General features: G+C 42.0%; 5 protein-coding genes and 4 long non-coding RNA genes across 9 annotated transcripts in view; 4 read left to right on the top strand and 5 right to left on the bottom strand.

Annotated features, from left to right (window-relative positions):
• Positions 1–2586, top strand: part of LOC311009100 (uncharacterized protein) — a gene marked incomplete at both ends in the record, with an annotated part of 5057 nt that extends 2471 nt beyond the window's left edge. The window contains 6 exons of the mRNA XM_084003074.1: positions 1–120; positions 372–635; positions 738–989; positions 1185–1319; positions 1781–1831; positions 2483–2586. The exon at positions 1–120 is cut by the window's left edge and continues 186 nt beyond it. Of these exons, the coding sequence (XP_083859200.1) occupies positions 1–120; positions 372–635; positions 738–989; positions 1185–1319; positions 1781–1831; positions 2483–2586 (926 nt within the window). The remainder of the gene's footprint in view (positions 121–371; positions 636–737; positions 990–1184; positions 1320–1780; positions 1832–2482) is intronic.
• A 9206-nt stretch (positions 2587–11792) lies between these two features.
• Positions 11793–12785, bottom strand: LOC311009217. The gene is made up of 4 exons (XR_014596622.1): positions 12669–12785; positions 12364–12426; positions 12031–12096; positions 11793–11926 (listed from the first exon to the last, which is right to left on the bottom strand). It is a non-coding gene; the product is annotated as an uncharacterized lncRNA (long non-coding RNA).
• Positions 12786–13374: 589 nt separating this feature from the next.
• LOC311009200 lies at positions 13375–14442 on the bottom strand. Its single transcript, XR_014596617.1, has 3 exons — positions 14355–14442; positions 14167–14217; positions 13375–14076 (listed from the first exon to the last, which is right to left on the bottom strand). It is a non-coding gene; the product is annotated as an uncharacterized lncRNA (long non-coding RNA).
• Positions 14443–14891: 449 nt separating this feature from the next.
• LOC311009101 (uncharacterized protein) lies at positions 14892–16346 on the bottom strand (the record flags this gene model as incomplete). The annotated part of the gene is made up of 4 exons (XM_084003075.1): positions 16314–16346; positions 16110–16198; positions 15723–16025; positions 14892–15169 (listed from the first exon to the last, which is right to left on the bottom strand). Exons 3-4 carry the CDS (start codon positions 16015–16017, stop codon positions 14892–14894), a joined length of 573 nt encoding a protein of 190 aa, XP_083859201.1. The 5' UTR covers positions 16018–16025; positions 16110–16198; positions 16314–16346.
• Positions 16347–19930: 3584 nt separating this feature from the next.
• On the top strand, positions 19931–24748 carry LOC311009102 (Fc receptor-like protein 5; the record flags this gene model as incomplete). Its single annotated transcript, XM_084003076.1, has 11 exons — positions 19931–19967; positions 20082–20111; positions 20237–20503; positions 20914–21159; positions 21443–21724; positions 21821–22087; positions 22284–22589; positions 22841–23104; positions 23207–23458; positions 23652–23718; positions 24670–24748. 11 exons carry the CDS (start codon positions 19931–19933, stop codon positions 24746–24748), a joined length of 2097 nt encoding a protein of 698 aa, XP_083859202.1.
• A 22673-nt stretch (positions 24749–47421) lies between these two features.
• LOC311009216 lies at positions 47422–48237 on the bottom strand. Its single transcript, XR_014596621.1, has 3 exons — positions 48160–48237; positions 47856–47918; positions 47422–47588 (listed from the first exon to the last, which is right to left on the bottom strand). It is a non-coding gene; the product is annotated as an uncharacterized lncRNA (long non-coding RNA).
• A 2189-nt stretch (positions 48238–50426) lies between these two features.
• Positions 50427–55512, bottom strand: LOC311009103 (uncharacterized protein; the record flags this gene model as incomplete). The annotated part of the gene is made up of 5 exons (XM_084003077.1): positions 55467–55512; positions 55222–55257; positions 51723–51811; positions 51335–51637; positions 50427–50518 (listed from the first exon to the last, which is right to left on the bottom strand). The coding sequence occupies exons 4-5, from the start codon at positions 51627–51629 to the stop codon at positions 50427–50429; spliced, it is 387 nt and encodes a 128-aa protein (XP_083859203.1). The 5' UTR covers positions 51630–51637; positions 51723–51811; positions 55222–55257; positions 55467–55512.
• A 2414-nt stretch (positions 55513–57926) lies between these two features.
• LOC311009008 lies at positions 57927–59353 on the top strand. The gene is made up of 3 exons (XR_014596600.1): positions 57927–58151; positions 58564–58809; positions 59093–59353. It is a non-coding gene; the product is annotated as an uncharacterized lncRNA (long non-coding RNA).
• Positions 59354–59484: 131 nt separating this feature from the next.
• LOC311009104 (high affinity immunoglobulin gamma Fc receptor I-like) lies at positions 59485–61361 on the top strand (the record flags this gene model as incomplete). Its single annotated transcript, XM_084003078.1, has 5 exons — positions 59485–59734; positions 59932–60237; positions 60489–60752; positions 60855–61099; positions 61302–61361. Exons 1-5 carry the CDS (start codon positions 59629–59631, stop codon positions 61359–61361), a joined length of 981 nt encoding a protein of 326 aa, XP_083859204.1. The 5' UTR covers positions 59485–59628.
• Positions 61362–72089: the final 10728 nt, after the last annotated feature.

The raw sequence follows: 72089 nt of genomic DNA on the forward strand, positions 1-72089 counted from the left end.
GGACCGAACCCTACATTGTTCATGGACAGACGCACATGGCAGGATATATGTGCAGGGCTGAAAGAGGAGATCCAGTCTACTCCACTCATTATAGTGACACCAAGTTTGTCTTGTCTGGAGGTTGGTTTCTCTTGACTTTTCCATTCTTGCACAAAAGAAGACATTTAGATATTATGGAGATATTTTAGTCACTTTCACGTTTTTACGTTACCGGAAGGCCACCTTAGTTTGCCGACAGGTTTGACGTTAATGCAATAATGTCTCTATTGATGTGATCCTTTGTTTCTTCTCACCAACAATTAAAAAGATTAAGAACACAATAAACCTGCAGGATTATGTCCATCGTCCCCTCATTACGTCTTGTTTTTCAGATTTCAATCCAGCGGCATCTCTCTCAGTGAGTCCTGACAGAGTGCAACACTTCAGCGAAGAGTCGCCGTCACTGAGCTGTGAGGGAAACTCCACTGAGTGGAGAGTGAGCAGGTTTTCTTTATATGGCGCCCCATCATACTGTACTACCTGGGGGACAATGACTGGATCCACATGCATCATGATCCAAACCCGGATCAGTGGAGTGTACTGGTGTGAGTCTGGAACAGGACAGTTCAGCAATGCAGTCAACATCACTGTGAATTGTGAGTTTTAAATGATTTTAATTTGAAGTATTTCTACAGTATTTCAACCTGCACCAGCTGGTCTTTCTGACCAAAACTTCATCTTCTTGGATCTTGTTCCAGACGACGATGTGATGCTGGTGAGCCCTGCCCTTCCTGTGTCCGAGGGACGTCCTGTCACTCTCGGCTGCAAGTCGAAGAAAGACGAGGCTCTTTCTAATGTTGATTTTTATAAAAATGGAGAACTCCTCTCAAATCAGAGCAGAGGGGAGCTGGCTATCTCTGCAGTCTCAAAGTCAGATGAAGGCTTGTATAGATGTGAGGCTTTGACTAGCCGGCGTCAGAAGTCACCAGAGAGTTGGATGTCAGTAAAATGTGAGTATGATTTAAAAAGTTAGAACTGAATTAGAAGTCTGCTTTGTTTCATTTAAACTGTGTTTTATACATTCAGGTATTCAGTAATTACATAGAGATAACAATGTAACATGAGTAGCATCGAAAGGTATGTGATCAAGGATTTAAGCGAGTGTGTAGTAATACTTGTGTATCTTTCTCATGATTTGTGTGTAGTTCACAGTGATGTCTCAGTGCCCGGGTCTGAACAAAGCTCTCCACTTCCTGTCGGGTTGATCACCGGGTTGGTTTGTGGAGTTTTAATGATTATGATCCTGCTGCTGGGTCTGTATCTCTGCAGAAAGTCAAAATGTGAGAAGTTTTCCTTCTTATATCACATTGATTACAGTCCGATGATGAAAAGTCAAAGGTGTAATTCCAAGTCATGGAAACAATACGATGACTTACAAAATAAAATCACCTTTTTTTGTTTTTAACAGATTCAAGCTTCATGAGGTTGGTACAAGTCTCCCTCCTCTCATTCTGAACATAACAGCGGTGCATTACATGTTCCTTATTAAATCCACCTAATTTACTTCGTGTTTTGGACGCAGCAGGTCTCAGAGCACTAATCAGAGCCCAGCTGTAGACCTGGTTGATCCTCAACAACAAGTCTACAGTTCTCTTCTCCACGGTCAGCCTGAGTTATGATTCCCTTTAGGCATCATCCTTAACTGTAAAGCTAACATTTCCCCCTTCGTTTAAGAGGATATACAAATGATTTTAACGGGATCACAATGATTGATATGACCTTGATTTTCACTGCTCTGTAGGTGATGCTTGTGTCTATGAAGAAATCAGAGGCTCCGAACAACCAGAACATGGTACAGTATATTCTTTGAGTTAAACAGAGAGAGAAGTAAACAAAATACTATTTTTAAATACTACAATGAAATGATTCAGTTATTGACTGATCGTCGTACTGAAAGGGGTTGGGTTTTGGTTCTCCCCCCTTTCACCTCTTTGGCGGAGAGTGCTTGGGTTAACGGCTGACATTTTTTCAGAAGATCAAAACAGGAAATAAACTCGTGGAGAATCTACAGCTCTTTGCATTTTGTTAGTTACATATTCTGTAGTTGGGCTTAAAGGCGATGATTGCTAAGAAGGAAATTAGTACTTTTATTGAGCTCTACACTTCCTGTCGGGTTGATCACCGGGTTGGTTTGTGGAGTTTTAATGATTATGATCCTGCTGCTGGGTCTGTATCACTGCAGAAAGTCAAAATGTGAGATGTTTTCCTTCTTATATTACATTTATTACAGTCCGATGATGAAAAGTCAAAGGTGTAATTCCAAGTCATGGAAACAATATGATGACTTACAAAATAAAATCACCTTTTTTTTTTTTTTGTTTAACAGATTCAAGCTTCATGAGGTTGGTACAAGTCTCCCTCCTCTCATTCTGAACATAACAGCGGTGCATTACATGTTCCTTATTAAATCCACCTAATTTACTACGTGTTTTGGACCCAGCAGGTCTCAGAGGACCAATCAGAGCCCAGCTGCAGACCTGGTTGATCCTCAACAACAAGTCTACAGTTCTCTTCTCCACGGTCAGCCTGAGTTATGATTCCCTTTAGGCATCATCCTTAACTGTAAAGCTAACATGTCCCCCTTTGTTTAAGAGGATATACAAATGGTTTTAACGGGATCACAATGATTGATATGACCTTGATTTTCACTGCTCTGTAGGTGATGCTTGTGTCTATGAAGAAATCAGAGGCTCCGAACAACCAGAACATGGTACAGTATATTCTTTGAGTTTAACAGAGAGAGAAGTAAACAAAGTACTATTTTTAAATACTACAATGAAATGATTCAGTTGACTGACGACCCCGTTAGTTACATATTCTGTGATTGGGTTTAAAGGCAATGATTGCTAAGAAGGAAGTGAGTACTTTTATTCTATGTGGTGAGAATTAAATGCCTGAACAAACAAAGGGAAATCCTCTTTTCATGCATTCGTCTGATGCTTTTTACATAGAATATGAATGAACCAGAAGAAGAGAACGTTTATGTGAGGACATGATCAGCTGCAGGTAAAGTCAAGTTCAACAGACTTTGTACTACAGTAAACCAATTATTAATACATTGTCCCTTCACACCTCATATAGATCTTCTAGGATTAATAAAGGCCTCTGTAAGGAGCGAGCCAATGGAATGGATGACAACATGAAAGACCACATCCTTTAGCAAGCAGCAATTATTGTGTGCACCTCTGCTTTCCTAATACCAGACAGCATTTTCTACAGTTGATCTATTAGCAGATCATTTACATTTAATATTCAGTTGTTCATATATTAGTAAAAAAATACATTCAATTATAATAATCCATATAATGTGTGTTTATTGTCCACTTCCTTCTTTGGTGGAGTATTTTGTCACTTTCTTGTTTTTAAACCTCCAGTAGACGACTATAAGAGCAGGTCGCTGGTTCCACAAGCAGCAATAATAAGTTGTTTGAAACATCAGCGTCGGTACACTGGTGATAGTGCAGCTATGGAGTCAGAAAATCATCAAGTTTCCCCTCTGTATGTCCTTTACTTTGACCCAATGTTTTATGCATCGACTGTCAGCGCCATCAGACATCTTTTAAGAATAAAAATGTTTTTTTTAAAAAGCTTGGCTTTCATTATTAGCAAATGTGTTTGTCTGTTCTATAAAAATCTGTATCATAGTTGATCATCCAGCTACAATTTAGTGTCACATTAAATAGAAATCTGTGACATTTGCCACGATCCTGCCTGCAGAATAAACCCTGAACCTTGCAACCAATCACTCATAGGCTAAATACATGAACTCAATATAAATGTAAATGCTTCTCTTCAACACACGCCTTATTCTGTATCATAAAGAGAGACAAATCTCAGTGTACTCACAGAATAACCCGGCATCCTCACCGACACTCCCACTCTTCCTCTGAGAAATCTTTCCAGCTCGGCACCAACGTGAAACTTCAGCATGAGGGAAAAGTTCCTTTTAATGCCATTTTCCACACCATTTATTGTTTGACAGCGCACATAAAAAGTAAATACTGAACATAAACTACACGTGTACAGTTTGTCTAATGCAGCGGTCCTCAAACATTCTGAGTCACAATGATAATAATAATAATGTTTATTAGATCACCGAAGACAAACCGGAAACGACATAAACAAGATAATAAAATTAACTTCATGTTCAGTTATACAGTCATCTCTTTACCTACTTACTACGGTTCAGTGGCACCTATCCCAGCATGCATTGGGTTAGGAGCATGATAAGGGGTAGGCAATTTCCATATTACAGTAAATAGAGTACACTGATCCCAGTTGTTAACGCGTTTTGCACTCACTGCATAAAATAAATTAATTTACTTACCATTTTCACCAACATGAAATTGTGTCGGAGCCAATCACAGCTGAGGGGAAGGAAAGAAAGTAGTCTACCTCAGTGAGGACGGTGGTGGAACAGCTCAGGCCGTCCGATTCAGTTTCACTCAAACACCAGTGACCCAGAACCGCACATTTGCAGCAAAGAGTTTTGCAATCTCTGCAAAATGTATTCCGAAACTTCCCACAAAATAACATTTTAAAAAATGTTACAGGGAAAAACAACACCATCTGAAAACATTCAAATAATCCTAAATCACAACATTTCTGCTTTAATGCAGGGCTCCAGAGTGCGACCATTTTGGTCGCATATGCGACCAAAATTTTTATGAGTGCGACTGAAAAAAATTGTAGGTCGCACTGGTGCACCCAACGCTGCTCGGGTGAAAAAAAAAATCATAAGCGCAGCATCTCTTTATGTTCTCCTGACGGTATCGTGGTCTAAACCAATAAGAGACAGAGCTCGGGCGGGTCCTTGCCTCTGATTGGCTGTGGTCCTTTTCACACTGCTGTAAATTGTGTCAGTTCGAAAATGCGAGCGAGCAGAGCAGGTACTCTGAGCGCTTCGACAATGAGCGCTTCGATTTTCTTTGAAAGTGAAGAGAGTCAGAAAGCCTCGCCCCGAGACTAATTAAAAAGCCCAAAAATATGCCTTCAGACAGGACTGGTTGAAGCAATTTCCCTGGCTGATGTACGATGAAGAAAGGGACTCAATGCACTGCATTTATTGTCGGGAGTGCGGTCAGCATTTGGCCGGTAATAGTGCGTTTGTGGAGGAGTCAACAACATTTCGCATCGAGACATTGAAAAAGCGCAATATGTCCAAAAAGCATACTACATGCCGTGATAAGTGTGTTAATAAAGTGGCCCCTCATCCAGCTGCATTTCAGCGTCAGGCTGTATCAATCACGTCCGCTGAGGAATCTGAAATGATTATAAAATTCAACGTCGCATACAATATTGCAAAGGAGGAGTTGCCGTTCACTAAATTTAAGTCCGAAATTATTCTGATGAAAAAAATGCCGACACACTAAAGAACAAGACAGCTGCGGAGGTTGGAAACGCCACGTACACGTCATTCATGACTGACGGCGACACAGACGTCTCTACGAAGGAGTGCGTTATTGTCTACCGCCGCATTTTGCATAAAGGGAGGCCGGTCAACATGTTAATTGGACATGTCGGGTGGAGCATGGACACGCACAGTGTTTGAAGGTCCACATTACAGCATGAGAGATCATGAATAGGAAATTGTATAGTAGCCTATTCCTAATATTATTATTAAAAATGAATAGCCTAAGTAAAAATATAATTAGGCTAGGCTAAGATCACATAAACAGTTTTCCATTTGCAATCTATAGGCTAGTGACCTGTATGATCTTTTTATTGTGCCACAAAGCAAGCATTTACTGCGCTTGGGCATCAGTGTACAGATTGGCTGGAGAAAACGGTTCCTCTGGGTGCTGATGGTGCTGCAGTTAACCTAGGCCATAAGGGGGTGTCATTATGTAAAAGGAGAGCGATAAAAAGGTGAACTTTTGGCGTTAAAGGCGACGCGATGAAAAATGTGGGTGCACCTTAATTTTGTGCTGGTGCACCTAAGAAAAAAAGTTAGGCGCACCAGTGCAACCAATGCAAAAAGTTAGTCTGGAGCCCTGTTAATGTTCAATTTCTTTCAGGCCGTGTAGCATTTTTGGCAACTGAGGCACAAAACTGTAAATATAATTAAAACTGCAAGCAGTGCTGTGACGGGCCCTCGGTCATATGCGCTCGTGGACTGCCTGCGGTCACAGGGCAGTGTCGTGGACGCTACCCTTGGCGCGGCCGCCTCTCGTGGCTCAAGTTGAGACACAAGCGATTGACACCGAAAGGCATCCATCTCTCACGTGCGGTCGTGGAGTGCCTGCATTCACATGGCAGCGTGGCAGCCGCCTACCTGTGCAGCGGCAACCTCCTTGTAGCGCAAGTTTAGACACAAGCGATTGACATTCAAAGCCATCTGTCTGTCACGTGCAGTCGTGTAGTGGCTGCATTCACAAGTGAAACTACATTTCAGTCACAGAGCTCACATGTCCATGCCTTCCTGACATCTCTCCTCCTCCCCCTAGTGTGACATCTCTCCTCCTCCCCCTGTGTCCTCCTTGCAAGCTGAAATGAGAGGAATTAGTTAAAAAAAAATCAGGTGTGGCTTTTACTTGGAAAAAGTCACAAAATCAATGACATTTCCTGTCGCCAGTAGGTGGCGCTCTGACTGTGAGGCAATATAACAGTGCAGACTTGTTCAGGAAGGAACTCTAATCAAGTGTGGAAAGTTTGGAGCAGATCAGAGAAGAAACACTGAAGTTATAATAGTTTGGATGTTTATGGCAGAGTTCAACTGACAGCTGTGTGAGGTGCATGTGAAGTGTGCCATCTCTCCTCCTCCCTTTGTGTCCAGGCTGAAATGAGAGGAATTAAAAAAAGGGAATTAAAAGTGGCATGACTGTTGATCTGGTGTAAAGCAGACTGGAACTGCATGTGAGATTCACAGATTCTCCATGTGTCACTGATAGATCTCTGTCTCCCCCTGGTGGTCGCTGTGCCCCTGTGTCTCTCCCCCCTGTGTCCTGAGTGAAGATTGAGTGATTACACACTTGGCTAAAAACATTTTTTTTACCCACTTTATCATGACTTTAGGCGGTGGGTCTCAGAGGCTTTTTTGTACATCTCTACTTGGGCTATCTAGGAAAAAATATTTCATAGGTGTACGCTTAACCTAGAGAGGGGGCTGTTGCTCAGAAAAAGGGCCTAAAATCAGACACATTTCATGTTGCCATTAGGTGGCGCTCTACCTGTGAGTTAAAATTGCAGTGCAGTTGTGTTCAGGACCTGACTCTTATCAAGCATGAATATTTTGGAGCAGATCGGAGAAGAAACGGTGAAGTTTAAATGCCTGTGGCGAAGGTTGAAAATAGTAGCGCAGTCATGGCGTCGCCGTGGCCACGCCCCTAGACTTTTGGAGCATCTTTGAGTAACTTTTTGTCCTAAAGGCCTTTCCAACCACATATCCAATTTTGGTATCAATCGGATCAACGGTATAGCACAAGTTCGATTTAGTACGACCCCTGTGAATGGTCAAAAACGGCCAAAAATGGCACTTTTTGGAAATTTGTGGCAGCGCCAAACATTACTCAATTTGATTAAACTTGACATGTATGTTCTTTGAAGTTATGGCAACATAGGTTTCAAGTTTCGTAATTTTTGGCCCAAAGGTTATAGAGTTATGCTAATTGCGATTTGGTGGCCCAACCCTCTTATGTTCATTGGCCGATATCTTCTTCATTTTTGGCAACTGAGGCTCAAGACTGTAAATATAAATAGCATGAAAAAGACATAAAAACATGATTGGCAACAAGCAAATGAAAACTTTATTGCATGTTTTGAAAAGGATTAAAAGTGTAAAACAATGGTGGGTGGGTGGAGAGGGGGAGAGTGTGAGGTCAAATGTGGAGAAGTCAAGGAATTCAGATGAATGCAGCTTTCCTGGGTGGATGTTGAAGTCACCGAGGACAACGAGTGGTGTGTCATCATCAGGGGAGCAGCTTAGGAGGGCATCCATCTCATCTAAAAAGTCACTGATACCCCTTTTCCACCAACGCGAACCTAGTTCAAGAGCTGGGCCGGTGCCGTGCTGGTTCGCAGTTGGTTCAACTTGCGAACCTCCGAGAACCTGTTTGCGTTTCCACCGGCTAGAGAACCACGTCATTACGTCACTGTATACGTCTGAGGTTTCCCCGCAGCGCTAATTTCAAGCATAGCAGACATGTCTCTTCAGAAAAAGTGTTTATTTTGGTAAATAATACAATAACAATAAAATACACAAAATACTAAAATCACAACATTTTTTAAAGTGTAGAACAGTGTGTGATCAATAGATCGGAGTGTTTGATGTGTAGTCATCTGCAGGTTGGACCTCCGTTCAATATCGCCGATGTCCGTCAGCTCTACAAACACAAACCAGAGAACAGCGGTTTAATCACAAACGTGTCCACGGCGCTGCGAACATAGATGTTAAGTCACGTTGGTAGTTGGTAACGTTTAGTGAGCCAACGGCAGTCAGAAAGTGGCATGCTAACGTTGTTGTAAGCAATATCACGCTAGCTGGCTAGCTAGCCGGTCAGCTTACATTACGCGAGGACACATAGCCACTAGTTGCTGCTGTTACGAACGTAATCACTAGCTTGGTAAACTAAACAGAAATGTGTCGTTAGTTTGCAACGAGGTGAAACATTTTAAAAGTGAAACTTACCGGGAACGTTAGTAAAACTCCGCACTCCGCAGCGGCGTATTTTCCCCCGTTGCCTCGATCGTTAACCCCGCCCCCAGCCCCTAACGTAAGCCGGGCCCTGTTCCAGCCCAGCAAAGAGTTGGGGCCGCTCGGGAACCAGTTTTCCAGGCCGAGAGCCGGCTCTTTGTCTGTGGAAACAGGAAGAACTGGTTCGCGATTGGGCACCGGCTCCGAACCGACCCTCAAAATGCCTCGGTGGAAAAGGGGTATGAGAGGACCGGGTGGGCGATAGATCACTATGATGTTGAGCTTGAAAGGAAGGGTGACAGAGACGGCATGGAATTCAAGTGCAGATCGGGTTAGGTGGTCCAGGGGAAGGACCTGGTAGAACCACCTGGGTGAGATAAGAAGTCCAGTTCCTCCATCCTCGACCTGTTGGACTTGGGGAGTGTAAAAACGAGTAGGCAGTTGAGAGGGCAGCTGGAGTGGCAGTGTTTTCTGGGGTGATCCAGGTCTCCGTAAGGGCCAGGAAGTGGAGAGTTTGCAGGGCGGCATACGCTGAAATGGTGTCCGCTTTCTTGACTGCAGACTGGCAGTTCCACAGCCCCCCTAGTAAATTAAGTTCCGTACCGGTGGAGAATGGTGGGTAGCAGAGATTGGATGGGTTACAGCCTCGAGCGAGGGGTCTCTGGTAAAATTTTCTCCAGTGTGATGTCCTGACTGGGATAGGACACATGGCTGTGATGGGTGGTGGTTGAGATGTTATGCCCACCTCAATGGACTCCCACAGATCGACTCCCTTGTCTTTGTTCAACTGTCTTCGTTCGGCTGTCCTGATGCTGCAGCTGTAGTGACAAGCTCTTAAGGCAGGAACACACCGGCCCAACCGTTGGACATCTGAAGCGTTTGGAGAGGCTCGGACGAGGTCGGGAACACATATGTTTGGTGTGTACAGCTGCGTCGGAAGCTTTCGGAGCCGCGCGGACGTTGTCTCATCAGACTGAGCATACGAAGTCTGAGGAGGTGGGCTGTTGGACGTCTGAGCCATTGGATACTCTGATTGGCGGTGTGCTAGCGAATCAGAGTATCCAATGGCGGTGTGTGGGCGGGGCGGAAGTGAGGATGGTATTACTCGTTCCCTACTGAGACGACGTCTTCGTAAAATAATGAGCCCGAGAGCACACAACGCGAGTGTCACCCTAGCCAGAGTCATCTTTCCAGAAATGCCAAGTATTTAGTCCACAAAGGTCTTCTTGAATCGAACGAATACTGAACCAAGACTGTGTGTGCATTGTTTTTATCTGCACTCCGTTCCGTCATTTCCTGTTTTCCTGTTTTGGAGTATTGGCACAAGACTAGCGCCACCCGCTGTTAAGGAGGCTTATTGCATCTTGCGCAAGCGCAGAACGTACACGCTGCTGTGTTGTCGGAAGCACGTCGAAGCGGTGTGTACAACACAACTTTTCTGCCGAACGGGTCAGACGAGAGGCAACAGAGTGGGCGGAGAGTGGTCGGATAAGGCAGTTGGACGTCTGGGCGGTGTGTGGGGGCCTTTAAGTGCTGGGTTTACCACATGCAGGTTTAGGGTTACTATAAACCAGTATCTACGAGAACATTTAATTATATAAACTATTAATATTACAAATACATATTCAACCTTTTGGTAAAAAATCCTTATTCAGTCCACTAGATGGTGCAGAGGAGGTTGTTTTTTTGTTTGTTGGTGCAGTCACTATGCAGACTGCAATAAACAGTTCAGCTTGTCTGGAGCATGATGCAACATTTATGACATTTATCACAGTGAAAATGTATCACAATATAAGTTATTGCAATACTTGAATATCGCAAAAAAAAATGTAAATCATATTGTGACACAAGAATTGTGATAATATTGTATCATGGGGTCCTCTGGTAATCCCCATCCACACTTTAACCTATTTTGTCATTTTAAAAGGATAAATTATTGGATGTTATTTTAAAGAATGAAGCATGTTTTACAAAATTAGATTTAAAGCAGATGCAAACTCACTGAACACAAAGACCCCCCCCCCCCCACCCCACACACACACACACACAGGCAATACTGCTAACCTGACCTATACTGCATCAGGTAAACAGATACTGTAAATGCCAATACATTAACTGAACAGGGGTTTACATACCATGGAGGCAGACCCTCAGTCAGCAGACCCCCAGTCGATAGACCCCCAGTCAGCAGACCCCCAGTCAGCAGAACCCCAGTCAGCAGGCCCCCAGTCAGCAGGCCCCCAGTCAGCAGCGCAGCACTACATGCAAGGAAGCAGCTCCAGCATCGGAGGCGGCCAACCTCCCAGTGGGGACAGAAAGTTTCCTCTGAGAAATCTTTCCAGCTCGGCACCAACGTGAAACTTCAGCATGAGGGAAAAGTTCCTTTTAATGCCATTTTCCACACCATTTATTGTTTGACAGCGCACATAAAAAGTAAATATTGAACATAAACTACACGTGTACAGTCTGTCTAATGCAGCGGTCCTCAAACATTCTGAGTCACAACGATAATAATAATGATGTTTATAAGATCACCAAAGAGAAACTGGAAACGACTTAACAAGATAATAAAATTAACTTCATGTTCAGTTATACAGTCATCTCTTTACCTACTTACTACCGTTCAGTGGCGCCTATCCCAGCATGCATTGGGTTAGGAGCATGATAAGCGGTAGGCATTTTTCCATATTACAGTAAATAGAGTACACTGATCCAAGTTGTTAACACGTTTTGCACTCACTGCATTAAATAAATTAATTTACTTACCTTTTTCACCAACATGAAATTGTGCCAGAGCCAATCACAGCTAAGGGGAAGGAAAGAAAGTAGTCCACCTCAGTGAGGACGGTGGTGGAACAGCTCAGGCCGTCCGATTCAGTTTCACTCAAACACCAGTGACCCAGAACCGCACATTTGCAGCAAAGAGTTTTGCAATCTCTGCAAAATGTATTCCGTCCCACAAAATAACATTTTAAAGAATGTTATAGGAAAAAACAACACCATCTGAAAACATTCAAATAATTCTAAATCACAACATTTCTGCTTTAATGTCGCAGCTTTTTTGGCAACTGAGGCTCAAAACTGTAAATATAAATAGCATGAAAAGGACATAAAAACACGATTGGCAGCAAGCACATAAAAACTTTATTGCATGTTTTGAAAAGGATTAAAAGTGTAAAACAAAGTACACTATTGATCCACGTTTAAAAGGAAAGTTCATTTTACATGAAAAATGCATTTGCTTCTCTCATGGACCTGGAGAAGAAGAGGAAACAGATTAAAAGTTATTTAAGACATATTTGCTTTACAATTTAAAGGCATAAATCTCAAACATGCGTACTACATATCAGCATTATTACCATGAGCCGTTCCCACTTTGACTTGAGCATAAACCGTTTCTTCTGTTACTGCAAGAGATGGTTTTCCTATGAAGAGAGAGGTGACGAGTTTGAATTATTGTTTTACATTCAATAGATGATCAACAGATGTTATCAGAAAGTCCTCAAAAATATGACAGCCTCTCATTCACATAGAATGTGCATGAATACAAATGAGACAGGAGGGAACGAGTCACAGCTTTCAAGGACCAATAAATAAAAAATGAGGAAGCCACCTAGGATTTCCGCTGTGATCTGACCTGATTTAATACTTTCAACGCAAAATATTGGATGGAGATGTGCGAGTGACCGTACCTGCAGCCGATCCTATCCTCACATCAGAGTAAACGCAGCTCTCCTCCGGTTCATCACGCCGTCCTGATGAGACAAATAAACTACCTGTACTTTCTTGTATTTCCGGGATTGCTGGCAGTCTCTTAACTACAGCATTGCTCGCTTGCATCTTGAGCCCCCACCCTTCTTCCGGATGCTTTTAAGCCGTATGGAAGAGAGTGGGAGATTGCTGGATTGGTCTTCGTTTTCATTGTGTTGTATTGGAAACCGAGGCGCTACTCTTTCACATCAGATCCATCAAAAATACCCGAAGCACGAGGTCTCACCCTTTGACTTCCGGTAGCAACGCCACGCCAGCAGGAGAATAATCAGCAGGAATCCACAAAGCAACTGTAGAAGAAAATGTGTTACCTTACATTTCTTATTTGTTCTTATAACTCTTCTCACTTTGTTTTATGATGTGAAGCACTTTGAGTCTGCCTTGTGTATGAAATGTGCTATACAAATAAAGTTGCCTTGCCTTGCCTTCATATAATGTTCCTTTCTCTCGGGAATATCAAATGTCCTGCTGAAGTGTTTCTATTGAATTTAACCCTTGCCGTCTTGATGAAAAGACTCTTTGATCTTTCCTCTCTTCCTGAACTGTCTCCGTAACATTTGTTTTTCATACATTGATCAAGGCCCGATGAGTGACCCCTGTAGTGACATCGTCTAGCTCTCCTGAGAACGGTCACACCTTGTAGACATCAACAGATGTCTCTTCCTCTGCAGAGAGACATGTGTTGATTCAATGCAAATCCACTCATGACGCCTTCCCTTTTGTTCTCCCGAATGTTCTGTATAAATCCACCTCGGCCAGGCCATTCGGCAGACTGGATCTTCATGGATACACTGTGATTTTCTTTTCTCACTGTCAGTGATTAAACCTCATTTGAACCAGCCACAGAATTGGACCTGAAGAGTTTTCTTCTACATATCGTAATATAATAATAATAATAATAATAATAATAATAATAATAATAATAGAATAAAATAAATGTATTATTTATAATAAGTTATGCAACATTCAGACTACCAGGAAAAACATAGGGAACTAATTGCTAGTAAACCATTAGGTATTGGTGATATTGATGAAACAACCGTTAAATATTATGAAAGTTAACAAATATCTAAATTGTTCATGGGACTAATTATCCTTAGGAGGAGGAGACAAAAACACATTTTTTTTGGTAAATATGGGAGTGAGCACTCTCACCGTCACTCCCTCCTTTTTGCTGAGCTTTAAATTATTTCATTTACTCGCTACAAAGTACTAAAACACATCTGAAGAGCAGTTGTACTACTAAAAAAACTGCCATGAATGTGACGTTTTTCAAGTTGTAATCTGTGCAACTTGTTTTGTTGATGATACACTTCTCTTCATGGACCTGGAACAAAGTCACATTTTTTTTTTAAAGGAGCTGAAAATAATTCTGAACATGGGCTGGCCCTCTGACGTTTGAATTGTATCATCAAAACTGCATACTAACCTACCTCCAATGTAGATGTTTTTAAATAACATTTTTGACCCAGCAGTTGGACAGCTTGGGCTACCTGTGGTTACCATGGATACACATTATACATTATAGTAGTCCGAGCTTTCCACTGGATCTTCATGCTCACTCTTCTCTTCGATACCTTTCAGCTGAATCGAATGAAACGTGGCATCATCACCCACTTCTTTGGCATATCCACCTAAAAATAAGAATTCTTTCAAAATCATTCAATCCGTTACAAATAAAATAGGGTTCCAATACTTCCACATTGAAAATGTTTGTACCGTACCATTTCCCATGTCTTTACAGCCGCCAATTGTATCGTACGTGCATAGGTCTCCTACGGGTCAGTTAAAAATCAAGACAAAATCACATCACTTCATCTCTGACATTTCAGTGGCTTCGTGCAAAAAAAATAGTTCATTTCAAAGTGAGGGAATTCTGATGGTGGCATTAACGGGATTAAGGAAGGCTAACCTTCAAGAGGTGAGGCATATATGTGCTCTTGAGTTGCATCCGGGTCGACCCGTTTATCCAGATCGGTGCTCTGAGGCTGCTCCGGTCTAAACATATATAAATATATATAAAGGAACTGCAGTGAACGTAACAGTAAGGTTCAAAGTGAGGGAAGAGAGTGTTGCACCAACCTGTCACTGGATGGATCTGTAAAAGAAGACATTTCTATCTTTATTTTTATTTTTTGCCAGCAAAATCTCCTAATTTCGGTGCCATTTACCGCCTCTGTAATTGTATTCTCACCCTTGGACTTTATGTAGCGATACACTAAGAGCAGGAGGATGACCAATACGGTTCCAGGGAGGACTCCGGTGAGCAGCAGCACAAGGGATGGACTGCTCTCAGGCCTGGAAACTGCAGAAAGAAACATCGTTAAAATATCCCTAGAACCACCAATTATTGTCATTTTTTAGTGATCTGAAGAGGGAATATCCCAAAACCTTGAATTCACTACCATGAATATGTTTGTAGCATTTTGTCCAGGTGAAACCTGTGTGATTAAAGCTTACGGTGTACGGTGATGTTGACGGCGTTGCTGACATCTCCCGATGCAGACTCACACCAGTACACTGCGTCCCTGTAATTCAGGTGGCTGATGTGGCATGTGGATCCGGTCATGGTGCCCCAGTCGTAACAGTGGGACAAGAGGCCGGTTTCAGTGAACCTCATCACCCTCCACTTGCTGGAGTTTCCCTCGCAGCTCAGCGTCACGGACTCAGACGAGAAGTGCTGCACTCTGTCGGGATTCACTGTGAGATTCACTGTTGGGCTGAAATCTGAAAATAAAATAATGATTAAACAACACATGATAATGCCTCAAACTAAGCAAAAGGATATTTTACAATTAAGGACAGTGGAAATTAAATGTTAGATTGTGATCCTTTTGTTTAAAACATATAATCAATAAATGAATCATTGATTTAATTCAGAAGTTTAATTTAATTCAAGTTCAATTTTAAACTGTGGACACCCTCAAATTATTTTTTAATGAACAGTTATAGCGGTTGATCGTTTTTATTTTGTTATTATCGTTTATTATCTCATATTCAGACTTGCATAATGACTATTTCACAAAGATATGAGCTTTATGTAAATTAAACGTGATAATGTAAAGAAGGGGCAGGACTTGATAAGCTTAGCTTCCTCCTGTCCCTTTTTGAACTTTTTTTTTTGTCTTTTTCATATTTGTATGATGTATTTCATGAACATAAATTCCAGCCAGGAATTTGAATAAGGAAATAAAAAAAAAACTAAAGAGGGGCTGCTCTGTGGATTTAGTTCAGAATAACTATGTTCGGTGAGAGGAATAAAGAAAGCAGGTGTACTGACCTCCAGACCAGATAAACCTCTGTGCACTATACTGAGTGTGATACACTGAGTCTCCTCTTGCAGCGCGACACAAATACCCGGTGGTGTGTTCCTGCCCACGAACGCTGATAGAACTCTGTCTCTTCTGCTTGCTGGCGTGTAGCGGTCTACGGCTGTAGGAGCTGCCAGTGTCTTTGGGGACCGCCTTGAACCAGAAGAACTTCCATCCTGCAGAGGGATGTTCAAGCCCACCACAGCTCAGATTCACCTGGGCCCCGGGACTCAGCCATGATGGAGACACTGTGAGGACCGGCATCGGCGCATCTGTCAGAAAAAAAGGCGGATTTGTTTTACACGGTTTCTTTTCTTAAAAAAACTCTAATTAACAATTAAATAAATGGAACTTACTGAGATATATTGTCAATTTCAAGTCTGGACTCCACTGAGTTGAGGACCGCTGATGGGATTGGTTTCGGCCAGCACATCTGTAGGATCCACTGTGGAGATTAGAGGCGCTCTTAATCATGTATTGTCTCTTCTTGGGAGGAATTATTGAGCTGGAAGTTTTCCATTCGTATTCCCATCCATCGTTTCCTCCGTTCTTTATCTCACATTTTAGAGTGATCCTCTCTTTCGCGTACATCTTCGGCCAGTTAGGATGTATAGTCACAACAGGCCTGTTTGTTTCTGTTCATATTAATAACAATAACAAGAAGAAGTTTATCTGCCACATGGTTTATGGTAACAGACAAAATCGAGAACAATAAAGGAGGGGAATTGTGCAATCACCTTGAGTTTGTCCAACGTAAAGGAGTGGATTCACCACTAAAATAAAGAGCAATACTCAATTAGTCTTTTTATTTGGAACATTATTGCAGATAAAGCAGCTATCACAACTTCCTGTGTTGAGTCGAGCCACCAGCCAAGATCCAAACTACGGAAATAGTGTTAATAAAAAAAAGAAAAACGTGAGCTGCTCTCTCAGACAAACTTTAAAAGTGACTTGGACTTAGAAAGTGAAGCATGTACTCACAGAATACCTCCAGCATACAGAACAAAGTGCACCTCATCCTCACATCCAGCACTGCAGGAACGAAGAGACAGAAATGTCATCTTGTCATGTGATATAATTCACTGCCATGTAATAACCTCCACTAAGTTCTTCTGTACTTTTAAATTCCCCACTGTGTTCTCTGTCTGTCTGTCATCATGTTTTTTTAAATAATTATTTTACTTTTTTAAAATGTGTTTTTAAAGGCAGGGTAGGTCATTTGGAAACATCACAGAAACTTTGACTTTGAACACATCACCAAACTGAAAAAAAACCCCGCCCTCTTCGTTCAGACCTCTGTTCAAACGTTTCATTATATAAACTATTAATATTGCAAATACATATTGAACCTTTTGGTAAGAAATCCTTATTCAGGCCACTAGATGGTGCAGAGGAGGTTGTTTTTGTTTGTTTGTTGGTTAAAGCCAGCAGGATTTCACTTTGTAGACTGCAATAAACAGTTGGAGCATGATGCAACATTTATCACATTTATCACAGTGAAAATGTATCACAACATAAGTTATTACATTTTTTTAAATCATATTGTGACAAGAATTGTGATAATATTGTATCATGGGGTCATCTGGTGATCCCCATCCACACTTTAACCTTTTTTGTCATTTTAAATGGATGAATTATTGGATGTTATTTTTTTTTAAAATGAAGCATGATTTACAAAATTAGATTTAAAGCAGATGCAAACTCACTGAACAGGCAATCCTGCTAACCTGACCTATACTGCATCAGGTAAACAGATACTGTAAATGCCAATACATTAACTGAACAGAGGTGTACGTACCATGTAGGCAGACCCCCAGTCAGCAGATCCCCAGTCAGCAGACGCCCAGTCAGCAGTACAGCACTGCATGCAAGGAAGCAACTCAAGCATCGGAGGCGGCCAACCTCCCAGTGGGGACAGAAAGTCTGTTTCCTCTTCTGGCCTATCAACTCTGTGGTGATGAGTAGCCATAACAAAAAAAATGATGGCCGGAAAGTGGGAGCGAACATGTAGTCTGGTCGGGCCTGATAAAACATTTTCTTTTTGAAAAAGTAAAAGAAAATTACAGCCAGCTGTTTTACATTAAATTCTTCCAATGTACCATCGCAATCCCATTATTAATTTAATAATCAACATGCTGAAGTGGTCTGTACCGAGTCATCAACATGACATCACATCGAAATGTCTTTGGAAAGGAGAAACGCTGCAGTAAGACTAACAGACAGACATGCTCAATGACACACTTCATAATCTGTAGGGAAAACATTTCTACAAAATAAGAGTTTTTACTGCTGCTTAAATGATTTCTTGCAAAAATACACAGTTATTATGATACTCATGAGTTTGACCATAGGAACATTCATGTTTCGAGCCAGCAGTCTCCCATAGAACAAGGCAGCACAACAGTGCCCCCTACTGGTGAAGTTGCTCTCAGAGTGGCAATGCATACACAGAAGCAACCAGAACCCAGGCCCCTCCTACTGTGCAGCGCTGCAGTATCAGAACTGTAAATACTGATGTGCATTACCTTGGCCTGGGGCCCGTTTCACAAAGCAGGTTCAACAAACTCTGAACCTAACCCTGAACTCTGAGTTGACCAACTCTGAGATGGGCAACTCTGAGTTTTCAGTTTCAGAACAGCGGTTTTGAATTAGTTCAGTCAACTCTGAGTATGTAAACTCTGAGTTACCCGCGTGCCTGCCGACTCTATAAAGCCATCATCAATGGAGCTCCGATACTACGATTCACCATGGCAACGGGGAGAGCGTCATTAGATATTACTGAGTGTTTATGTAGAAAACAAGCTCATCCTGAGAAAGCGGAGCAACGTAACTGCAGCAAAGTAGCGATAGTTAGCGTGGCAGACAACTACTGCCCGATCTAATGTGTATAACTGAATGAAACAGTCTATTGATCTAAAGGTAATAAGTCTTTATTTTCAGACTTCCACAGCGACACTGTGGTGTAATGTTTAACAAAGCCGCCCACGGCGCAGGCGACAGCGGTTCAACTCCCGTAGTTAACAAAGTAGCGCACTGAATGAATTATCTTTTTCATTGGGTGTAATCCCCCCAGGCACAGAAACAAAGTGGCGTCAGTAGAAAATTAAGCATAAGAATATTGCGCAAATACGTTGACTAAGGCATATGATTTTGATCATATTTCACATATTAAACAGTAAATATAAGCAGATATTTCAACACAGAAATGTACTTAAACATTTCATAAATCTCCCGTTCGCAAAAACACTACCTCCGCAAAGAATCTGGTTGCGGATTATGTCCATGATATGAAATGTTGAAAATGTCGGAGAATATTGTTTAGATAATATCTAATGTGATTGGAAGGAAAGGTTGCAAAATTGTCTCCCAACGCAAAACTGCTAGAATCACTTTTATTTCCATATCGATTAGGTTGACGATGAAAGGACGGCACATTTTTTCAGAGTTGGTTCAGATTCCGGAAAAAGGCGGAGACATGTAGGGAGAAACTCAGGGTTTGTTGAAGCAAACCTGCTAGCGAGCAGGTTAGGTTCACGGAGTATGTTACCCGGGTAACTGACTCAGATTTATGCTGAACTGGCTTTGTGAAACCGAAAAACCAGAGTTTCCCTCATCTCAGGGTTAACTAACTCAAGGTTTTCACTAAACCTGCTTTGTGAAACGGACCCCTGGTCTGCATATTATACTTACCTACTTCTGTATTAATAACACTGTTTCTGGTTAGTGGGGCACAGTAGCTTGTTGTGGGGGAAGTTGTGACAAAAAACAACTGAATTTCACCATTACATATCTCTACCGTATACTGCAGTTCAACTTTTGTGATGTTTTGTGAATTTTCCCAGTTGGATGACAAAGTGAGCTTTAAGCAGCAGCATGAATAATTACTGACACTTTGTGAGGCAACAGGAGCCTCATATCTACCGGTATGCAGGAAAGAAAGTAAAATATATCATTTTCAAAGTCGTAATTCAAACTGGTCTATTTGTGTGAGAATGGTGTGAAAAAGAAGGAAACGGACCGTGTAAACTGAGAAGCAGAAGATGATGAAACCTCCGGTCCCACACTTAATGTGATACATCTTCATTTTCTCTGCAGTTCCTGATTTCATCCAATGTTCTTGGTGTGTCTTAAGCTTTCTCTCCACAGAATAGAAGCATTTCCCAGAAGCAGCGTGAGGATGGGACACGCTGTGCTCCGTGTGCTGGGGTTTCTCTGTGAGGACTTTGTTTAAATCATAGTTCCCATCGATGCAACGTCTTAAATGCCTGATGTTGTTTGTTTTACAGCCAGTTTGATAACGTATGACGATGTTTCAAACTCTGTTTCAGCTCTCATCCTCTACTGTGAACCAGCTCAAGGTAATTACACAGTTATTCTTTTGATATCCACTCGGGATGAAGCAGTATCACGTTTTAACTGTAGGATAAGTGCAGTGACAGGAAATAAAACATCTCACTTTCATGCATCTTGTGTTGGTTTCTAGATGCTCTGCTGACCATTGAGCCAAACTGGTCCACTTTATTTACCGGAGAGTCTGTTACCTTCATGTGTGACATGAGGGAAGGAAATGACAACGACTGGTTTTACGAGATCAGGAAGGATGGTCGCACTTTTCTCCCTTTCAACGAACATAAGAATTATACATCACCTCTAACTACAGTCTACAGTGGTGAATATCACTGTGTTGGTGATTATAAGTGGTCCAGATCTCTAAGAAAAGAAAGTAATAAAGTCTCTCTAACTATATCAGGTAAGTTCTCAAAGTTTTACCTCATGACAAATCACTTATTAATGAGCCATGTGAATATGATCACCCTGTTTGATAAAGTGCTAATATGATATAATGTGATATGAGCTTAAAGTTCTTATATATAATGTATGAATGTATATAATATCCTTTGTTTAAAGGAGCAATCATCACATATTTAATCATTGTATCTGTTGTGAGAGAGTAATACAGGACAGTACATTCTAGAAATGAATGCATCTTGATGTGCAAAGTGTCCCTTATTAGTCATAAGAGTAATGTATTAAACCGGGCAGTTTGAAAGTGGCGCCTCCTTCAGGGGAAATGTTGTCTTTTATTATATATATTATATATATTTGTGATATATTGAACTGATTTATTAAAAAGAAAAAGGAACCATCTGTGTTACACAGACAAAGATGTGATCCTGCAAACTCCTGCGTCCACCTTGTTCAGAGGAGAGTCGGTGACGCTTCGCTGTCGGCATCGTGATCAGAGAGAGGAGGATGCAACCTTCTACAAAAACGGATCATTGATAGAAACGGAAATAAACCATCAAAACACATTTGAAGTGACGACTTCTCCGACGTCAACCGAGAGCTCTTACTCGTGTAAATTTGAGGACGAAGAATCTGAAGCAGTAAAACTGAAAATGCAACGTGAGTACTTTTCACATTAAGGAGCTGCAGACGTATAACCTTCCCAGAGTGAAGCAGAGGGAGTTTTTATTCTCTAGAATCCACGTTAGCTTAAGTTAATCTACACTTTCAGTGGTTAATGTATGTGATGGTCACCGTTGATTGATTTCCATCAGGTCGCTAAACCTTAACTATATACACAGATTTAAAAGAAATTAACATTACTACATTATTTTCTTCCATTAAATGTAGCAGCACCAAGAAGATAATGACCATATTCATGTCTTTGTTCTACATTTAACAGCACGACCAAAGGCCCGTCTCAGCAAAGGCTATGAACGGAACAATGTGACCCTGACCTGCTCTGTGGGCCCATCATCACCATCATCACCACCATCATCATCATCATCCTCTGGTTGGAAATATTTCTGGTACAGAAGAGATATATCCTCTGAACCACTGACCACACAAGATTACATTCTCCTCTCAAACGGACAAATCCGTGTCTCACAAAGAGGACTCTACTGGTGTAGAGGAGGACGAGGAAACCCAGTTTTCTACACGGAGTACAGTGAAGGAATAAGTGGTGAGTTGATATGGAGAACACAATGTAGAAATAATCCTTATTCATAATAAAAGATATTTGACCTTTAATACACTGATACTGTTGAATCATGGACAGTTAAAATCAGGCCTGTTGTGACTCTGCAACCCAACTGGCCTGAGTTATACTCTGGAGAGACGATCACTCTTGTGTGTCTAGTCGAGGATGGAGGAGACACTGAGTGGGAGTACGAATGGTCGACACCCAACTCATACAGACCTCAAAACCCATGTGACCACATGATTAGGTCATCACTCAGTGGAGAGTACCGGTGCAGGGGCAGAAGTAAAAAATACACAATCTACACAGACTGGAGTGGTGCTTTCACTTTGAAACTTGATTCCAGTAAGTCACCTGTTTTATTTTGCTGAATGTAAACAAGTTTATATTATTTCAAATGTTAGTTTGGTTGATATATTTTAAGACGATGCACCTTCACACTTGTGTGACACATTTGGAGATGGAGAACTAAGTAGGATACAAGTAGTGCTCCACTGACTCATCATAACATGTCTTTGTTCTGTGAAATCATGTCCAACAGATAAACCTAAGCCTGATCTCACTGTGTCTCCATCATGGCTGAGTCCTGGAGCCTCGGTGACTCTGAACTGCAGTGTTCAGCATCCGTCTGCAGGATGGAGGTTCTACTGGTATAAGGTTGTTCCCAAACCCTCAGAGAGCTCCAACAACTCCTACAGTTATGAGCTGCTACCTGGTAGCACCAACGGGACTGAACCCTACATTGTTCATGGACAGACGCACACGGCAGGATATATGTGCAGGGCTGAAAGAGGAGATCCAGTCTACTCCACTCATTATAGTGCCACTAAGTTTGTCTGGTCTGGAGGTAGGTTTGTCTTGACTTTTCCATTCTTGCACAAAAGAAGAAATTTAGTTATTATGGAGATATTCTAGTTAAGTTTAGGTTTTTACGTTACTGGAAGGCCAACGTAGTTTGCAGACAGGTTTGAGGTCAATGCAATAATGTCTCTATTGGTGTGATCCTTTGTTTCTTCTCACCAACAATTAAAAAGATTAAGAACACAATAAACCTGCAGGATTATTTCCATTGTCCCCTCATTACGTCTTGTTTTTCAGACTTCAATCCAGCGGCATCTCTCTCAGTGAGTCCTGACAGAGTGCAACACTTCAGCGAAGAGTCGCCGTCACTGAGCTGTGAGGGAAACTCCACTGAGTGGAGAGTGAGCAGGTTTTCTTCATATGGCTCCCCATTGTCCTGTGCTATCTGGGGGACAATGACTGGATCCACATGCATCATGAACCTCACCCGGATCAGTGGAGTGTACTGGTGTGAGTCTGGAACAGGACAGTTCAGCAATGCAGTCAACATCACTATGAATTGTGAGTTTTAAATTATTTTAATTTGAAGTATTTCAACAGTATTTCAACCTGCACCAGCTGGTCTTTCTGACCAAAACTTCATCTTCTTGGATCTTGTTCCAGACAACGATGTGATGCTGGTGAGCCCTGCCCTTCCTGTGGCCGAGGGACGTCCTGTCACTCTCGGCTGCAAGTCGAAGACAGACGAGGCTCTTTCTAATGTTGATTTTTATAAAAATGGAAAACTCCTCCCAAATCAGGGCAGAGGGGAGCTGGCTATCTCTGCAGTCTCAAAGTCAGATGAAGGCTTGTATAGATGTGAGGCTTTGAATAGATGGCGTCAGAAGTCACCAGAGAGTTGGATGTCGGTAAAATGTGAGAATGATTTAAAAAGTTAGAACTGAATTAGAAGTCTGCTTTGTTTCATTTAAACTGTGTTTTATACATTCAGATATTCAGTAATTACATAGAGATAACAATGTTACATGAGTAGCATTGAAAGGTATGATCAAGGATTTAAGCGAGTGTGTAGTAATACTTGTGTGTCTTTCTCATGATTTGTGTGTAGTTCACAGTGATGTCTCAGTGCCCGGGTCTGAACAAAGCTCTCCACTTCCTGTCGCTTTGATCACCGGGTTGGTTTGTGGAGTTTTAATGATTATGATCCTGCTGTTGGGTCTGTATCACTGCAGAAAGTCAAAATGTGAGATGTTTTCCTTCTTATATCACATTGATTACAGTCCGATGATAAAAAGTCAAAGGTGTAATTCCAAGTCATGGAAACAATACGATGACTTACAATATAAAATCCCTTTTTTTTTTTTTTTTTACAGATTCAAGCTTCATGAGGTTAGTACAAGTCTGCCTCCTCTCATTCTGAACATAACAGCGTTGCATTACATGTTCCTTATTAAATCCACCTAATTTACTACGTGTTTTGGACCCAGCAGGTCTCAGAGCACCAATCAGAGCCCAGCTGTAGACCTGGTTGATGCTCAACAACAAGTCTACAGTTCTCTTCTCCACGGTCAGCCTGAGTTATTATTCCCTTTAGGCATCATCCTTAACTGTTAAGCTAACTATTCCCCCTTTGTTTAAGAGGATATACAAATGGTTTTAACGGGATCACAATGATTGATATGACCTTGATTTTCACTGCTCTGTAGGTGATGCTTGTGTCTATGAAGAAATCAGAGGCTCCAAACAACCAGAACATGGTATAGTATATTCTTTGAGTTTAACAGAGAGAGCAGTAAACAAAGTACTATTTTTAAATACTACAATGAAATGATTCAGTTGACTGACGACCCCGCTAGTTACATATTCTGTGGTTGGGGTTAAAGGTGATGATTGCTAAGAAGGAAGTGAGTACTTTTGTTCTGTGGTGAGAATTAAATGCCTGAACAAACAAAGGGAAATCCTCTTTTCATGCATTCGTCTGATGCTTTTTACATAGAATATGAATGAACCAGAAGAAGAGAACGTTTATGTGAGGACATGATCAGCTGCAGGTAAAGTCAAGTTCAACAGACTTTGTACTACAGTAAACCAATTATTAATACATTGTCCCTTCACACCTCATATAGATCTTCCAGGATTAATGAAGGCCTCTGTAAGGAGCGAGCCAATGGAATGGATGACAACATGAAAGACCACATCCTTTAGCAAGCAGCAATTATTGTGTGCACCTCTGCTTTCCTAACACCAGACAGCATTTTCTACAGTTGAGCTATTAGCAGATCATTTACATTTAATATTCAGTTGTTCATATATTAGTAAAAAAAATACATTCAATTATAATAATCCATATAATGTGTGTTTATTGTCCACTTCCTTCTTTGGTGGAGTATTATGTCACTTTCTTGTTTTTAAACCTCCAGTAGACGACTATAAGAGCAGGTCGCTGGTTCCACAAGCAGCAATAATAAGTTGTTTGAAACATCAGCGTCGGTACACTGGTGATAGTGCAGCTATGGAGTCAGAAAATCATCAAGTTTCCCCTCTGTATGTTCTTTACTTTGACCCGGATGTGTTTAATGTTTTATGCATCGACTGTCAGCGCCATCAGACATCTTTTAAGAATAAAAATGTTTTTTAAAAAAGCTTGGCTTTCATTATTGGCAAATGTGTTTGTTTGTTCTATAAAAATCTGATTCGTATTTGATCATCCAGCTACAATTTAGTGTCATATTAAATAGAAACCTGTGACATTTGTAGCAATCCTGCCAGCAGAATAAACCCTGAATCTTGCAACCAATCACTCATAGGCTAAATACATGAACTCAATATAAATGTAAAGGCTTTCTCTTCATCATACGCCTTATTCTGTATCATAAAGAGACAAATCTCAGTGTACTCACAGAATAACCCGGCATCCTCACCGACACTCCCACTCTTCCTCTGAGAAATCTTTCCAGCTCGGCACCAACGTGAAACTTCAGCATGAGGGTAAAGTTCCTTTTAATGCCATTTTCCACACCATTTATTGTTTGACAGCGCACATAAAAAGTAAATATTGAACATAAACTACAAGTGTACAGTTTGTCTACTGCAGCGGTCCTCAAACATTCTGAGTCACAACGATAATAATAATGATGTTTATTAGATCACCAAAGAGAAACTGGAAACGACTTAACAAGATAATAAAATTAACTTTATGTTCAGTTATACAGTCATCTCTTTACCTACTTACTACGGTTGAGTGGCACCTATCCCAGCATGCATTGGGTTAGGAGCATGATAAGCGGTAGGCAATTTCCATATTACAGTAAATAAAGTACACTGATCCAAGTTGTTAACGCGTTTTGCACTCACTGCATGAAAGAAATTAATTTCCTTACCATTTTCACCAACATGAAATTGTGCCGGAGCCAATCACAGCTGAGGGAAAGGAAAGAAAGTAGTCCACCTCAGTGAGGACGGTGGTGGAACAGCTCAGGCCGTCCGATTCAGTTTCACTCAAACACCAGTGACCCAGAACCGCACATTTGCAGCAAAGAGTTTTGCAATCTCTGCAAAATGTATTCGGAAACTTCCCACAAAATAACATTTTAAAAAATGTTACAGGGAAAAACAACACCATCTGAAAATATTCAAATAATACTAAATCACAACATTTCTGCTTTAATGTTCAATTTCTTTCAGGCCGTGTAGCATTTTTGGCAACTGAGGCACAAAACTGTAAATATAATTAAAACTGCAAGCAGTGCTGTGACGGGCCCTCGGTCATATGCGCTCGTGGACTGCCTGCGGTCACAGGGCAGTGTCGTGGACGCTACCCTTGGCGCGGCCGCCTCTCGTGGCTCAAGTTGAGACACAAGCGATTGACACCGAAAGGCATCCATCTCTCACGTGCGGTCGTGGAGTGCCTGCATTCACATGGCAGCGTGGCAGCCGCCTACCTGTGCAGCGGCAACCTCCTTGTAGCGCAAGTTTAGACACAAGCGATTGACATTCAAAGCCATCTGTCTGTCACGTGCAGTCGTGTAGTGGCTGCATTCACAAGTGAAACTACATTTCAGTCACAGAGCTCACACACATGTCCATGCCTTCCTGACATCTCTCCTCCTCCCCCTAGTGTGACATCTCTCCTCCTCCCCCTGTGTCCTCCTTGCAAGCTGAAATGAGAGGAATTAGTTAAAAAAAATCAGGTGTGGCTTTTACTTGGAAAAAGTCACAAAATCAATGACATTTCCTGTCGCCAGTAGGTGGCGCTCTGACTGTGAGGCAATATAACAGTGCAGACTTGTTCAGGAAGGAACTCTAATCAAGTGTGGAAAGTTTGGAGCAGATCAGAGAAGAAACACTGAAGTTATAATAGTTTGGATGTTTATGGCAGAGTTCAACTGACAGCTGTGTGAGGTGCATGTGAAGTGTGCCATCTCTCCTCCTCCCTTTGTGTCCAGCCTGAAATGAGAGAAATTAAAAAAAGGAATTAAAAGTGGCATGACTGTTGATCTGGTGTAAAGCAGACAGGAACTGCATGTGAGATTCACAGATTCTCCATGTGTCACTGATAGATCTCTGTCTCCCCCTGGTGGTCGCTGTGCCCCTGTGTCTCTCCCCCCTGTGTCCTGAGTGAAGATTGAGTGAAAACCTGGCTGAATTACACACTTGGCTAAAAACATTTTTTTTACCCACTTTATCATGACTTTAGGCGGTGGGTCTCAGAGGCTTTTTTGTACATCTCTACTTGGGCTATCTAGGAAAAAATATTTCATAGGTGTACGCTTAACCTAGAGGGGGGGCTGTTGCTCAGAAAAAGGGCCTAAAATCAGACACATTTCATGTCGCCATTAGGTGGCGCTCTACCTGTGAGTTAAAATTGCAGTGCAGTTGTGTTCAGGACCTGACTCTTATCAAGCATGAATATTTTGGAGCAGATCGGAGAAGAAACGGTGAAGTTTAAATGCCTGTGGCGAAGGTTGAAAATAGTAGCGCAGTCATGGCGTCGCCGTGGCCACGCCCCTAGACTTTTGGAGCATCTTTGAGTAACTTTTTGTCCTAAAGGCCTTTCCAACCACATATCCAATTTTGGTATCAATCGGATCAACGGTATAGCACAAGTTGGATTTAGTACGACCCCTGTGAATGGTCAAAAACGGCCAAAAATGGCACTTTTTGGAAATTTGTGGCAGCGCCAAACATTACTCAATTTGATTAAACTTGACATGTATGTTCTTTGAAGTTATGGCAACATAGGTTTCAAGTTTCGTAATTTTTGGCCCAAAGGTTATAGAGTTATGCTAATTGCGATTTGGTGGCCCAACCCTCTTATGTTCATTGGCCGATATCTTCTTCATTTTTGGCAACTGAGGCTCAAGACTGTAAATATAAATAGCATGAAAAGGACATAAAAACATGATTGGCAACAAGCAAGTGAAAACTTTATTGCATGTTTTGAAAAGGATTAAAAGTGTAAAACAATGGTGGGTGGGTGGAGAGGGGGAGAGTGTGAGGTCAAATGTGGAGAAGTCAAGGAATTCAGATGAATGCAGCTTTCCTGGGTGGATGTTGAAGTCACCGAGGACAACGAGTGGTGTGTCATCATCAGGGGAGCAGCTTAGGAGGGCATCCATCTCATCTAAAAAGTCACTGATACCCCTTTTCCACCAACGCGAACCTAGTTCAAGAGCCGGGCCGGTGCCGTGCTGGTTCGCAGTTGGTTCAACTTGCGAACCGTCCGAGAACCTGTTTGCGTTTCCACCGGCTAGAGAACCACGTCATTACGTCACTGTATACGTCTGAGGTTTCCCCGCAGTGCTAATTTCAAGCATAGCAGACATGTCTCTTCAGAAAAAGTGTTTATTTTGGTAAATAATACAATAACAATAAAATACACAAAATACTAAAATCACAACATTTTTTAAAGTGTAGAACAGTGTGTGATCAATAGATCGGAGTGTTTGATGTGTAGTCATCTGCAGGTTGGACCTCCGTTCAATATCGCCGATGTCCGTCAGCTCTACAAACACAAACCAGAGAACAGCGGTTTAATCACAAACGTGTCCACGGCGCTGCGAACATAGATGTTAAGTCACGTTGGTAGTTGGTAACGTTGAGTGAGCCAACGGCAGTCAGAAAGTGGCATGCTAACGTTGTTGTTAGCAATATCACGCTAGCTGGCTAGCTAGCCGGTCAGCTTACATTACGCGAGGATGCATAGCCACTAGTTGCTGCTGTTACGAACGTAATCGCTAGCTTGGTAAACTAAACAGAAATGTGTCGTTAGTTTGCAACGAGGTGAAACATTTTAAAAGTGAAACTTACTGGGAACGTTAGTAAAACTCCGCACTCCGCAGCGGCGTATTTTCCCCCGTTGCCTCGATCGTTAACCCCGCCCCCAGCCCCTAACGTAAGCCGGGCCCTGTTCCAGCCCAGCAAAGAGTTGGGGCCGCTCGGGAACCAGTTTTCCAGGCCGAGAGCCGGCTCTTTGTCTGTGGAAACAGGAAGAACTGGTTCGCGATTGGGCACCGGCTCCGAACCGACCCTCAAAATGCCTCGGTGGAAAAGGGGTATGAGAGGACTTAAGGCAGGAACACACCGGCCCAACCGTTGGACGTCTGAAGCGTTTGGAGAGGCTCGGACGAGGTCGGGAACACATATGTTTGGTGTGTACAGCTGCGTCGGAAGCTTTCGGAGCTGCGCGGACGTTGTCTGATCAGACTGAGCATACGAAGTCTGAGGAGGTGGGCTGGTGGACGTCTGAGCCATTGGATACTCTGATTGGCGGTGTGCTAGCGAATCAGAGTATCCAATGGCGGTGTGTGGGCGGGGCGGAAGTGACGATGGTATTACTCGTTCCCTACTGAGACGACTTCTTCGTAAAATAATGAGCCCGAGAGCACACAACGCGAGTGTCACCCTAGCCAGAGTCATCTTCCAGAAATGCCAAGTATTTAGTCCACAAAGGTCTTCTCGAATTGAACGAATACTGAACCAAGACTGTGTGTGCATTGTTTTTATCTGCACTCCGTTCCGTCATTTCCTGTTTTCCTGTTTTGGAGTATTGGCACAAGACTAGCGCCACCCGCTGTTAAGGAGGCTTATTGCATCTCGCGCAAGCGCAGAACGTACACGCTGCTGTGTTGTCGGAAGCACGTCGAAGCGGTGTGTACAACGCAACTTTTCTGCCGAACGGGTCAGACGAGAGGCAACAGAGTGGGCAGAGAGTGGTCGGATAAGGCAGTTGGACGTCTGGGCGGTGTGTGGGGGCCTTTAAGTGCTTGGTTTACCACATGCAGGTTTAGCCCCCCCCCCCCCCCCCCCCCCTCAAATCAAGTCTATTCACTGCAGCTGAGATGGCTGAAACTAGGTAATTGCCCACTCAGTATGAACAGCTTCACAAGAATTTAAACAAGCTAGACAAGACTAAATATTACAACTGGTTCTACTCATAAAAACCTATAAACCAGTATCTAGGAGAACATTTAATTATATAAACTATTAATATTGCAAATACATATTCAACCTTTTGGTAAAAAATCGTTAATCAGTCCACTAGATGGTGCAGAGGAGGTTGTTTTTTTTGTTTGTTGGTGCAGTCACTATGCAGACTGCAATAAACAGTTCAGCTTGTCTGGAGCATGATGCAACATTTATGACATTTATCACAGTGAAAATGTATCACAATATAAGTTAATGCAATACTTGAATATCGCAAACATTTTTTTAAATCATATTGTGACACAAGAATTGTGATGATATTGTATCATGGGGTCCTCTGGTAATCCCCATCCACACTTTAACCTATTTTGTCATTTTAAAAGGATAAATTATTGGATGTTATTTTAAAGAAAATGAAGCATGATTTACAAAATTAGATTTAAAGCAGATGCAAACTCACTGAACACAAAGACCCCCCCCCCCCCCCTCCCCCCACCCCACACACACACACACACACACACAGGCAATACTGCTAACCTGACCTATACTGCATCAGGTAAACAGATACTGTAAATGCCAATACATTAACTGAACAGGGGTTTACATACCATGGAGGCAGAACCTCAGTCAGCAGACCCCCAGTCAGCAGAATCCCAGTCGATAGACCCCCAGTCAGCAGACCCCCAGTCAGCAGAACCCCAGTCAGCAGACCCCCAGTCAGCAGAACCCCAGTCAGCAGGCCCCCAGTCAGCAGGCCCCTAGTCAGCAGCGCAGCACTACATGCAAGGAAGCAGCTCCAGCATCGGAGGCGGCCAACCTCCCAGTGGGGACAGAAAGTTTCCTCTGAGAAATCTTTCCAGCTCGGCACCAACGTGAAACTTCAGCATGAGGGAAAAGTTCCTTTTAATGCCATTTTCCACACCATTTATTGTTTGACAGCGCACATAAAAAGTAAATATTGAATATAAACTACACGTGTACAGTTTGTCTAATGCAGCGGTCCTCAAACATTCTGAGACACAACGATAATAATAATGATGTTTATTAGATCACCAAAGAGAAACCGGAAACGACTTAACAAGATAATAAAATTAACTTCATGTTCAGTTATACAGTCATCTCTTTACCTACTTACTACCGTTCAGTGGCGCCTATCCCAGCATGCATTGGGTTAGGAGCATGATAAGCGGTAGGCATTTTTCCATATTACAGTAAATAGAGTACACTGATCCAAGTTATTAACGCGTTTTGCACTCACTGCATTAAATAAATTAATTTACTTACCTTTTTCACCAACATGAAATTGTGCTGGAGCCAATCACAGCTGAGGGGAAGGAAAGAAAGTAGTCCACCTCAGTGAGGACGGTGGTGGAACAGCTCAGGCCGTCCGATTCAGTTTCACTCAAACACCAGTGACCCAGAACCGCACATTTGCAACAAAGAGTTTTGCAATCTCTGCAAAATGTATTCGGAAACGTCCCACAAAATAACATTTTAAAAAATGTTACAGCGAAAAACAACACCATCTGAAAACATTCAAATAATCCTAAATCACAACATTTCTGCTTTAATGTTCAATTTCTTTCAGGCCGTGCAGCATTTTTGGCAACTGAGGCACAAAACTGTAAATATAATTAAAACTGCAAGCAGTGCCGTGACGGGCCCTCGCTCATATGCGCTCGTGGACTGCCTGCGGTCACAGGGCAGTGTCGTGGACGCTACCCTTGGTGCGGCCGCCTCTCGTGGCTCAAGTTGAGACACAAGCGATTGACACCGAAAGGCATCCATCTCTCACGTACGGTCGTGGAGTGCCTGCATTCACATGGCAGCGTGGCAGCCGCCTACCTGTGCAGCGGCAACCTCCTTGTAGCACAAGTTTAGACACAAGCGATTGACATTCAAAGCCATCTGTCTGTCACGTGCAGTCGTGTAGTGGCTGCATTCACAAGTGAAATTTCAGTCACAAAGCTCACACACATGTCCATGCCTTCCTGACATCTGTCCTGCTCCCTCTAGTGTGACATCTCTCCTCCTCCCCCTGTGTCCTCCTTGCAAGCTGAAATGAGAGGAATTAGTTAAAAAAAATCAGGTTTGGCTTTTACTTGGAAAAAGTCACAAAATCAATGACATTTCCTGTCGCCAGTAGGTGGCGCTCTGACTGTGAGGCAATATAACAGTGCAGACTTGTTAAGGAAGGAACTCTAATCAAGTGTGGAAAGTTTGGAGCAGATCAGAGAAGAAACAATTAAGTTATAATAGTTTGGATGTTTATGGCAGAGTTCAACTGACAGCTGTGTGTGGATACATGTGAAGTGTGCCATCTCTCCTCCTCCATTTGTGTCCAGGCTGAAATGAGAGGAATTTAAAAAAAGGAATTAAAAGTGGCATGACTGTTGATCTGGTGTAAAGCAGACTGGAACTGCATGTGAGATTCACAGATTCTCTAGTGTCACTGATAGATCTCTGACTCCCCCTGGTGGTCGCTGTGCCCCTGTGTCTCTCCCCCCTGTGTCCTGAGTGAAGATTGAGTGAAAACCTGGCTGAATTACACACTTGGCTAAAAACATTTTTTTTTACCCACTTTATCATGACTTTAGGCGGTGGGTCTCAGAGGCTTTTTTGTACATCTCTACATGGGCTATCTAGGAAAAAATATTTCATGCGTGTACGCTTAACCTAGAGGGGGGGCTGTTGCTCAGAAAAAGGGCCTTAAATCAGACACATTTCATGTCACCATTAGGTGGCGCTCTACCTTTGAGTTAAAATTGCAGTGCAGTTGTGTTCAGGACCTGACTCTTATCAAGCATGAATATTTTGGAGCAGATCGGAGAAGAAACGGTGAAGTTTAAATGCCTGAAGGTTGAAAATAGTAGCGCAGTCATGGCGTCGCCGTGGCCACGCCCCTAGACTTTTGGAGCATCTTTGAGTAACTTTTTGTCCTAAAGGCCTTTCCAACCACATATCCAATTTTGGTATCAATCGGATCAACGGTATAGTACAAGTTCGATTTAGTACGACCCCTGTGAATGACCAAAAACAGCCAAAAACTGCCAAAAATTGCACTTTTTGGAAATTTGTGGCAGCGCCAAACATTACTCAATTTGATGAAACTTGACATGTATGTTCTTTGAAGCTATGGCAACATAGGTTTCAAGTTTCTGGCCCAAAGGTTATAGAGTTATGCTAATTGCGATTTGGTGGCCCAACCCTCTTAGGTGCATTGGCCGATATCTTCTGATTAAATGCATATTTTCAAAAGCTTTTCAGACCATCACCACAGCTAGGTCTAACGAGTATGCGTACCAAATTCCGTCGAAATCGGGTCAACGGTGTCCGAGGAATGAACAACTTCTTGTTTTTCATAAAATCCAAGATGGCGGAAAATTTTCCCAGGCGGACTTTTGTACTCCAATAGGATTTCAAAGGTCGTAGGCGTGAAAGAATAATAAAAAAAAAACCATTGCAATAACAATAGGGCTTCGCAGCCCGACATTGTCGGCGCTTGGACCCTAAATAGCATGAAAAGGACATAAAAACATGATTGGCAACAAGCAAATGAAAACTTTATTGCATGTTTTGAAAAGGATTAAAAGTGTAAAACAATGGTGGGTGGGTGGAGAGGGGGAGAGTGTGAGGTCAAATGTGGAGAAGTCAACGAATTCAGATGAATGCAGCTTTCCTGGGTGGATGTTGAAGTCACCGAGGACGACGAGTGGTGTGCCATCATCAGGGGAGCAGCTCAGGAGGGCATCCATCTCATCTAAAAAGTCACTGAGAGGACCGGGTGGGCGATAGATCACTATGATGTTGAGCTTGAAAGGAAGGGTGACAGAGACGGCATGAAATTCAAGTGCAGATCGGGTTAGGTGGTCCAGAGGAAGGACCTGGTAGAACCACCTGGGTGAGATAAGGAGTCCAGTTCCTCCATCCTCGACCTGTTGGTCTTGGGGACTGTGAAAACGAGTAGACAGTTGAGAGGGCAGCTGGAGTGGCAGTGTTTTCTGGGGTGATCCAGGTAAGGGCCCCTCCGTAAGGGCCAGGAAGTGGAGAGTTTGCAGGGAGGCATACGTTGAAATGGTGTCCGCTTTCTTGACTGCAGACTGGCAGTTCCACAGCCCCCCTAGTAAATTAAGTTCCGTAATGGTGGAGAATGGTGGGTAGCAGAGATTGGATGGGTTACAGCCTCGAGCGAAGGGTCTCTGGTAAAATTTTCTCCAGTGTGATGTCCTGACTGGGATAGGACACATGGCTGTGATGGGTGGTGGTTGAGATGTTATGCCCACCTCAATGGACTCCCACAGATCGACTTCCTTGTCTTTGTTCAACTGTCTTCGTTCGGCTGTCCTGACGCTGCAGCTGTAGTGACAAGCTCTTAAGTGCTTGGTTTACCACATGCAGGTTTAACGCCCCCCCCTCCAATCAAGTCTATTCACTGCAGCTGAGATGGCTGAAACTAGGTAATTGCCCACTCTAGTATGAACAGCTTCACAAGAAATTAAACAAGCTAGACAAGACTAAATATTACAACTGGTTCTACTCATAAAAACCTATAAACCAGTATCTACGAGAACATTTCATTATATGAACTATTAATATTGCAAATACATATTCAACCTTTTGGTAAAAAATCCTTATTCAGTCCACTAGATGGTGCCTGGGAGGTTGTTTTTTTTGTTTGTTGGTGCAGTCACTATGCAGACTGCAATAAACAGTTCAGCTTGTCTGGAGCATGATGCAACATTTATGACATTTATCACAGTGAAAATGTATCACAACATAAGTTATTGCAAAACTTGAATATCGCAAACATTTTTTTAAATCATATTGTGACACAAGAATAATAATAAACAGATACTGTAAATGCTAATACCATTAACTGAACAGGGGTGTACGTACCATGTAGGCAGACCCCCAGTCAGCAGACCCCCAGTCAGCAGTACAGCACTGCATGCAAGGAAGCAGCTGAAGCATCGGAGGCGGCCAACCTCCCAGTGGGGACAGAAAGTCTGTTTCCTCTTCTGGCCTATCAACTCTGTGGTGATGAGCAGCCATAACAAAAACAAAATGATGGGCAGAAAGTGGGAGCGAACATGTAGTCTGGCCGGGCCTGATAAAACATTTTCTTTTTGACAAAGTAAAAGAAAATTACAGACGGCTGTTTTACATTAAATTCTTCCGATGTACCATCGCAATCCCATTATTAATTTAATAATCAACATGCTGAAGTGGTCTGTGCTCTACGACGGCGTATTAGGGCCACTGTCGAAAAAAAAAAAAAAAAAACCAGAGCCGAGAGAGGTGGGCAATATTCTGAGATTAAAAGTCGCAAATTTGCTAGTTTTAAAGTGGCAAATTTACGAGTTTAAAAAGTCGCAAATTTACGAGAAAAAACTCGCAAATTTGCGAGTTTAAAAAGTCGCAAATTTACGAGAAAAAACTCGCAAATTTGCGAGTTTTAAAGTGGCAAATTTGCTAGTTTATTACGATGCTAACAACCGGCATTTATGCTAGCTAACTTCCCATGACTGTAGCTTTTATCTTTCTTATTTATCCATCCCGTGTGTCAATGCTTTGCTAAGGTCCTTAGGGTGATGGCTCTTGATGGTTAGTGTTGATTAATTTTATATGGGCCAAATTGTCATCTTACGGTATGTGTGTTTGTTCATCGGGTGGTTTGGCTAAGCTAGCGGTCATAGAGGAAGTAATCACGTAGCTTGACCCGGATGTTTGCCGTTGCTATGACAACAAGTGAAAGCTACTGCCAGCTAGATTAGGCAAACTACTTGCTCAATAAACACAAATAAGATGACAATTTGGCCCAAATAAAATTAACCAACAATAACCATCAACAGCCATTACCTTAAGGGCCTTAGCAGAGCGTCACACGTTGGGATGAATTAATTAGAAAGATAAAAGCGACATTCGGAAGCGAAGTTAGCTAGCATAAATGCAGGTTGTTAGCATCATAATAAACTAGCAAATTCGCCACTTTAAAACTCGCAAATTTGCGAGTTTTTTCTCGTAAATTTGCGACTTTTTAAACTCGTAAATTTGCCACTTTTTTCTCGCAAATTTGCCACTTTTTTCTCGAAATATTACCCCCTCCCCCGGGTCCGTATTTTTTTTTTTTTTCATACTTGGCCGTAATACGCCGTCGTAGTGCTCTTTCTTCATTTTATTCCATTTTAAAAAAACAAGATTTTGCCATTGGCCACTGCCAAGTTGTCAACAACACAACATCACATCGAAATTTCTTTGGAAAGGAGAAACACTGCAATAAGATTAACAGACAGACATGCTCAATGACACACTTCATAATCTGTAGGGAAAACATTTCTACAAAATAAGAGTTTTTACTGCTGCTTAAATGATTTCTTACAAAAAATACACAGTTATTATGATACTCATGAGTTTGATCACCATTCATGTTTCAAGCCAACAGTCTGCCATAGAACAAGGCAGCGCAACTGGTGAAGTTGCTCTCAGAGTGGCAATGCATACACAGAAGCAACCAGAACCCAGCCCCCTCCTACTGTGCAGCGCTGCAGTATCAGAACTGTAAATACTGATGTGCATTACATTGGCTTGGTCTGCATATTATACTTACCTGCTTCTGTATTAATAACACTGTTTCTGGTTTGTGGGGCACAGTAGATTGTTGTGGGGGAAGTTAAATCTCTACCATATACTACAGTTCAACTTTTGTTATGTTTTATGTATTTTCCCAGTTGGATGACAAAGTGAGCTTTAAGCAGCAGCATGAATAATTAGTGACACTTTGTGAGGCAACAGGAGCCTCATATCTACCGGTATGCAGGAAAGAAAGAAATATATATCATTTTCAAAGTCGTGATTCAAACTGGTCTATTTGTGTGAGAATGGTGTGAAAAGGAAGGAAACAGATAGTGTAATCTCAGAAGCAGAAGATAATGAAACTTCCGATCCTACACTAACACGCGATACATCTTCATTTTCTCTGCAGTTCCTGATTTCATCCAATGTTCTTGGTGTGTCTTAAGCTTCCTCTCCACAGAATAGAAGCATTTCCCAGAAGCAGCGTGAGGATGGGACACGCTGTGCTCCGTGTGCTGGGGTTTCTCTGTGAGGACTTTGTTTAAATCATAGTTCCCATCGATGCAACGTTTTAAATGCCTGATGTTGTTTGTTTTACAGCCAGTTTGATAATGTATGACGATGTTTCAAACTCTGTTTCAGCTCTCATCCTCTACTGTGAACCAGCTCAAGGTAATTACACAGTTATTCTTTTGATATTCACTCGGGATGAAGCAGTATCACCTTTTAACTGTAGGATAAGTGCAGTGACAGGAAATAAAACATCTCACTTTCATGCATCTTGTGTTGGTTTCTAGATGCTCTGCTGACCATTGAGCCAAACTGGTCCACTTTATTTACCGGAGAGTCTGTTACCTTCATGTGTGACATGAGGCAAGGAAATGACAACGACTGGTTTTACATGATCGGGAAGGATGGTTACGCTGTTCTCTCATGGAAAGAACATAAGAATTATACATCAACTTCTCTAGATCCAGGCCAGAGTGGTGAATATCACTGTGTTGGTGATCGTAAGAGGTCATATTTGAGAAAAGAAAGTAATAAAGTCTCTCTAACTGTATCAGGTAAGTTCTCAAAGTTTTACCTCATGACAAATCACTTATTTATGAGCCATGTGTATATGATCACCCTGTTTGATAAAGTGCTAATATGATATAATGTAATATGAGCTTAAAGTTCTGATATATATATATAATGTATGTCCTTTGTTTAAAGGAGCAATCATCACATATTTAATAATTGTATCTGTTGTGAGAGAGTAATACAGGACGGTACATCCTAGAAATGAATGCATCTTGTTGTACAAAGTGTCTCTTATTAGTGATAAGAGTAATGTATTAAACCAGGCAGTTTGAAAGTGGCGCCTCCTTCAGGGGAAATGTAGTCTTTTATTATAGTATGAGTGACTTTGGCATCTTCTCGTGTCTCAAACTCTACTTGTTCTTAACATTTGTTCATATTTGTGATATATTGAACTGATTTACTAAAAAGAAAAAGGAACCATCTGTGTTACACAGACAAAGATGTGATCCTGCAAACTCCTGCGTCCACCTTGTTCAGAGGAGAGTCGGTGACGCTTCGCTGTCGGCATCGTGATCAGAGAAAGGAGGAGGCAACCTTCTACAAAGACGGATCACTGATAGAAACGGACATAAACCAACAAAACACAGTTGAAGTGACGACTTCTCCGACGTCAACCGAGAGCTCTTACTCGTGTAAATTTGAGGATGAAGAATCTGAATCAGTAAAACTGAAAATGCAACGTGAGTACTTTTCACATTAAGGAGCTGCAGACGTATAACCTTCCCAGAGTGAAGCAGAGGGAGTTTTTATTCTCTAGAATCCACGTTAGTTTAAGTTAATCTACACTTTCAGTGGTTAATGTATGTGATGATCACCGTTGATTGATTTCCATCAGGTCGCTACACCTTAATTATATACACAGATTTAAAAGTAATTACTACATTATTTTCTGCCATTAGTTGTAGCAGCACCAAGAAAATAATGACCACATTCATGTCTTTGTTCTACATTAAAACAGCACGACCAAAGGCCCGTCTCAACAAAGGCTCTGAACGGGACTATGTGACCCTGACCTGCTCTGTGGGACCATCATCACCATCACCATCATCACCATCATCACCATCATCCTCTGGTTGGAAATATTTCTGGTACAGAGGTGATATATCCTCTGAACCACTGACCACACAAGATTACATTCTCCTCTCAAACGGACAAATCCGTGTCTCACAAAGAGGACTCTACTGGTGTAGAGGAGGACGAGGAAACCCAGTTTTCTACACGGAGTACAGTGAAGTAATAAGTGGTGAGTTGATATGGAGAACAATGTAAAAATAATCCTTATTCATAATAAAACATATTTGACCTTTAATACACTGATACTGTTGAATCATGGACAGTTAAAATCAGGCCTGTTGTGACTCTGCAACCCAACTGGCCTGAGTTATACTCTGGAGAGACGATCACTGTGTGTCTAGTCGAGGATGGAGGAGACACTGAGTGGGAGTACGAATGGTTGACACCCAACTCATACAGACCTCAAAACCCACGTGACCACATGATTAGGTCATCACTCGGTGGAAAGTACCGGTACAAGGGCAGAAGTAAAAAATACAAGATCTTCACAGACTCGAGTGATGCTTTCACACTGAAACTTGATTCCAGTAAGTCACCTGTTTTATTTTGCTGAATGTAAAACAAGTTTATATTATTTCAAATGTTAGTTTGGTTGATATATTTTAAGATGATGCACCTTCACACTTGTGTGACACATTTGGAGATGGAGAACTAAGTAGGATACAAGTAGTGCTCCACTGACTCATCATAACATGTCTTCGTTCTGTGAAATCATGTCCAACAGATAAACCTAAGCCTGATCTCACTGTGTCTCCATCATGGCTGAGTCCTGGAGCCTCGGTGACTCTGAACTGCAGTGTTCAGCATCCGTCTGCAGGATGGAGGTTCTACTGGTATAAGGCTGTTCCCAAACCCTCAGAGAGCTCCTACAACTCCTACAGTTATGAGCTGCTACCTGGTAGCACCATCGGGACCGAACCCTACATTGTTCATGGACAGACGCACACGGCAGGATATATGTGCAGGGCTGAAAGAGGAGATCCAGTCTACTCCACTCATTATAGTGACACTAAGTTTGTCTGGTCTGGAGGTAGGTTTGTCTTGACTTTTCCATTCTTGCACAAAAGAAGACATTTAGTTATTATGGAGATATTTTAGTCACGTTCACGTTTTCACGTTACAAGAAGGCCACCTTAGTTTGCCGACAGGTTTGACGTTAATGCAATAATGTCTCTATTGGTGTGATCCTTTGTTTCTTCTCACCAACAATTAAAAAGGTTAAGAACACAATAAACCTGCAGGAGTATGTCCATCGTCCCCTCATTACGTCTTGTTTTTCAGATTTCAATCCAGCGGCATCTCTCTCAGTGAGTCCTGACAGAGTGCAACACTTCGAGGAAGAGTCGCCGTCACTGAGCTGTGAGGGAAACTCCACTGAGTGGAGAGTGAGCAGGTCTTCTTCACATGGCTCCCCATTATACTGTACTAGCTGGGGGACAATGACTGGATCCACATGCATCATGAACCGCAGCCGGATCAGTGGAGTGTACTGGTGTGAGTCTGGAACAGGACAGTTCAGCAATGCAGTCAACATCACTATAGATAGTGAGTTTTAAATTATTTTAATTTGGAAGTATTTCTATTTCAACCTGCACCAGCTGGTCTTTCTGACCAAAACTTCATCTTCATCGAATGTGTAGTAATACTTGTGTATCTTTCTCATGATTTATGTGTAGTTCACAGTGATGTCTCAGTGCCCGGGTCTGAACAAAGCTCTCCACGTCCTGTCGTGTTGATCACCGGGTTGGTTTGTGGAGTTTTAATGATTATGATCCTGCTGCTGGGTCTGTATCACTGCAGAAAGTCAAAACGTCAGATGTTTTCCTTCTTATATCACATTGATTGCAGCCCGATGATGAAAAGTCAAAGGTGTAATTCCAAGTCATGGAAACAATACGATGACTTGCAATATAAAATCACCTTTTTTTGTTTAACAGATTCAAGCTTCATGAGGTTGGTACAAGTCTCCCTCCTCTCATTCTGAACATAACATTTACATGTTCCTTATTAAATCCACCTAATTTACTACGTGTTTTGGACCCAGCAGGTCTCAGAGCACCAATCAGAGCCCAGCTGCAGACCTGGTTGATCCTCAACAACAAGTCTACAGTTCTCTTCTCCACGGTCAGCCTGAGTTATGATTCCCTTTAGGCATCATCCTTAACTGTAAAGCTAACATTTCCCCCTTTGTTTAAGAGGATATACAAATGATTTTATCGGGATCACAATGATTGATATGACCTTGATTTTCACTGCTCTGTAGGTGATGCTTGTGTCTATGAAGAAATCAGAGGCTCCGAACAACCAGAACATGGTACAGTATATTCTTTGAGTTTAACAGAGAGCAGTAAACAAAGTACTATTTTTAAATACTACAATGAAATGATTCAGTTGACTGACGACCCCGTTAGTTACATATTCTGTGGTTGGGGTTAAAGGTGATGATTGCTAAGAAGGAAGTGAGTACTTTTATTCTATGTGGTGAGAATTAAATGCCTGAACAAACAAAGGGAAATCCTCTTTTCATGCATTCATCTGATGCTTTTTACATAGAATATGAATGAACCAGAAGAAGAGAACGTTTATGTGAGGACATGATCAGCTGCAGGTAAAGTCAAGTTCAACAGACTTTGTACTACAGTAAACCAATTATTAATACATTGTCCCTTCACACCTCATATAGATCTTCCAGGATTAATGAAGGCCTCTGTAAGGAGCGAGCCAATGGAATGGATGACAACATGAAAGACCACATCCTTTAGCAAGCAGCAATTATTGTGTGCACCTCTGCTTTCCTAATACCAGACAGCATTTTCTACAGTTGAGCTATTAGCAGATCATTTACATTTAATATTCAGTTGTTCATATATTATTAAAAAAACATTTAATTATAATAATCCATATAATGTGTGTTTATTGTCCACTTCCTTCTTTGGTGGAGTATTATGTCACTTTCTTGTTTTTAAACCTCCAGTAGACGACTATAAGAGCAGGTCGCTGGTTCCACAAGCAGCAATAATAAGTTGTTTGAAACATCAGCGTCGGTACACTGGTGATAGTGCAGCTATGGAGTCAGAAAATCATCAAGTTTCCCCTCTGTATGTTCTTTACTTTGACCCGGATGTGTTTAATGTTTTATGCATCGACTGTCAGCGCCATCAGACATCTTTTAAGAATAAAAATGTTTTTTAAAAAGCTTGGCTTTCATTATTGGCAAATGTGTTTGTCTGTTCTATAAAAATCTGATTCGTATTTGATCATCCAGCTCCAATTTAGTGTCACATTAAATAGAAACCTGTGACATTTGCCACGATCCTGCCTGCAGAATAAACCCTGAACCTCGCAACCAATCACTCATAGGCTAAATACATGAACTCAATATAAATGTAAAGGCTTTCTCTTCAACACACGCCTTATTCATAAAGAGAGACAAATTTCAGTGTACTCACAGAATAACCCGGCATCCTCACCGACACTCCCACTCTTCCTCTGAGAAATCTTTCCAGCTCGGCACCAACGTGAAACTTCAGCATGAGGGTAAAGTTCCTTTGCCATTTTCCACACCATTTATTGTTTGACAGCGCAGATAAAAAGTAAATACTGAACATAAACTACACGTGTACAGTTTGTCTGATGCTGCGGTCCTCAAACATTCTGAGTCACAACGATCATAATAATGATGTTTATTAGATCACCAAAGAGAAACCGGAAACGACTTAACAAGATAATAAAATTAACTTCATGTTCAGTTATACGGTCATCTCTTTACCTACTTACTACCATTCATTGGCACCAATCCCAGCATGCATTGGGTTAAGAGCATGATAAGCAGTGGGCATTTTTCCATATTACAGTATGTTATGTGTGGCCAGGTAGTGTTGTTTTTCTTGCTGCTGTTTCCCCTCCCTCCTCCTTCTTCCTGCTCTCCAGGCTGGTAGACTATTTGTAATCAGCCTGGGGATAAAAAGGTGGAGGAGGGAGGCCTCAGGTTCTCACTCTGGGCTCAGCAGGAAAAGGGGAAGGTTCGTTTGGTTGTCAGTTAACCCTGTTTTTTTCCCCCCACTTCTGTCTTTATGTCAGAAGTTCATTATTTTAGTTTATTATTTTAGTTTGGGTTGGAGATCCCTGGCAGCCCTGTTTTGTCGTATTTGTTTTAGGCTTGCCCTATTTCTTTCTTTTTCTTAGTGGGAAAACACAGGGTGCGACGGCCCACAGCGTGGCTGGCCCTGCGTTTTCCCCTTTTGTTCTTTTTGGCCGGGATCTCCTTCTCCCTTTTGGTTGAATACTTTGAATGATTAAAGGTTAACTTTCTTTTTCTCTTTTTTCTTCCCCAGTAATCGTTAAGTTTAATAAATAAACTTTTGAAACTTAATTCTTGTGGTGTCCCTTCTATGTGCTATGGTCTCATCGAGCCTAAGTCAACTAAAGTCTATGAGGCCGTAACACAGTAAATAAAGTACAATGATCCAAGTCGGAAACGTCCCACAAAATAACATTTTAAAAAATGTTACAGGGAAAAACAACACCATCTGAAAACATTCAAATAATCCTAAATCACAAAATTTCTGCTTTAATGTTCAATTTCATTCAGGCCGTGCAGCATTTTTGGCAACTGAGGCACAAAACTGTAAACATCATTAAAACTGCAAGCAGTGCCGTGACGGGCCCTCGCTCATATGCGCTCGTGGACTGCCTGCGGTCACAGGGCAGTGTCGTGGACGCTACCCTTGGTGCGGCCGCTTCTCGTGGCTCAAGTTGAGACACAAGCGATTGACACCGAAAGGCATCCATCTCTCACGTGCGGTCGTGGAGTGCCTGCATTCACATGGCAGCGTGGCAGCTGCCTACCTGTGCAGCGGCAACCTCCTTGTAGCGCAAGTTTAGACACAAGCGATTGACATCCAAAGCCATCTGTCTGTCACGTGCAGTCGTGTAGTGGCTGCATTCACAAGTGAAACTACATTTCAGTCACAGAGCTCACACACATGTCCATGCCTTCCTGACATCTCTCCTCCTCCCCCTAGTGTGACCTCTCCTCCTTTTACCCACTTTATCATGACTTTAGGCGGTGGGTCTCAGAGGCTTTTTTGTACATCTCTACTTGGGCTATCTAGGAAAAAATATTTCATGCGTGTACGCTTAACCTAGAGGGGGGGCTGTTGCTCAGAAAAAGGGCCTAAAATTAGACACATTTCATGTCGCCATTAGGTGGCGCTCTACCTGTGAGTTAAAATTGCAGTGCAGTTGTGTTCAGGACCTGACTCTTATCAAGCATGAATATTTTGGAGCAGATCGGAGAAGAAACGGTGAAGTTTAAATGCCTGAAGGTTGAAAATAGTAGCGCAGTCATGGCGTCGCCGTGGCCACGCCCCTAGACTTTTGGAGCATCTTTGAGTAACTTTTTGTCCTTAAGGCCTTTACAACCACATATCCAATTTTGGTATCAATCGGATCAACGGTATAGCACAAGTTCGATTTAGTACGACCCCTGTGAATGACCAAAAACTGCCAAAAACGGCCAAAAATGGCACTTTTTGGAAATTTGTGGCAGCGCCAAACATTACTCAATTTAATGAAACTTGACATGTATGTTCTTTGAAGCTATGGCAACATAGGTTTCAAGTTTCGTCATTTTTGGCCCAAAGGTTATAGAGTTATGCTAATTGCGATTTGGTGGCCCAACCCTCTTATGTTCATTGGCCGATATCTTCTGATTAAATGCATATTTTCAAAGGCTTTTCAGACCATCACCACAGCTAGGTCTAACGAGTATGCGTACCAAATTCCGTCCAAATCGGGTGTCCGAGGAATGAACAACTTCTTGTTTTTCATAAAATCCAAGATGGCGGAAAATTTTCCCAGGCGGACTTTTGTACTCCAAGAGGATTTCGAAGGTCGAAGGCGTGAAAGAAAAATAAAAAAAAACATTGCAATAACAATAGGGCTTCGCAGCCCGACGTTGTCGGCGCTCGGGCCCTAAATAGCATGAAAAGGACATAAAAACACGATTGGCAACAAGCAAATGAAAACTTTCTTGCATGTTTTGAAAAGGAATAAAAGTGTAAAACAATGGTGGGTGGGTGGAGAGGGGGAGAGTGTGAGGTCAAATGTGGAGAAGTCAACGAATTCAGATGAATGCAGCTTTCCTGGGTGAATGTTGAAGTCACCGAGGATGACGAGTGGTGTGCCATCATCAGGGGAGCAGCTTAGGAGGGCATCCATCTCATCTAAAAAGTCACAGAGAGGACCCGGTGGGCGATAGATCACTATGATGCTGAGCTTGAAAGGAAGGGTGATAGAGACGGCATGAAATTCAAGTGCAGATCGGGTTAGGTGGTCCAGAGGAAGGACCTGGTAGAACCACCTGGGTGAGATAAGAAGTCCAGTTCCTCCATCCTCGACCTGTTGGTCTTGGGGAGTGTGAAAACGAGTAGACAGTTGAAAGGGAAGCTGGAGTGGCAGTGTTTTATGGGGTGATCCAGGTCTCCGTAAGGGCCAGGAAGTGGAGAGTTTGCAGGGAGGCATACGCTGAAATGGTGTCTGCTTTCTTGACTGCAGACTGGCAGTTCCATCCCCCCCCCCCCCCTAGTACTTCAAGTTCCGTACCTGTGGAGAATGGTGGGTAGCAGAGATTGGATGGGTTACAGCCTCGAGCGAGGGGTCTCTGGTAAAATTTTCTCCAGTGTGATGTCCTGACTGGGACACATGGCTGTGATGGGTGGTGGTTGAGATGTTATGCCTACCTCAATGGACTCCCACATATCGACTCCCTTGTCTTTGTTCAACTGTCTTCGTTTGGCTGTCCTGATGCTGCAGCTGTAATGACAAGCTCTTAAGTGCTTGGTTTACCACATGCAGGTTTAGCCCCTCCCCCCTCCAATCAAGTCTATTCACTGCAGCTGAGATGGCTGAAACTAGGTAATTGCCCACTCAGTATGAACAGCTTCACAAGAATTTAAACAAGCTAGACAAGACTAAATATTACAACTGGTTCTACTCATAAAAACCTATAAACCAGTATCTAGGAGAACATTTCATTATCTGAACTATTAATATTGCAAATACATATTCAACCTTCTGGGAAAAAATCCTTAATCAGTCTACTAGATGGTACCTAGGAGGTTTTTTTTTTTGTTTGTTGGTGCAGTCACTATGCAGACTGCAATTAACAGTTCAGCTTGTCTGGAGCATGATGCAACATTTATGACATTTATCACAGTGAAAATGTATCACAATATAAGTTATTGCAATACTTGAATATCGCAAACATTTTTTAAAATCATATTGTGACACAAGAATTGTGATAATATTGTATCATGGGGTCGTTTGGTGATCCCCATCCACACTTTAACCTATTTTGTCATTTTAAAAGGATACATTATTGGATGTTATTTTAAAGAAAATGAAGCATGATTTACAAAATTAGATTTAAAGCAGATGCAAACTCACTGAACACAAAGACCCCCCCCCCCCCCCACACACACACACACACACACACACACAGGCAATACTGCTAACCTGACCTATACTGCATCAGGTAAACAGATACTGTAAATGCCAATACATTAACTGAACAGGGGTTTACATACCATGGAGGCAGACCCTCAGTCAGCAGAGCCCCAGTCGGCAGAACCCCAGTCAGCAGACCCCCAGTCGGCAGACCCCAGTCGGCAGACCCCCAGTCAGCAGACCCCCAGTCAGCAGACCCCCAGTCAGCAGCGCAGCACTACGTGCAAGGAAGCAGCTCCAGCATCGGAGGCGGCCAACCTCCCAGTGGGGACAGAAAGTTTCCTCTGAGAAATCTTTCCAGCTCGGCATCAACGTGAAACTTCAGCATGAGGGAAAAGTTCCTTTTAATGCCATTTTCCACACCATTTATTGTTTGACAGCGCACATAAAAAGTAAATACTGAACATAAACTACACGTGTACAGTTTGTCTAATGCAGCGGTCCTCAAACATTCTGAGTCACAACGATAATAATAATGATGTTTATTAGATCACCGAAGACAAACCGGAAACGACTTAACAAGATAATAAAATTAACTTCATGTTCAGTTATACAGTCATCTCTTTACCTACTTACTATGGTTCAGTGGCGCCTATCCCAGCATGCATTGGGTGAGGAGCATGATAAGCGGTAGGCATTTTTCCATATTACAGTAAATAAAGTACACTGATCTAAGTTGTTAACGCGTTTTGCACTCACTGCATAAAATAAATTAATTTACTTACCATTTTCACCAACATGAAATTGTGCCGGAGCCAATCACAGCTGAGGGGAAGGAAAGAAAGTAGTCCACCTCAGTGAGGACGGTGGTGAAACAGCTCAGGCCGTCCGATTCAGTTTCACTCAAACACCAGTGACCCAGAACCGCACATTTGAGTTTTGCAATCTCTGCAAAATGTATTCGGAAACTTCCCACAAAATAACATTTTAAAAAATGTTATAGGAAAAAACAACACCATCTGAAAACATTCAAATAATCCTAAATCACAACATTTCTGCTTTAATGTTGCAGATTTTTTGGCAACTGAGGCTCAAAACTGTACATATAAATAGCATGAAAAGGACATAAAAACATGATTGGCAGCACGCACATAAAAACTTTATTGCATGTTTTAAAAAGGATTAAAAGTGTAAAACAAAGTACACTATTGATCCACATTTAAAAGGAAAGTTCATTTTACATGAAAAATGCATTTGCTTCTCTCATGGACCTGGAGAAGAAGAGAAAACAGATTAAAAGTTATTTAAGACATATTTGCTTTACAATTTAAAGGCATAAATCTCAAACATGCGTACTACATATCAGCATTATTACCACGAGCCGTTCCCACTTTGACTTGAGCATAAACCGTTTCTTCTGTTACTGCAAGAGATGATTTTCCTATGAAGAGAGAGGTGACGAGTTTGAATTATTGTTTTACATTCAATAGATGATCAACAGATGTTATCCGAAAGTCCTCAAAATTATGACGGGCTCTCATTCACATAGAATGTGCATAAATACAAATGAGACAGGAGGGAACGAGTCACAGCTTTCAAGGACCAATAATTAAAAAATGAGGAAGCCACCTAGGATTTCTGCTGTGATCTGACCTGATTTAATACTTTCAACGCAAAATATTGGATGGAGATGTGCGAGTGACCGTACCTGCAGCCGATCCTATCCTCACATCAGAGTAAACGCAGCTCTCCTCCGGTTCATCACGCCGTCCTGATGAGACAAATAAACTACCTGTACTTTCTTGTATTTCCGGCATTGCTGGCAGTCTCTTAACTACAGCATTGCTTGCTTGCATCTCAAGCCCCTACCCTTCTTCCGGATGCTTTTAAGCCGTATGGAAGAGAGTGGGAGATTGCTGGATTGGTCTTCGTTTTCATTGTGTTGTATTGGAAACCGAGGCGCTACTCTTTCACGTCAGATCCATCAAAAGTACCGAAGCACGAGGTCTCACCCTTTGACTTCCGGTAGCAACGCCACGCCAGCAGGAGAATAATCAGCAGGAATCCACAAAGCAACTGTAGAAGAAAATGTGTTACCTTACATTTCTTATTTGTTCTTCATATAATGTTCCTTTCTCTCGGGAATATCAAATGTCCTGCTGAGGTGTTTCTATTGAATTTAACCCTTGCCGTCTTGATGAAAAGACTCTTTGATCTTTCCCTCTTCCTGAACTGTCTCCATAACATTTGTTTTTCATACATTGATCAAGGCCCGATGAGTGACCCCTGTAGTGACATCGTCTAGCTGTCCCGAGAACGGTCACACCTTGTAGACATCAACAGATGTCTCTTCCTCTGCAGAGAGACATGTGTTGATTCAATGCAAATCCACTCATGACGCCTTCCCTTTTGTTCTCCCGAATGTTCTGTATAAATCCAACTCGGCCAGGCCATTCGGCAGACTGGATCTTCATGGATACACTGTGAATTTCTTTTCTCCACTGTCAGTGATTAAACCTCATTTGAACCAGCCACAGAATTGGACCTGAAGAGTTTTCTTCTACATATCGTAATATAATAATAATAATAGAATTAATTAAATGTATTATTTATAATAAGTTATGCAACATTTAGACTACCAGGAAAAACATAAGGAGCTTATTGCTAGTAAACCATTAGGTATTGGTGATATTGATGAAACAACCGTTAAATATTATGAAAGTTAACAAATATCTAAATTGTTCATGGGACTAATTATCCTTAGGAGGAGGAGACAAAAACACATTTTTTTTGGTAAATATGGGAGTGAGCACTCTCACCGTCACTCCCTCCTTTTTGCTGAGCTTTAAATTATTTCATTTACTCGCTACAAAGTACTAAAACACATCTGAAGAGCAGTTGTACTACTAAAAAAACTGCCATGAATGTGACGTTTTTCAAGTTGTCATCTGTGCAACTTGTTTTGTTGATGATACACTTCTATCATCAACAAAACAAAGTCACATTTTTTTTTCTTTTTAAAGGAGCTGAAAATAATTCTGAACATGGGCTGGCCCTCTGACGTTTGAATTGTATCATCAAAACTGCATAGGCTACTAACCTACCTCCAATGTAGATGTTTTTAAATAACATTTTTGACCCAGGTGGACAGCTTGGGCTACCTGTGGTTACCATGGATACACATTATACATTATAGTAGTCCGAGCTTTCCACTGGATCTTCACGCTCACTCTTCTCGTCGATACCTTTCAGCTGAATCGAATGAAACGTGGCATCATCACCCACTTCTTTGGCATATCCACCTAAAAATAAGAATTCTTTCAAAATCATTCAATCCGTTACAAATAAAATAGGGTTCCAATACTTCCACATTGAAAATGTTTGTACCGTACCATTTCCCATGTCTTTACAGCCGCCGATTGTATCGTACATGCATAGGTCAGCTACGGGTCAGTTGAAAATCGAGACAAAATCACATCACTGCATCTCTGACATTTCAGTGGCTTCGTGCAAAAAAATAGTTCATTTCAAGGTGAGGGAATTCTGATGGTGGCATTAACGGGATTAAGGAAGGCTAACCTTCAAGAGGTGAGGCATATATGTGCTCTTGAGTTGCATCCGGGTCGACCCGTTTATCCAGATCGGTGATCTGAGGCTGCTCCGGTCTAAACATATATAAATATATATAAAGGAACTGCAGTGAACGTAACAGTTAGGTTCAGAGTGAGGGAAGAGAGGGTTGCACCAACCTGTCACTGGATGGATCTGTAAAAGAAGACATTTCTATCTTTATTTTTTGGCAGCAAAATCTCCTCATTTCTGTGCCATTTACCGCCTCTGTAATTGTATTCTCACCCTTGGACTTTATGTAGCGATACACTAAGAGCAGGAGGATGACCAATACGGCTCCAGGGAGGACTCCGGTGAGCAGCAGCACAAGGGATGGACTGCTCTCAGGCCTGGAAACTGCAGAAAGAAACATTGTTAAAATATCCCTAGAACCACCAATTATTGTCATTTTTAGTGATCTGAAGAGGGAATATCCCAAAACCTTGAATTCACTACCATGAATATGTTTGTAGCATTTTGTCCAGGTGAAACCTGTGTGATTAAAGCTTACGGTGTACGGTGATGTTGACGGCGTTGCTGACATCTCCCGATGCAGACTCACACCAGTACACTGCGTCCCTGTATTGCAGGTGGCTGATGTGGCATGTGGATCCGGTCATGGTGCCCCAGTCGTAACAGTGGGACAAGAGGCCGGTTTCAGTGAACCTCATCACCCTCCCTCGCAGCTCAGCGACACGGACTCAGACGAGAAGTGCTGCACTCTGTCGGGATTCACTGTGAGATTCACTGTTGGGCTGAAATCTGAAAATAAAAGAATGATTAAACAACACACAGCAAAAGTATATTTTACAATTAAGGACAGTGGAATTGAAATGTTAGATTGTGATCCTTTTGTTTAAAACATTTAATCAATAAATCAATTATTGATTTAATTCAGAAGTTTAACTTAATTCAAGTTCTTGCTGCAGTGGGGGACAAAATGTTTTTAAATGTGGTGGGATTTTGCTTTTCCACCCGACATATGGAAATAAATTATGTTATATTATATATATTATATTTTTTTCAGATTTCACACCAAAAATCAGATTATAAAATGATGATTGACATTTTACAAAAAGAAGATTCATTTCACCATTTGTTGATCAAATCAGAATGATGGAGTATTACAAAGATTTTGTTTAAAAAACATTTTTAAAACTGTGTACACCCTCAAATTATTTTTTAATGAACAGTTATGCAGCGGTTGATCGTTTTATTTTGTTATTATCGTTTATTATCTCATATTCAGACTTGGATAATGACTATTTCACAAAGATATGAGCTTTATGTAAATAAACGTGATAATGTAAAGAAGGGGCAGGACTTGATAAGCTTAGCTTCCTCCTGTCCCTTTTTGAACTACTTGAACTTGAATGATTGATTTTTTTTTTTGTGTTTTTGTCTTTTTCATATTTGTATGATGTATTTAATGATATGTAAATATTTTTGTTGTCGAGGAACATAAATTCCAGCCAGGAATTTGAATAAGGAAACGCTGGAATAGAGAGATGTGCTCTATGGATTTAGTTCAGAATAACTATGTCCGGTGAGAGGAATAAAGAAAGGAAGTGTACTGACCTCCAGACCAGATAAACCTCTGTGCACTATACTGAGTGTGATACAATGAGTCTCCTCTTGCAGCGCGACACAAATACCCGGTGGTGTGTTCCTGCCCACGAACGCTGATAGAACTCTGTCTCTTCTGCTTGCTGGCGTGTAGCGGTATACGCCTGTAGGAGCTGCCAGTGTCTTTGGGGACCGCCTTGAACCAGTAGAACTTCCATCCTGCAGAGGGATGTTCAAGCCCACCACAGCTCAGATTCACCAGGGCCCCGGGACTCAGCCATGATGGAGACACTGTGAGGACCGGCATCGGCGCATCTGTCAGAAAAAAAAGGAGGATTTGTTTTACATGGTTTCTTTTCTTAAAAAACCTTTAATTAACAATTAAATAAATGAAACTTACTGAGATATATTGTCAATTTCAAGTCTGGACTCCACTGAGTTGAGGACCGCTGATGAGATTGGTTTCGTCCAGCACATCCGTAGGATCCACTGTGGAGATTAGAGGCGCTCTTAATCATGTATTGTCTCTTCTTGGGAGGAATTATTGAGCTGGACGTTTTCCATTCGTATTCCCATCCATCGTTTCCTCCGTTCTTTATCTCATATTTTAGAGTGATCCTCTCTTTCGCGTACATCTTCGGCCAGTTAGGATGTATAGTCACAACAGGCCTGTTTGTCTCTGTTCATATTAATAACAACTAGAAAATTCCCCCGCCGGGAAATTTTGAAAGGGCCACGGGGGCTACTGCCGGAGTGTACATTACGATGAGATTCTTCGAGATTTCAAACGAGACGGAGTTGTTTTATGTATGGACGAGAAGAAGACGTTTGACTAAAAAAACTACATATCCCACTACTAAATGTAGTTTTTAGTACATTCCTGTCCACCAATCAGAGCACACCACTCGTGTCTCCATTTTAAAGTTTAAATGGAGTTTCTAGGTGAAAGTATGGACGAGAAGAAGACGTTTGACTAAAAAAACTACATATCCCACTACTAAATGTAGTTTTTAGTACATTCCTGTCCACCAATCAGAGCACACCACTCGTGTCTCCATTTTAAAGTTTAAATGGAGTTTCTAGGTGAAAGTATGGACGAGAAGAAGACGTTTGACTAAAAAAACTACATATCCCACTACTAAATGTAGTTTTTAGTACATTCCTGTCCACCAATCAGAGCACACCACTCGTGTCTCAATTTTAAAGTTTAAATGGAGTTTCTGGGTGAAAGTATGGACGAGAAGAAGACGTTTGACTAAAAAAACTACATTTCCCACTACTAAATGTAGTTTTTAGTACATTCCTGTCCACCAATCAGAGCACACCACTCGTGTCTCCATTTTAAAGTTTAAATGGAGTTTCTAGGTGAAAATATGGACGAGAAGAAGACGTTTGACTAAAAAAACTACATTTCCCACTACTAAATGTAGTTCTTAGTACATTCCTGTCCACCAATCAGAGCACACCACTCGTGTCTCCATTTTAAAGTTTAAATGGAGTTTCTGGGTGAAAGTATGGACGAGAAGAAGACGTTTGACTAAAAAAACTACATTTCCCACTACTAAATGTAGTTTTTAGTACATTCCTGTCCACCAATCAGAGCACACCACTCGTGTCTCCATTTTAAAGTTTAAATGGAGTTTCTAGGTGAAAATATGGACGAGAAGAAGACGTTTGACTAAAAAAACTACATTTCCCACTACTAAATGTAGTTCTTAGTACATTCCTGTCCACCAATCAGAGCACACCACTCGTGTCTCCATTTTAAAGTTTAAATGGAGTTTCTAGGTGAAAGTATGGACGAGAAGAAGCTGTTTGACTAAAAAAACTACATATCCCACTACTAAATGTAGTTTTTAGTACATTCCTGTCCACCAATCAGAGCACACCACTCGTGTCTCCATTTTAAAGTTTAAATGGAGTTTCTAGGTGAAAGTATGGACGAGAAGAAGACGTTTGACTAAAAAAACTACATATCCCACTACTAAATGTAGTTTTTAGTACATTCTTGTCCACCAATCAGAGCACACCTGCTGTCAGTTATAGAGTGGTGAAGTCCCGCCCCTCCATTTCCGGGACATGGGTCCTCAAAAGCAAAAAAATATCAATGCGATTCAATGGGTAGATACAAATTATTTTCTGGTCCCGTTTGAATTGTGCCATGGATTTCACATATGTTCTTTGTGATATTTAAAGAAAATTTTTCACGCAAAGAAGACGACAATTAAGCGCGAAGAGTTTTGATAAAGTTAGGTTTTGTGTGAGCCGCTTTGTGAACTACAGCTCCTCGCTGTTCTCGTCGCGAATGATATACGTCACCACCCGCCGAGTCCGAAGTCCGCCGAGATGGCTGTTTCTCTGCTCCACTTCACCGCTTTTTTCCAAGGGCAGAATAAAAGTATCGAAAGGGGGGAGAACCACTATAAGTCGGGTCATGTGGAGAGCCTCAACTTCGCCGATGGGGAGATGGCGATGACGTGACGTCACATACGCGACACAACATGTAGTCTTTATCATTGTGTTTTCTCAATGAATTTTAACTGAAGAATTGCACAATAAACGGTCAAACTCTTGACATGGAAAATTATAATTTAAGCCTATAAACAACATTTGTGTAATCCAAGGCATAACGACCGGGGGATCAGATAATAATTATTTTCCGTCCATTGAACACCATTCATTTTTTTCGCTCCGAAAGGACCCATGGCGCCGTTACTTCCTGCTTCCGCTTCGGCACTCTATGAAGATCAGTGCCCCACAGTGCTGTCACCATGGCAACGGCCCTTGCTGCGTGTGTATGACTGCTTTGGAGCGTCTCTCTGCTTCTCTCTATCGCTCAATTCCCCCTCTGCGTTGGGTCCGAACAAAACCTTGCCACGCTCACACCGAAACTCTTATCGCCAAAATTTTCGCACCGTTATCGCCACAAGACTCGGCTGAAGACACTGATGACTTTTATTTTTTCCTAGTGTCAGAAATGTGGACGCTAGGGCGAGTTAGAAAATGCTGTTCATATCAGGTTTCTTTGAAAATCTGCTTCTCAATTAACATTAGAGCGGATGAGGAAAAAAAGAGACTTGGCCGCGCTTAGAGGTTGCTAGTTCAAATTCTGTAAAACTCACAGAGATTTTGAGCACATTGTGAGAGACAGGACAAGTTTGTCTACAAAATTGGAAAATATCACGTCTGTAGAGTGAAGATCGTGGCCGGGAGGAGTTTGGAAAGGAAAAAACTCTGAGAAGCCCTCACACTCTAACTGATGATGTCACGCACTCTAGCCCAGAAGGTTCCGCGCAATACACATCCATTATAATCTCATGATTTCTCCCAAAACGATCATGGTCATTGAACAGTGAGTGATCAAAAACTATATGAGCTATTGAAACGCGGATTGGCACACCAGCACACAAGACTTGTGTCTACGTTTTAGAGTTTAAATGGAGTTTCTAGGTGAAAGTATGCCTGAGTAGCAGGCGTTTGAAAAGCTACAATTTCTGCTTCTTTTTTTTTCGCTCGTCCCATTCAAGTCAATGGGAAAATGTCGTTGGTTTTTCGCGACTTACGTCGCGAAAAATTCGTGTTCGGCTAAGAAAAGCAATAGCACGCCGATCCCGATCGAACCGCACGTTTTGATATATAACTTGTCCTACAACTCTTGAAGCTCTAGGAGTTTTAGGCAATCGAATTTCGAGGCAAAATAATAATAAGTAGGAAAAAATCCTATGAATAACAATAGTGCTCGGGGCTCAGGGCACTGGTCCCTTCAGCTTATAGCTGTAGGGGCCAGTGCTCGGTACGATTGCCCCGTGGCCCTAATAACAAGAAGAAGTTCATCTGCCACATGGTTTATGGTAACAGACAAAATCGAGAACAATAAAGGAAGGGAATTGTGCAATCACCTTGAGTTTGTCCAACGTAGAGGAGTGGATTCACCACTAAAATAAAGAGCAATACTGAATTAGTCTTTTTATTTGGAACATTATTGCAGATAAAGCAGCTATCACAACTTCCTGTGTTGAGTCGAGCCACCAGCCAAGATCCAAACTACGGAAATAGTGTTAATAAAAAAAAGAAAAACGTGAGCTGCTCTCTCAGACAAACTTTTAAAAGTGACTTGGACTTAGAAAGTGAAGCATGTACTCACAGAATACCTCCAGCATACAGAACAAAGTGCACCTCATCCTCACATCCAGCACTGCAGGGAACGAAGAGACAGAAATGTCATCTTGTCATGTGATATAATTCACTGCCATGTAAAAACCTCCACTAAGTTCTTCCGTACTTTTAAATTCCCCACTGTGTTCTCTGTCTGTCTGTCATCATGTTTTTTTAAATAATTATTTTACTTTTTTAAAAAGTGTTTTTAAAGGCAGGGTAGGTCATTTGGAAACATCACAGAAACTTTGACTTTGAACACATCACCAAACTGAAAAAAAAAACCCGCCCTCTTCGTTCAGACCTCTGTTCAAACGTTTCATTATATAAACTATTAATATTGCAAATACATATTGAACCTTTTGGTAAGAAATCCTTATTCAGGCCACTAGATGGTGCCGAGGAGGTTGTTTTTGTTTGTTTGTTGGTTAAAGCCAGCAGGATTTCACTTTGTAGACAATAAACAGTTGGAGCATGATGCAACATTAATGACATTTATCACGGTGAAAATGTATCACAACATAAGTTATTACATTTTTTTAAATCATATTGTGACAAGAATTGTGATATTATTGTATCATGGGGTCATCTGGTGATCCCCATCCACACTTTAACCTATTTTGTTATTTTAAATGGATGAATTATTGGATGTTATTTTTTTTTTTAAATGAAGCATGATTTACAAAATTAGCTTTAAAGCAGTTGCAAACTCACTGAACAGGCAATCCTGCTAACCTGACCTATACTGCATCAGGTAAACAGATACTGTAAATGCCAATACATTAACTGAACGCAGGTGTACGTACCATGTAGGCAGACCCCCAGTCAGCAGACCCCCAGTCAGCAGATCCCCAGTCAGCAGTACAGCACTGCATGCAAGGAAGCAGGTGAAGCATCGGAGGCGGCCAACCTCCCAGTGGGGACAGAAAGTCTGTTTCCTCTTCTGGCCTATCAACTCTGTGGTGATGAGCAGCCATAACAAAAAAAATGATGGGGGGAAAGTGGGAGCGAACATGTAGTCTGGTCGGGCCTGATAAAACATTTTCTTTTTGAAAAAATTTAAAGAAAATTACAGCCAGCTGTTTTACATTAAATTCTTCCGATGTACCATCGCAATCACATTAATAATTTAATAATCAACATGCTGAATTGGTCTGTGCTCTTTCTTCATTATATTCCATTTTAAAAAACAAGATTTTGCCATTAGTCATTGCCGAGTCATCGACATGACATCACATTGAAATTTCTTTGGAAAGGAGAAACGCTGCAGTAAGATTAACAGACAGACATGCTCAATGACACACTTCATCATCTGTAGGGAAAACATTTCTCCAAAATAAGAGTTATTACTGCTGCTTAAATGATTTCTTGCAAAAATACACAGAGTTATTATGATACTCATGAGTTTGACCATAGGAACCATTCATGTTTCGAGCCAGCAGTCTCCCATAGAACAAGTCGGCAGAACAGTGCCCCCTACTGGTGAAGTTGCTCTCAGAGTGGCAATGCATACACAGCAACCTGAACCCAGGTCCCTCCTACTGTGCAGCGCTGCAGTATCAGAACTGTAAATACTGATGTGCATTACATTGGCTTGGTCTGCATATTATACTTACCTGCTTCTGTATTAATAACACTGTTCCTGGTTTGTGGTGCACAGTAGATTGTTGTGGGGGAAGTTGTGACAAAAAACAACTGAATTTCACCATTAAATCTCTACCGTATACTGCAGTTCAACTTTTGTTATGTTTAGTGAATTTTCCCAGTTGGATGACAAAGGGAGCTTTAAGCAGCAGCATGAATAATTAGTGACAATTTGTGAGGCAACAGGAGCCTCATATCTACCGGTATGCAGGAAAGAAAGTAAAATATATCATTTTCAAAGTCGTAATTCAAACTGGTCTATTTGTGTGAGAATGGTGTGAAAAGGAAGGAAACAGACCGTGTAAACTCAGAAGCAGAAGATGATGAAACCTCCGGTCCCACACTTAATGTGATACATCTTCATTTTCTCTGCAGTTCCTGATTTCATCCAATGTTCTTGGTGTGTCTTAAGCTTTCTCTCCACAGAATAGAAGCATTTCCCAGAAGCAGCGTGAGGATGGGACACGCTGTGCTCCGTGTGCTGGGGTTTCTCTGTGAGGACTTTGTTTAAATCATAGTTCCCATCGATGCAACGTCTTAAATGCCTGATGTTGTTTGTTTTACAGCCAGTTTGATAATGTATGACGATGTTTCAAACTCTGTTTCAGCTCTCGTCCTCTACTGTGAACCAGCTCAAGGTAATTACACAGTTATTCTTTTGATATCCACTCGGGATGAAGCAGTATCACCTTTTAACTGTAGGATAAGTGCAGTGACAGGAAATAAAACATCTCACTTTCATGCATCTTGTGTTGGTTTCTAGATGCTCTGCTGACCATTGAGCCAAACTGGTCCACTTTATTTACCGGAGAGTCTGTTACCTTCATGTGTGACATGAGGGAAGGAAATGACAACGACTGGATTTACACGATCATGAGGGATGGTCGCACTTTTCTCCCTTTCAACGGACATAAGAATTATACATCACCTCTAACTACAGTCTACAGTGGTGAATATCACTGTGTTGGTGATTATAAGTGGTCCAGATCTCTAAGAAAAGAAAGTAATAAAGTCTCTCTAACTATATCAGGTAAGTTCTCAAAGTTTTACTACATGACAAATCACTTATTTATGAGCCATGTGAATATGATCACCCTGTTTGACAAAGTGCTAATATGATATAATGTGATATGAGCTTAAAGTTCTTATATATATAATGTATGAATGTATATAATATCCTTTGTTTAAAGGAGCAATCATCACATATTTAATCATAGTATCTGTTGTGAGAGAGTAATACAGGACGGTACATCCTAGAAATGAATGCATCTTGATGTACAAAGTGTCCCTTATTAGTGATAAGAGTAATGTATCAAACTGGGCAGTTTGAAAGTGGCGCCTCCTTCAGGGGAAATGTTGTCTTTTATTATATATATTATATATATTTGTGATATATTGAACTGATTTATTAAAAAGAAAAAGGAACCATCTGTGTTACACAGACAAAGATGTGATCCTGCAAACTCCTGCGTCCACCTTGTTCAGAGGAGAGTCGGTGACGCTTCGCTGTCGGCATCGTGATCAGAGAGAGGAGGAGGCAACCTTCTACAAAAACGGATCATTGATAGAAACGGAAATAAACCGTCAAAACACATTTGAAGTGACGACTTCTCCGACGTCAACCGAGAGCTCTTACTCGTGTAAATTTGAGGACGAAGAATCTGAAGCAGTAAAACTGAAAATGCAACGTGAGTACTTTTCACATTAAGGAGCTGCAGACGTATAACCTTCCCAGAGTGAAGCAGAGGGAGTTTTTATTCTCTAGAATCCACGTTAGCTTAAGTTAATCTACACTTTCAGTGGTTAATGTATGTGATGGTCACCGTTGATTAATTTCCATCAGGTCGCTACACCTTAATTATATACACAGATTTAAAAGTAATTCATATTACTACATTATTTTCTTCCATTAAATGTAGCAGCACCAAGAAGATAATGACCATATTCATGTCTTTGTTTTACATTAAACAGCACAACCAAAGGCCCGTCTCAGCAAAGGCTATGAACGGAACAATGTGACCCTGACCTGCTCTGTGGGCCCATCATCACCATCATCACCATCATCATCATCATCCTCTGGTTGGAAATATTTCTGGTACAGAGGCGATATATCCTCTGAACCACTGACCACACAAGATTACATTCTCCTCTCAAACGGACAAATCCGTGTCTCACAAAGAGGACTCTACTGGTGTAGAGGAGGACGAGGAAACCCAGTTTTCTACACGGAGTACAGTGAAGGAAAAATTGGTGAGTTGATATGGAGAACACAATATAGAAATAATCCTTATTCATAATAAAACATATTTGACCTTTAATACACTGATAATGTTGAATCATGGACAGTTAAAAGCAGAGCTGTTGTGACTCTGCAACCCAACTGGCCTGAGTTATACTCTGGAGAGACGATCACTCTTGTGTGTCTAGTCGAGGATGGAGGAGACACTGAGTGGAAGTACGAATGGTCGACACCCAACTCATACAGACCTCAAAACCCACGTGACCACATGATTAGGTCATCACTCGGTGGAAAGTACCGGTGCAGGGGCAGAAGTAAAAAATACACAATCTACACAGACTGGAGTGGTGCTTTCACTTTGAAACTTGATTCCAGTAAGTCACCTGTTTTATTTTGCTGAATGTAAAAAACGTTTATATTATTTTAAATGTTAGTTTGGTTGATATATTTTAAGACGATGCACCTTCACACTTGTGTGATACATTTGGAGATCGAGAACTAAGTAGGATACAAGTAGTGCTCCACTGACTCATCATAACATGTCTTCGTTATGTGAAATCATGTCCAACAGATAAACCTAAGCCTGATCTCACTGTGTCTCCATCATGGCTGAGTCCTGGAGCCTCGGTGACTCTGAACTGCAGTGTTCAGCATCCGTCTGCAGGATGGAGGTTCTACTGGTATAAGGCTGTTCCCAAACCCTTAGAGAGTTCCAACAACTCCTACAGTTATGAGCTGCTACCTGGTAGCACCAACAGGACTGAACCCTACATTGTTCATGGACAGACGCACACGGCAGGATATATGTGCAGGGCTGAAAGAGGAGATCCAGTCTACTCCACTCATTATAGTGACACTACGTTTGTCTGGTCTGGAGGTAGGTTTGTCTTGACTTTTCCATTCTTGCACAAAAGAAGACATTTAGTTATTATGGAGATATTCTAGTCACATTCACATTCTTACGTTACTGGAAGGCCACCTTAGTTTGCCGACAGGTTTGACGTTAATGCAATTATGTCTCTATTGGTGTGATCCTTTGTTTCTTCTCACCAACAATTAAAAAGATTAAGAACACAATAAACCTGCAGGATTATGTCCATCGTCCCCTCATTACGTCTTGTTTTTCAGATTTCAATCCAGCGGCATCTCTCTCAGTGAGTCCTGACAGAGTGCAACACTTCAGGGATGAGTCGCCGTCACTGAGCTGTGAGGGAAACTCCACTGAGTGGAGAGTGAGCAGGTTTTCTTCATATGGCTCCCCATTGTCCTGTACTATCTGGGGAACAATGACTGGATCCACATGCATCATGAACCGCACCCGGATCAGTGGAGTGTACTGGTGTGAGTCTGGAACAGGACAGTTCAGCAATGCAGTCAACATCACTATAAGTTGTGAGTTTTAAATTATTTTAATTTGAAGTATTTCAGCAGTATTTCAACCTGCACCAGCTGGTCTTTCTGACCAAAACTTCATCTTCTTGGATCTTGTTCCAGACAACGATGTGATCCTGGTGAGCCCTGCCCTTCCTGTGGCCGAGGGACGTCCTGTCACTCTCGGCTGCAAGTCGAAGACAGACGAGGCTCTTTCTAATGTTGAATTTTATAAAAATGGAAAACTCCTCCCAAATCAGGGCAGAGGGGAGCTGGCTATCTCTGCAGTCTCAAAGTCAGATGAAGGCTTGTATAGATGTGAGGCTTTGACTAGATGGGGTCAGAAGTCACCAGAGAGTTGGATGTCGGTAAAATGTGAGAATGATTTAAAAAGTTAGAACTGAATTAGAAGTCTGCTTTGTTTCATTTAAACTGTGTTTTATATATTCAGATATTCAGTAATTACATAGAGATAACAATGTTACATGAGTAGCATCGAAAGGTATGTGATCAAGGATTTAAGCGAGTGTGTAGTAATACTTGTGTATCTTTCTCATGATTTGTGTGTAGTTCACAGTGATGTCTCAGTGCCCGGGTCTGAACAAAGCTCTCCACTTCCTGTCGCTTTGATCACCGGGTTGGTTTGTGGAGTTTTAATGATTATGATCCTGCTGCTGGGTCTGTATCACTGCAGAAAGTCAAAATGTGAGATGTTTTCCTTCTTATATCACATTGATTACAGTCCGATGATAAAAAGTCAAAGGTGTAATTCCAAGTCATGGAAACAATACGATGACTTACAATATAAAATCCCTTTTTTTTTTTTTTTTTTTTACAGATTCAAGCTTCATGAGGTTAGTACAAGTCTCCCTCCTCTCATTCTGAACATAACAGCGGTGCATTACATGTTCCGTATTAAATCCACCTAATTTACTTCGTGTTTTGGACCCAGCAGGTCTCAGAGCACCAATCAGAGCCCAGCTGTAGACCTGGTTGATCCTCAACAACAAGTCTACAGTTCTCTTCTCCACGGTCAGCCTGAGTTATGATTCCCTTTAGGCATCATCCTAAACCGTAAAGCTAACATTTCCCCCTTTGTTTAAGAGGATATACAAATGGTTTTAACGGGATCACAATGATTGATATGACCTTGATTTTCACTGCTCTGTAGGTGATGCTTGTGTCTATGAAGAAATCAGAGGCTCCAAACAACCAGAACATGGTATAGTATATTCTTTGAGTTTAACAGAGAGAGCAGTAAACAAAGTACTATTTTTAAATACTACAATGAAATGATTCAGTTGACTGACGACCCCGCTAGTTACATATTCTGTGGTTGGGGTTAAAGGTGATGATTGCTAAGAAGGAAGTGAGTACTTTTGTTCTGTGGTGAGAATTAAATGCCTGAACAAACAAAGGGAAATCCTCTTTTCATGCATTCGTCTGATGCTTTTTACAGAGAATATGAATGAACCAGAAGAAGAGAACGTTTATGTGAGGACATGATCAGCTGCAGGTAAAGTCAAGTTCAACAGACTTTGTACTACAGTAAACCAATTATTAATACATTGTCCCTTCACACCTCATATAGATCTTCCAGGATTAATGAAGGCCTCTGTAAGGAGTGAGCCAATGGAATGGATGCCAACATGAAAGACCACATCCTCTAGCAAGCAGCAATTATTGTGTGCACCTCTGCTTTCCTAATACCAGACAGCATTTTCTACAGTTGATCTATTAGCAGATCATTTACATTTAATATTCAGTTGTTCATATATTAGTAACAAAATACATTCAATTATAATAATCCATATAATGTGTGTTTACTGTCCACTTCCTTCTTTGGTGGAGTATTATGTCACTTTCTTGTTTTTATACCTCCAGTAGACGACTATAAGAGCAGGTCGCTGGTTCTACAAGCAGCAATAATAAGTTGTTTGAAACATCAGCGTCGGTACACTGGTGATAGTGCAGCTATGGAGTCAGAAAATCATCAAGTTTCCCCTCTGTATGTTCTTTACTTTGACCCGGATGTGTTTAATGTTTTATGCATCGACTGTCAGCGCCATCAGACATCTTTTAAGAATAAAAATGTTTTTTAAAAAAGCTTGGCTTTCATTATTGGCAAATGTGTTTGTTTGTTCTATAAAAATCTGATTCGTATTTGATCATCCAGCTACAATTTAGTGTCACATTAAATAGAAACCTGTGACATTTGTAACAAACCTGCCTGCAGAATAAACCCTGAACCTCGCAACCAATCACTCATAGGCTAAATACATGAACTCAATATAAATGTAAAGGCTTTCTCTTCAACACACGCCTTATTCTGTATCATAAAGAGAGACAAATCTCAGTGTACTCACAGAATAACCCGGCATCGTCCCCGACACTCCCACTCTTCCTCTGAGAAATCTTTTCAGCTCGGCACCAACGTGAAACTTCAGCATGAGGGTAAAGTTCCTTTTAATGCCATTTTCCACACCATTTATTGTTTGACAGCGCACATAAGAAGTAAATATTGAACATAAACTACACGTGTACAGTTTGTCTAATGCAGCGGTCCTCAAACATTCTGAGTCACAACGATAATAATAATAATGTTTATTAGATCACCAAAGACAAACCGGAAACGACTTAACAAGATAATAAAATTAACTTCATGTTCAGTTATACAGTCATCTCTTTACCTACTTACTACGGTTCAGTGGCACCTATCCCAGCATGCATTGGGTTAGGAGCATGATAAGCGGTAGGCAATTTCCATATTACAGTAAATAAAGTACACTGATCCAAGTTGTTAACTCGTTTTGCACTCACTGCATAAAATAAATTAATTTACTTACCATTTTCACCAACATGAAATTGTGCCGGAGCCAATCACAGCTGAGGGGAAGGAAAGAAAGTAGTCCACCTCAGTGAGGACGGTGGTGGAACAGCTCAGGCCGTCCGATTCAGTTTCACTCAAACACCAGTGACCCAGAACCGCACATTTGCAGCAAAGAGTTTTGCAATCTCTGCAAAATGTATTCGGAAACGTCCCACAAAACAACATTTTAAAAAATGTTACAGGGAAAAACAACACCATCTGAAAATATTCAAATAATACTAAATCACAACATTTCTGCTTTAATGTTCAATTTCTTTCAGGCCGTGTAGCATTTTTGGCAACTGAGGCACAAAACTGTAAATATAATTAAAACTGCAAGCAGTGCTGTGACGGGCCCTCGGTCATATGCGCTCGTGGACTGCCTGCGGTCACAGGGCAGTGTCGTGGACGCTACCCTTGGCGCGGCCGCCTCTCGTGGCTCAAGTTGAGACACAAGCGATTGACACCGAAAGGCATCCATCTCTCACGTGCGGTCGTGGAGTGCCTGCATTCACATGGCAGCGTGGCAGCCGCCTACCTGTGCAGCGGCAACCTCCTTGTAGCGCAAGTTTAGACACAAGCGATTGACATTCAAAGCCATCTGTCTGTCACGTGCAGTCGTGTAGTGGCTGCATTCACAAGTGAAACTACATTTCAGTCACAGAGCTCACACACATGTCCATGCCTTCCTGACATCTCTCCTCCTCCCCCTAGTGTGACATCTCTCCTCCTCCCCCTGTGTCCTCCTTGCAAGCTGAAATGAGAGGAATTAGTTAAAAAAAATCAGGTGTGGCTTTTACTTGGAAAAAGTCACAAAATCAATGACATTTCCTGTCGCCAGTAGGTGGCGCTCTGACTGTGAGGCAATATAACAGTGCAGACTTGTTCAGGAAGGAACTCTAATCAAGTGTGGAAAGTTTGGAGCAGATCAGAGAAGAAACACTGAAGTTATAATAGTTTGGATGTTTATGGCAGAGTTCAACTGACAGCTGTGTGAGGTGCATGTGAAGTGTGCCATCTCTCCTCCTCCCTTTGTGTCCAGGCTGAAATGAGAGGAATTTTAAAAAAGGAATTAAAAGTGGCATGACTGTTGATCTGGTGTAAAGCAGACTGGAACTGCATGTGAGATTCACAGATTCTCCATGTGTCACTGATAGATCTCTGTCTCCCCCTGGTGGTCGCTGTGCCCCTGTGTCTCTCCCCCCTGTGTCCTGAGTGAAGATTGAGTGAAAACCTGGCTGAATTACACACTTGGCTAAAAACATTTTTTTACCCACTTTATCATGACTTTAGGCGGTGGGTCCTAGAGGCTTTTTTGTACATCTCTACTTGGGCTATCTAGGAAAAAATATTTCATAGGTGTACGCTTAACCTAGAGGGGTGGCTGTTGCTCAGAAAAAGGGCCTAAAATCAGACACATTTCATGTTGCCATTAGGTGGCGCTCTACCTGTGAGTTAAAATTGCAGTGCAGTTGTGTTCAGGACCTGACTCTTATCAAGCATGAATATTTTGGAGCAGATCGGAGAAGAAACGGTGAAGTTTAAATGCCTGTGGCGAAGGTTGAAATAGTAGCGCAGTCATGGCGTCGCCGTGGCCACGCCCCTAGACTTTTGGAGCATCTTTGAGTAACTTTTTGTCCTAAAGGCCTTTCCAACCACATATCCAATTTTGGTATCAATCGGATCAACGGTATAGCACAAGTTGGATTTAGTACGACCCCTGTGAATGGTCAAAAACGGCCAAAAATTGCACTTTTTGGAAATTTGTGGCAGCGCCAAACATTACTCAATTTGATTAAACTTGACATGTATTTTTCTTTGAAGTTATGGCAACATAGGTTTCAAGTTTCGTAATTTTTGGCCCAAAGGTTATAGAGTTATGCTAATTGCGATTTGGTGGCCCAACCCTCTTATGTTCATTGGCCGATATCTTCTTCATTTTTGGCAACTGAGGCTCAAGACTGTAAATATTAATAGCATGAAAAGGACATAAAAACATGATTGGCAACAAGCAAATGAAAACTTTATTGCATGTTTTGAAAAGGATTAAAAGTGTAAAACAATGGTGGGTGGGTGGAGAGGGGGAGAGTGTGAGGTCAAATGTGGAGAAGTCAAGGAATTCAGATGAATGCAGCTTTCCTGGGTGGATGTTGAAGTCACCGAGGACAACGAGTGGTGTGTCATCATCAGGGGAGCAGCTTAGGAGGGCATCCATCTCATCTAAAAAGTCACTGATACCCCTTTTCCACCAACGCGAACCTAGTTCAAGAGCCGGGCCGGTGCCGTGCTGGTTCGCAGTTGGTTCAACTTGCGAACCGTCCGAGAACCTGTTTGCGTTTCCACCGGCTAGAGAACCACGTCATTACGTCACTGTATACGTCTGAGGTTTCCCCGCAGTGCTAATTTCAAGCATAGCAGACATGTCTCTTCAGAAAAAGTGTTTATTTTGGTAAATAATACAATAACAATAAAATACACAAAATACTAAAATCACAACATTTTTTAAAGTGTAGAACAGTGTGTGATCAATAGATCGGAGTGTTTGATGTGTAGTCATCTGCAGGTTGGACCTCCGTTCAATATCGCCGATGTCCGTCAGCTCTACAAACACAAACCAGAGAACAGCGGTTTAATCACAAACGTGTCCACGGCGCTGCGAACATAGATGTTAAGTCACGTTGGTAGTTGGTAACGTTGAGTGAGCCAACGGCAGTCAGAAAGTGGCATGCTAACGTTGTTGTTAGCAATATCACGCTAGCTGGCTAGCTAGCCGGTCAGCTTACATTACGCGAGGATGCATAGCCACTAGTTGCTGCTGTTACGAACGTAATCGCTAGCTTGGTAAACTAAACAGAAATGTGTCGTTAGTTTGCAACGAGGTGAAACATTTTAAAAGTGAAACTTACCGGGAACGTTAGTAAAACTCTGCACTCCGCAGCGGCGTATTTTCCCCCGTTGCCTCGATCGTTAACCCCGCCCCCAGCCCCTAACGTAAGCCGGGCCCTGTTCCAGCCCAGCAAAGAGTTGGGGCCGCTCGGGAACCAGTTTTCCAGGCCGAGAGCCGGCTCTTTGTCTGTGGAAACAGGAAGAACTGGTTCGCGATTGGGCACCGGCTCCGAACCGACCCTCAAAATGCCTCGGTGGAAAAGGGGTATGAGAGGACTTAAGGCAGGAACACACCGGCCCAACCGTTGGACGTCTGAAGCGTTTGGAGAGGCTCGGACGAGGTCGGGAACACATATGTTTGGTGTGTACAGCTGCGTCGGAAGCTTTCGGAGCTGCGCGGACGTTGTCTGATCAGACTGAGCATACGAAGTCTGAGGAGGTGGGCTGGTGGACGTCTGAGCCATTGGATACTCTGATTGGCGGTGTGCTAGCGAATCAGAGTATCCAATGGCGGTGTGTGGGCGGGGCGGAAGTGACGATGGTATTACTCGTTCCCTACTGAGACGACATCTTCGTAAAATAATGAGCCCGAGAGCACACAACGCGAGTGTCACCCTAGCCAGAGTCATCTTCCAGAAATGCCAAGTATTTAGTCCACAAAGGTCTTCTCGAATCGAACGAATACTGAACCAAGACTGTGTGTGCATTGTTTTTATCTGCACTCCGTTCCGTCATTTCCTGTTTTCCTGTTTTGGAGTATTGGCACAAGACTAGCGCCACCCGCTGTTAAGGAGGCTTATTGCATCTCGCGCAAGCGCAGAACGTACACGCTGCTGTGTTGTCGGAAGCACGTCGAAGCGGTGTGTACAACGCAACTTTTCTGCCGAACGGGTCAGACGAGAGGCAACAGAGTGGGCAGAGAGTGGTCGGATAAGGCAGTTGGACGTCTGGGCGGTGTGTGGGGGCCTTTAAGTGCTTGGTTTACCACATGCAGGTTTAGCCCCCCCCCCCCCCCCCCTCCAATCAAGTCTATTCACTGCAGCTGAGATGGCTGAAACTAGGTAATTGCCCACTCAGTATGAACAGCTTCACAAGAATTTAAACAAGCTAGACAAGACTAAATATTACAACTGGTTCTACTCATAAAAACCTATAAACCAGTATCTAGGAGAACATTTAATTATATAAACTATTAATATTGCAAATACATATTCAACCTTTTGGTAAAAAATCGTTAATCAGTCCACTAGATGGTGCAGAGGAGGTTGTTTTTTTTGTTTGTTGGTGCAGTCACTATGCAGACTGCAATAAACAGTTCAGCTTGTCTGGAGCATGATGCAACATTTATGACATTTATCACAGTGAAAATGTATCACAATATAAGTTAATGCAATACTTGAATATCGCAAACATTTTTTTAAATCATATTGTGACACAAGAATTGTGATGATATTGTATCATGGGGTCCTCTGGTGATCCCCATCAACACTTTAACCTATTTTGTCATTTTAAAAGGATAAATTATTGGATGTTATTTTAAAGAAAATGAAGCATGATTTACAAAATTAGATTTAAAGCAGATGCAAACTCACTGAACACAAAGACCCCCCCCCCCACCCCACACACACACACACAGGCAATACTGCTAACCTGACCTATACTGCATCAGGTAAACAGATACTGTAAATGCCAATACATTAACTGAACAGGGGTTTACATACCATGGAGGCAGAACCTCAGTCAGCAGACCCCCAGTCAGCAGAACCCCAGTCGATAGACCCCCAGTCAGCAGACCCCCAGTCAGCAGAACCCCAGTCAGCAGAACCCCAGTCAGCAGGCCCCCAGTCAGCAGGCCCCCAGTCAGCAGCGCAGCACTACATGCAAGGAAGCAGCTCCAGCATCGGAGGCGGCCAACCTCCCAGTGGGGACAGAAAGTTTCCTCTGAGAAATCTTTCCAGCTCGGCACCAACGTGAAACTTCAGCATGAGGGAAAAGTTCCTTTTAATGCCATTTTCCACACCATTTATTGTTTGACAGCGCACATAAAAAGTAAATATTGAATATAAACTACACGTGTACAGTTTGTCTAATGCAGCGGTCCTCAAACATTCTGAGACACAACGATAATAATAATGATGTTTATTAGATCACCAAAGAGAAACCGGAAACGACTTAACAAGATAATAAAATTAACTTCATGTTCAGTTATACAGTCATCTCTTTACCTACTTACTACCGTTCAGTGGCGCCTATCCCAGCATGCATTGGGTTAGGAGCATGATAAGCGGTAGGCATTTTTCCATATTACAGTAAATAGAGTACACTGATCCAAGTTGTTAACGCGTTTTGCACTCACTGCATTAAATAAATTAATTTACTTACCTTTTTCACCAACATGAAATTGTGCCGGAGCCAATCACAGCTGAGGGGAAGGAAAGAAAGTAGTCCACCTCAGTGAGGACGGTGGTGGAACAGCTCAGACCGTCCGATTCAGTTTCACTCAAACACCAGTGACCCAGAACCGCACATTTGCAACAAAGAGTTTTGCAATCTCTGCAAAATGTATTCGGAAACGTCCCACAAAATAACATTTTAAAAAATGTTACAGCGAAAAACAACACCATCTGAAAACATTCAAATAATCCTAAATCACAACATTTCTGCTTTAATGTTCAATTTCTTTCAGGCCGTGCAGCATTTTTGGCAACTGAGGCACAAAACTGTAAATATAATTAAAACTGCAAGCAGTGCCGTGACGGGCCCTCGCTCATATGCGCTCGTGGACTGCCTGCGGTCACAGGGCAGTGTCGTTGACGCTACCCTTGGTGCGGCCGCCTCTCGTGGCTCAAGTTGAGACACAAGCGATTGACACCGAAAGGCATCCATCTCTCACGTACGGTCGTGGAGTGCCTGCATTCACATGGCAGCGTGGCAGCCGCCTACCTGTGCAGCGGCAACCTCCTTGTAGCACAAGTTTAGACACAAGCGATTGACATTCAAAGCCATCTGTCTGTCACGTGCAGTCGTGTAGTGGCTGCATTCACAAGTGAAATTTCAGTCACAAAGCTCACACACATGTCCATGCCTTCCTGACATCTGTCCTGCTCCCCCTAGTGTGACATCTCTCCTCCTCCCCCTGTGTCCTCCTTGCAAGCTGAAATGAGAGGAATTAGTTAAAAAAAATCAGGTTTGGCTTTTACTTGGAAAAAGTCACAAAATCAATGACATTTTCTGTCGCCAGTAGGTGGCGCTCTGACTGTGAGGCAATATAACAGTGCAGACTTGTTAAGGAAGGAACTCTAATCAAGTGTGGAAAGTTTGGAGCAGATCAGAGAAGAAACACTGAAGTTATAATAGTTTGGATGTTTATGGCAGAGTTCAACTGACAGCTGTGTGTGGATACATGTGAAGTGTGCCATCTCTCCTCCTCCATTTGTGTCCAGGCTGAAATGAGAGGAATTTAAAAAAAGGAATTAAAAGTGGCATGACTGTTGATCTGGTGTAAAGCAGACTGGAACTGCATGTGAGATTCACAGATTCTCTAGTGTCACTGATAGATCTCTGACTCCCCCTGGTGGTCGCTGTGCCCCTGTGTCTCTCCTCCCTGTGTCCTGAGTGAAGATTGAGTGAAAACCTGGCTGAATTACACACTTGGCTAAAAACATTTTTTTTTACCCACTTTATCATGACTTTAGCGAGGGGTCTCAGAGGCTTTTTTGTACATCTCTACATGGGCTATCTAGGAAAAAATATTTCATGCGTGTACGCTTAACCTAGAGGGGGGGCTGTTGCTCAGAAAAAGGGCCTTAAATCAGACACATTTCATGTCACCATTAGGTGGCGCTCTACCTTTGAGTTAAAATTGCAGTGCAGTTGTGTTCAGGACCTGACTCTTATCAAGCATGAATATTTTGGAGCAGATCGGAGAAGAAACGGTGAAGTTTAAATGCCTGAAGGTTGAAAATAGTAGCGCAGTCATGGCGTCGCCGTGGCCACGCCCCTAGACTTTTGGAGCATCTTTGAGTAACTTTTTGTCCTAAAGGCCTTTCCAACCATCCAATTTTGGTATCAATCGGATCAACGGTATAGTACAAGTTCGATTTAGTACGACCCCTGTGAATGACCAAAAACAGCCAAAAACTGCCAAAAATGGCACTTTTTGGAAATTTGTGGCAGCGCCAAACATTACTCAATTTGATGAAACTTGACATGTATGTTCTTTGAAGCTATGGCAACATAGGTTTCAAGTTTCTGGCCCAAAGGTTATAGAGTTATGCTAATTGCGATTTGGTGGCCCAACCCTCTTAGGTGCATTGGCCGATATCTTCTGATTAAATGCATATTTTCAAAAGCTTTTCAGACCATCACCACAGCTAGGTCTAACGAGTATGCGTACCAAATTCCGTCGAAATCGGGTCAACGGTGTCCGAGGAATGAACAACTTCTTGTTTTTCATAAAATCCAAGATGGCGGAAAATTTTCCCAGGCGGACTTTTGTACTCCAAGAGGATTTCAAAGGTCGAAGGCGTGAAAGAATAATAAAAATAAACCATTGCAATAACAATAGGGCTTCGCAGCCCGACATTGTCGGCGCTTGGACCCTAAATAGCATGAAAAGGACATAAAAACATGATTGGCAACAAGCAAATGAAAACTTTATTGCATGTTTTGAAAAGGATTAAAAGTGTAAAACAATGGTGGGTGGGTGGAGAGGGGGAGAGTGTGAGGTCAAATGTGGAGAAGTCAACGAATTCAGATGAATGCAGCTTTCCTGGGTGGATGTTGAAGTCACCGAGGACGACGAGTGGTGTGCCATCATCAGGGGAGCAGCTCAGGAGGGCATCCATCTCATCTAAAAAGTCACTGAGAGGACCGGGTGGGCGATAGATCACTATGATGTTGAGCTTGAAAGGAAGGGTGACAGAGACGGCATGAAATTCAAGTGCAGATCGGGTTAGGTGGTCCAGAGGAAGGACCTGGTAGAACCACCTGGGTGAGATAAGGAGTCCAGTTCCTCCATCCTCGACCTGTTGGTCTTGGGGACTGTGAAAACGAGTAGACAGTTGAGAGGGCAGCTGGAGTGGCAGTGTTTTCTGGGGTGATCCAGGTAAGGGCCCCTCCGTAAGGGCCAGGAAGTGGAGAGTTTGCAGGGAGGCATACGTTGAAATGGTGTCCGCTTTCTTGACTGCAGACTGGCAGTTCCACAGCCCCCCTAGTAAATTAAGTTCCGTAATGGTGGAGAATGGTGGGTAGCAGAGATTGGATGGGTTACAGCCTCGAGCGAAGGGTCTCTGGTAAAATTTTCTCCAGTGTGATGTCCTGACTGGGATAGGACACATGGCTGTGATGGGTGGTGGTTGAGATGTTATGCCCACCTCAATGGACTCCCACAGATCGACTTCCTTGTCTTTGTTCAACTGTCTTCGTTCGGCTGTGCTGACGCTGCAGCTGTAGTGACAAGCTCTTAAGTGCTTGGTTTACCACATGCAGGTTTAACCCCCCCTCCAATCAAGTCTATTCACTGCAGCTGAGATGGCTGAAACTAGGTAATTGCCCACTCTAGTATGAACAGCTTCACAAGAAATTAAACAAGCTAGACAAGA

This window comes from Eutrigla gurnardus, assembly GCF_963514095.1.
Source record: "Eutrigla gurnardus genome assembly, chromosome: 23".
NCBI classification, from domain to species: Eukaryota; Metazoa; Chordata; class Actinopteri; order Perciformes; family Triglidae; genus Eutrigla; species Eutrigla gurnardus.